General features: G+C 41.4%; 4 protein-coding genes across 7 annotated transcripts; 1 reads left to right on the forward strand and 3 right to left on the reverse strand.

The window, feature by feature from the left end:
- The first annotated feature begins 8,396 nt into the window (after positions 1–8,396).
- Positions 8,397–10,874, forward strand: irak1bp1 (interleukin-1 receptor-associated kinase 1 binding protein 1). Its single transcript, XM_063495525.1, has 4 exons — positions 8,397–8,702; positions 10,223–10,304; positions 10,388–10,518; positions 10,607–10,874. Exons 1-4 carry the CDS (start codon positions 8,431–8,433, stop codon positions 10,863–10,865), a joined length of 744 nt encoding a protein of 247 aa, XP_063351595.1. The 5' UTR covers positions 8,397–8,430; the 3' UTR covers positions 10,866–10,874.
- A 435-nt stretch (positions 10,875–11,309) lies between these two features.
- On the reverse strand, positions 11,310–15,368 carry si:dkey-261l7.2 (uncharacterized protein LOC569751 homolog). Its single transcript, XM_063495526.2, has 7 exons — positions 15,120–15,368; positions 14,737–14,878; positions 14,441–14,530; positions 14,145–14,239; positions 11,710–11,870; positions 11,509–11,625; positions 11,310–11,432 (listed from the first exon to the last, which is right to left on the reverse strand). The coding sequence occupies exons 2-7, from the start codon at positions 14,859–14,861 to the stop codon at positions 11,310–11,312; spliced, it is 711 nt and encodes a 236-aa protein (XP_063351596.1). The 5' UTR covers positions 14,862–14,878; positions 15,120–15,368.
- Positions 15,369–15,577: 209 nt separating this feature from the next.
- Positions 15,578–53,024, reverse strand: phip (pleckstrin homology domain interacting protein). Its single transcript, XM_063494789.1, has 40 exons — positions 52,862–53,024; positions 52,690–52,748; positions 52,575–52,604; positions 52,364–52,423; positions 49,176–49,326; positions 48,851–48,949; positions 47,108–47,268; positions 44,398–44,619; positions 43,359–43,459; positions 42,382–42,452; positions 41,953–42,053; positions 41,088–41,128; positions 40,513–40,611; positions 39,188–39,344; positions 36,340–36,474; positions 34,005–34,133; positions 33,678–33,903; positions 33,148–33,291; positions 31,438–31,621; positions 31,236–31,338; positions 30,951–31,088; positions 30,697–30,794; positions 30,345–30,552; positions 30,087–30,197; positions 29,705–29,812; positions 27,787–27,911; positions 26,546–26,628; positions 26,326–26,437; positions 25,144–25,205; positions 24,884–25,039; positions 23,315–23,435; positions 23,114–23,239; positions 22,804–22,879; positions 22,548–22,607; positions 22,306–22,458; positions 21,647–21,799; positions 21,330–21,541; positions 20,979–21,223; positions 20,498–20,641; positions 15,578–20,405 (listed from the first exon to the last, which is right to left on the reverse strand). Exons 1-40 carry the CDS (start codon positions 52,899–52,901, stop codon positions 19,702–19,704), a joined length of 5,508 nt encoding a protein of 1,835 aa, XP_063350859.1. The 5' UTR covers positions 52,902–53,024; the 3' UTR covers positions 15,578–19,701.
- Positions 53,025–57,289: 4,265 nt separating this feature from the next.
- On the reverse strand, positions 57,290–67,622 carry hmgn3 (high mobility group nucleosomal binding domain 3). Of its 4 annotated transcripts, none has more exons than XM_063496178.1 (7): positions 67,447–67,614; positions 65,855–65,902; positions 65,574–65,603; positions 63,611–63,661; positions 62,791–62,889; positions 62,481–62,580; positions 57,290–58,144 (listed from the first exon to the last, which is right to left on the reverse strand). In XM_063496178.1, exons 1-7 carry the CDS (start codon positions 67,459–67,461, stop codon positions 58,137–58,139), a joined length of 351 nt encoding a protein of 116 aa, XP_063352248.1. In that variant the 5' UTR covers positions 67,462–67,614; the 3' UTR covers positions 57,290–58,136. The 4 variants fall into 4 exon arrangements, with proteins under 4 accessions (XP_063352248.1, XP_063352250.1, XP_063352249.1 ...); XM_063496177.1 differs by lacking the exon at positions 57,290–58,144 and adding an exon at positions 61,760–62,264 and having other exon boundaries at positions 67,447–67,616; XM_063496180.1 differs by lacking the exon at positions 62,481–62,580 and having other exon boundaries at positions 67,447–67,606.
- Between the last annotated feature and the right edge of the window lie 3,570 nt (positions 67,623–71,192).

Consider the following 71,192-nt stretch of genomic DNA (forward strand, 5'->3'; position numbering starts at 1 on the left):
ACTTAAAGAGTTGTGTTTTTTTAATGTAAACGCTGATTTAATACACAGCCCAAAATTATTTTTGAGGAGCTGGTTTCAATAGCGACTAACAAGAAGCTTTCGCCAGAGCCTTTTCGAATCTGTGTAACATAAGATCATGCCCTTTTAATAAAGCTCTTGAGAGTAGTATGAAAAAAAAAGCATGGTAACTCTTGAGAGATTACCTTACATTGCTTATTATTAAATCAGTCTTTGGTCTGCAGTAAAGAGCACCTGTAAGAAAAAGCGGTTGCTTAATAATCAGTGGGATGAGCTGCTGAGGCAGCTAAGGCGAAGCAGCCGTCACAAACACATCATCAATCGCATTTAAAATGAAAAGAAAATGACTCAAGACATTCAGAGAAAGAAAGAATGAAAGAAAGGGTAGAAGGAGAAAACATGGAAGAAAGAAACCGAGTGGGCTTGAGAGGAGGCCACGTCTGTCTGGACAGGAAAGGGGGTTTTTTAACCCCTGACCCAGGTCCACTTTTCGGCTGTGTGTGTCTGTGTGTGTGCGCGTGCGTGTTTCTCCCCTTAGAACAGGTTCTTTCTGACACTGGTTACAGGGACAGATGGTGCTTGTTGTCATGGCAGTCCACGCAGGTGCGTATGTGTGGGGTTTCCTGTCCCAAGGTTCAGGAAGGCAGTGTGGAGGGGTGTTTATTATTCGCAGTGCCAACGGGTAGCAGATTCCTGCCATTCCCAAGAGTCAGGAGGAACGATAGAGGATAGAGGGAAAGGAAAAAAGTGTGTGTGTGTTGGGGGGGGTTGATGGATAAATGAAGAAAGTCAAGGAGAGAGTGGTAAGCTGTAAAACTCTGGAAGAGCGTCCACTTTTATCGCTCTGGATCTGTTCTTGGATGAGAAAAGCTGTGAAGTATGTTTTTCACTCGTCTCTCATTCTCTGCCATAATAAAAGAATAAAAGAATATTGCCTAAGAAACCTCCACTGTTCCCGGAATGGCGGCCTCAGCGCCGATGACCTCAGATATTGTTCCGCTGTATTCTTTTATTCTCTTTCAACGTTTTGGGCCGCAAATGCGAGACGGGAGAACGAAGGGGGGGAGGCGTGGCGGGAGCAGAGAAGCTGGGGCCAAGGGTCACTGCTGCAGAGTCTTCCCTGAAGGCAAGTCCGCTACAAACGGGGTAATAATAAACGTTTGTCGTTTTGAGTTTCCAAACCCCACCGCCCCATTACTCTGTCATGTTAGTCTGCAGGCTTCGACTCCTTTACCAAACACACTCGCCCAACCCATCGAATTCAAAAACTTACTGTGAACGCAATCTTAAACGCATGTTCTACAAACGGTAAATCAATAGTTAGGGTTTTGGTTAAGCCACTGGACAAATATGTTGTAGCCGTTGTCCTCTGAACTCTCACAGAAAAAATCTAACATTTAGCAAACCCCAAGCTCAATAAAAATTAAAAATGAAGCATAAAATTGAATAACCCTAAATGATTTGTCCCAACACACGTAGAAACACGTCGGCATTTAAGAAATATGTCAGTGCTGTCCGTCTGATCCCAGGCTTTGCTGTTTGAGTTGTTTGTTTTAGTGTTTACTCAGGAATGTCAGACATCCGAGGACACAGCAGAGAGGAAGGTCAAAACCGCAAACCTCCAAAGGCTCAACAAACATTATTAAATTCTAATTTGTTATAAAACGTTTGCGGAAAGTGGCGCAGTAAAACTATTAACGATTTCACTGGTTTATGCACTGTGGGAGCGTGTTCCCTTTAAATGCAAACTACACAAGCCTGATGATTAAATCGGGCAGGTTTGTATATCGTGCCGGATCTCGAGCATACAGTGTATCATGTAAAGAAACATCACCGCAAGAACTTAGTGCCATCAAAACATAAAACAAAGTCGTAACTGAGGAAGCAAAAATTTAAAGGTATAAAAGAACCTAGCAAGAAAAGCCACAGGGTGCAAAGTTTGAGCGGACAAAGACTAAAAACCATCTCTTCAGAGCACATGACCTAAGATGATTTCATTGATCATAACTTTTTTCTTTGGATTCATTTTTCTCAGTAGAAGCGTATGAGTCAATACCCTGTTTGAACGCAAATATTAATGACACATTCACTGAGCTTTAGAAACAAAAAGTTGATAATTAGAAAAAAGCTCCCGAGGAGCAGAGCTCTGGTTATTTGAGTGCATCATTTAGCAAGAATTCTGAGATCAGGCTTTCCACTTTTATCTGTAAAAAAAAAAAAAACAAGCCTGATCTATTGTTTGGAAGAGAGGAGAGGAACAGGGGGATCATAGTGCTGAAAGGGCTGTTAAGTCAGATAGATCTTTTGGCACTCTAACAGACATAATTACTCTAATAATGACGGACTATACAATAGCCAATATCGCTGCAGCCTGCATGAGGGGAACATGTGTTGCTGCTATGTGTCCATTTGTGTGTACGCTGTGTACTCATTAGCGAAAAGCCTCAGTGCAGACTAGCTCCAGTTACAGTAGTAAACGCTGCCTTTGAACTTTTAATGGAGCCCTGAAACCCAACTAGGCCTTAAAAACACACAGATCTGCAGCAGAAGACAAAATGCAGAGAAAAAGGGAGAAATGGTAACAATAAATAAATTCACATAAAATGCAAGCAATGTATGAACTAAGACAGCGAGCTAAAAACCTGCCGTAAGATTTAGATAATAGATCCACAACACTGTAATAACATCCAGGCACAAATGCTATGGTTTGGTCCATGTTAACAAAGCAGCTGTTAATTAGCTAACTAATGAAGCACAACATGTTAAATAAACGCACACCTGTTCACCTGCTGATGGACACATATTGTAGCTTCATACTGGTATATCAGGTATCTTAAAATTCTCATTTACGCACATCATTATCATCATTAGGGCTCCTGCTCTGTGCGGCACCTGTACCTGTGCCTGCATGCAGTAATTAAATCACCAACCGGTGTGTGTGTGTGTGTGTGTGTGTGTGTGTGTGTGTGTGTGTGTGTGTGTGTGTGTGTGTGTGTGTGTGTGTGTGTGTGTGTGTGTGTGTGTGTAAGTCAGTATTTATCAGGGTGGGTGTTTGTGCGGCACAATCTCCTGGTATGCATTGCAATAAACAGATGTTGAGTCTTTATGAGGTCTTTACAACAGGTTCAGTGTGTGTGTGTGTGTGTGTGTGTGTGTGTGTGTGTGTGTGTGTGTGTGTGTGTGTGTGTGTGTGTGTGTGTGTATGGGAGAGAGAAAGCTTACATGGGCCTAACATGGAAACCTCTCATCAGTGAGCCAAAAAAAGACTGACCACAAATGGAAATAAGCAGGAAATGTAAATGTTAAGAGAAATACTGCTCATTAAAACATGAGCAGTTTAAACCATTGTGAGAAAACCGTCTACGTTAGCAAACAATAATGACAGAAATGCCACCTCTGCTAATTGTTTTATATGTTGATTTGTCAGAGAAAAACAGGATGTCACTACAAAATATGAATTTTAACTGCCTCAGTAGGTCTTCCCAGTGGGTAAGCATGCAGATTGCATTATCAGCATTAAACATTAAATTACACGTGTGCTTTCCCTGCTATCACGTCTCCAAATCTCTACTGAAGGCTCAGTCAGCGATGAGAGTGGGGAAGGCTTGTGAACAGAACTGTTTATTTGACTATGAGCTGTTTACAGAGATGGACGCTGTGGGGCTGAGTGACAGCATGAGAAAATACCTCTGATAATATACTGACATGCAGAGAACTCGGCAGTGAACCTGACTCCTTGCTCAGCTCTCAGGACCTATGGGCATCACTCCATAGCTAATCGGAATAAAACATTTTTAATCACGTTCCTAATTCTATTAACTCTTAAAATACCATGATCTTGACTTATCCCAGCAGGAAAAAGCCAGGTGTTTAAATAATATTAGCCGTGGCTTTGCAAGTGCAATGGCTATCAATTTGTTTTCTAACACCTCTGTCAGGTCAAAAATATCTGATGAGAATAGGCCTATCTAACATTATCTAATATTTGCTTTTATTATTAGAGTTAGTATTGCAGTATTTAAAGCCTTAGTCACACAGGCCTAGAGATCGGTCAGTGAACATCTGGCAACCACTGGGGGAAAATGTATATTCCACAACTGGTTGGCAAGTGGTTGCAGGGGTTGCTGGATGTCTGTGAAATCAGCTGCTAAAGTCCAATTCACACAAGCCTAGAGACAAGTCAGTGACCCCCTGGCAACCACTGGTCGCTAGGGAAAAGTGCGTACTCCACAACCGCTTGGCGAGCGGCTGCTGGAGATTCCTGGCAGTCAGTAGCATAAAACCAGTCACAAAGAGCTGAACGGTGCTGCACTAAAAACCTCTTAGGTGATTGCTACAGTCGCCAGTAGTTTCTTCCTTGATCTCTAGGCCTGTGTGACTGAGGCCTTATGCAGATGTTTGGATAGGTAAAGAACCACCTACTGCTTTTCAGGTCTGACTGAAGGATTTATAGAATATTGTCAGTACCGAATAGTTCCATAAAAGCAACTTGTTTGCATTTTATAACTTGAAAAGAATGACACATTGAGAAGCTAATTCCATGTTTGTTAGATGAGTACTAGAGAAACAAATTCATCTTCTACATCTTCGTGGTTGTATATAAGTCTTATAGCGTCATACTAAAAATATCATATTACATGAGACCACTTTGTTTCTGAGAATGAAAATGTTCCACATGGAAATGTTTACTTACTCACACTCTTGGACAAGCACATGTAGCTAAGACTTCACCATGCCGCCTGTTTTGCTCTCTGCCCTTCCTGTCGCACAACAACGTAGAGATGATGATTTAGAAATGTTTCAACCCTTTTTCAGATCAAATTATTGAACTTTCCCAGTTATATTGACAGTGAAACATTGAAACAGTCCATCTCATTTTAACAGTTGGGCCTGCAGGTACAGAGTACCTCCTGCTGACAAAACAATGATCACCACCTGAACCTATTGTTAAACAGAGCTGAATACTGCTGCTTTTATAACCAATAAAAGTGTTCATCGGAAGAGTCTGGAAACGTAAACATTGAAAAATCTCCATTTATTGTGTTTTCTCATTCTATCAGCATCTGTTTTTAACAGGGAGAGAGATTTGTGCAGGGAAATAAAAAGTGAAACTTTACTTTTTTTTCTCCCCACTTTCACAATAAAGTTCTAGACAGATGACAGCTGTGGACACACAGAGTGCAAGCTGCATGTTTTATCGCCTTCACCCATAAATAAAAAACGCAGAGTGGAAGAAATACAGTCAAAATATACGATTTATGGCAACGGGCACAGAAGGGAGTCTGGAGATTTCTTGGACAATATGAAAATAAAACTGCAATAAAACTGCACGGGCCTTGATTGTGGTCTATGGAGAGACATGGAGGGACTCCAGCACAGCTAACTTTATTACTTCATCTAAGAGAGAGCAAGAGAAAAGGAGGCACACATCAACAGATTCAGACACTATTACAGTCAAATCCTTTACCCAAAGTGGCCACAGTCTCCAGTCTCCATCCAAGGACCCCAGCCCCTTTTTCACCCAGCAAAAAGGGGCACAGTAGAGGACAAAACCTTCCCAATTGAGTTTACCCAGCTCTGTATTTACATAAACCTTTTACAACTTAACTTCATGGCAGGCATCATCAAGTCTTAAACTGATGGTAGATGTATAAACACTGTGGGGAAAGAAGAATTAATGTTTTAAATAGTAAAACGGACTGCTGTTTATGTAAGTGGTTGGTAACCTTATGGTGATTGCCAACTTAACAAATAATTTACCACCATTTTCATTTCCCACAACATCACAGCACCCAACTCTGCTGCTCTAAGCATTTAAATTTGCTTTGAAGGAGCCATCTTTCTCATCTGGGAGGTGGAGAGGTGAAAGGGAGACGGGAAAGCGTGCATTTTTTAAGCGATTAGAGCAACAGATAACTGGGCGCTAGGCGAAAACAGCCTGATAGTCTGCAGGCCACTGAAAGAAAATGCTCCAGACTTCCATGGAGATTTAGCAGTAAGAATCTTCTCCTTTTCCCTCTTCTCTGAAAATAGGCTATTATATGGTGTTGCATCTTTCTTGGCTGGAGCTTCGCAAAAGATGTAGGGTTTCAGAGAGCATACCGGGGGACCGGTGAAACTGGAGACAATATCAACAAATACGGCCTTGTATTTTTAGGTTGTGATTATAAAGCTCATTTCACAGTTTAATACTCCGGGGAAGCCAAACAAACATGGCTGTATAAAGAAACCAGCATCCAGTATTGGATCAAATCTGTACTGCTCCCAAATGTCCTGGACATACAAAAAAATATGCACATGCAGTATATATACTTAGCACTGAGCCTATGAAGTTCAGTGACAGATTTAAATACCATACACTGACGTACAACAGGTTCTCTTTTAGCAAAGGAGTGATTCCTGTTATTTACTTAATGCATGCTATTCTGAGGAAAACAAAGACACATAATTAATTACAGATACACTAGATCAACACTTTGAGTAAGTTTTTAATGGATAATTTTCTTTTCATATTTATACTTTTATTTGGTTTATTAAAAAGTCCTTTCGCATATCATGAAATACTCCTTTGAAAAAATATAAATAAATACGAGAAAAATAAGTGTTGTACATATCCATATATTCCTTATTTAGGAGTCATTTAATACTGCCAGAAAACAATTATTAATACTTTTTTTTTATTAGCCTCCTAATTCATCTAATAGAAGCAATTCAGTTTGTAATTATAGTTTTTCATCAGCAAAAAAAACAAACTAGGGTGCTATTTCTTTAAAAAAAAATTGAAATTTTTTAGATCGAAAACTGTGTACGGTGCGTTAAAAGGGCATGACCATTTGATGCATTTTTTTCTGTCTGATTATTGGTACTTTGCTGGCCCCTGCTGACCAAACAGAACAGAACATTTCCACTACTGACACCTTCAGTTAAAAAAAACAAAAATGTGGAAGCAGCATAGCAGATATCATGTGAAATAGGCTGTCAAGTAATAAACTGTACTTTATTAGGCTATGATACACCTAAAGGAAAACTCCGCATGCCCTCTATTTTGTTTAAATTCATCTTGTTGCATATACTCCTCTTGTCTGGCACATCTGGTGTGGAGCATGCACAGTTTTGTTATACATGTACAAGATCAATAAAAGGCTATTTTATTTTATCCCAATCTATTTAACATTTGCACATTTACCTTAGTTGGTTAATATTTTATTGGCTAATTATTTAATTTTGCTTTTCAAAACTGTGCCAAGTACCTAAAACACACACAAGGACCTGAATTTTATGAGGAAAATGACTGTCAGCCTACCCGCTGCAGTTTTTGTAAAGTTTTTTTGTGCTTTGACCAATGGCAGCTAGTAGCTTAGAATTAAAGTAAAAAATTAAGTATTAAGACATTTAAATTGATTAAATTAATATTTTTAAAAAGTCTTAAATTACTTGAGATGTTGTATCCAGAATTGGAGAGCATGTGTTTCACTAATAGCAGTGCTCTTTTCAAACAAGCTAACTTGGCTAACTTTTTGTCCTATCAGGTAGCAGTGCTAAACCAAGGTGTAAACACAATAAGAAAAGAGCAGTGCAATTCAAATGGTTTTATTTAAAAATAAAAATAAGACTGTGCCACAAAGCAAAATTGAGCTATTTATTGTTTGCAGTTTTTTTTTCTGCAGATATATCAAGAGGTCTGATTTATCCGCTAGCTTAATTAGAAGATCAAACAAAAGTGTGTTAACAAGAATTGAAAGCATATCATTGCAGGTTTAAAGAAATTAGAACTTTATTGTTATTAAAGGAGATAGTGTTTCTTACCATGGCCTGGCCATCTACATATGGAGTGTAAATGTAGGTGTAATTGTTGATTTTTATCCATTGTTGACATCAATGCATTCTCAAGCCTTTTATTCATAGGTTTAACAATCTCACCCAGATGCCAAACACCTGAAGCTAATACTAAGTTTAAAACAAAATCCAACTCTTCAGCCTCAAACAGCTCTTGGAAGGGCTAACAACAACATCAACAATAATAATAATAATAATAATAATAATAATTATTATTATTATTATTATTATTATTATTATTATTATTATTATAAAAGTGCAAATGATCGAATGCAATGCAGGTAACTATACTTACCTTTAACCTGTGTAGTTTAAGCCACCTAATAACTAAATTAGGTGGCTTAATAACTACATCTGCTCCTGGTAGGGAAGCCTTTTATTTCCCTGACATGTGCATTTCACAACATCTTAAATTCTTTTTAATCCGTTGACAACTTCCTTCTCTCCATGTAAAAATGGGCTGGATTAAGCTCTCGCCGCACTAGAACAGGTAGCCTACAAATCCCAAAGACCATTGCGGCTATTGCTATAGCAGCGGGAAGCACAAGGGCTGTCGTTTGTGCTTAACCCTCCATCATGGAAAGTCAGAGTCGCGTCTTCGCGGCGATAGTACCGGCCGGGCGGGAGCTCTCCGGTAACGAAAAAGAGCAGGGGCTGGAAGTAAGAGCGGTTAGTCGGCAGAGTCCCGGTAAGTGTCTACGGGAGGTCCAGGTGACAGGGACAGCGGAGGTTCGCTGCCAGGCTGACCGAGCATCGGTGCGGGTCAGCGTGGGCAACAGCAAGGAGTCCGTCAGCGAAGCAACCCACAGCGTTTCACGGCGACTTGGATACATTTTACAGGCTCTCAGGTGAGAAAAGAAGTTGGAGCGAAGCAGGAGCAAACTGTAAAGTTAGCTAGCTACTGTTAGCATTATGCTATTACCGGTTAAAGAGGCAGCAGTGAGAGAAGTACGTCCGCAGATACAGCCAACTCGTTTAGGATTACCAGCAATGGAAGAAGCGATGAAAAGTTTATTAATGATATATTTAAAAACGAGAATACAACTAGAAGAGTTTCATTTCGAATTTTAAAATAACCCCTTAAGAGGATGAGAAATAACCGTACTTATTTGTGTATTTATTGGTTCTACTGCTGTTACAGCTGCATGCAGGGGCGGAACCTTAGGGTGGCCATCACAGACTAAAGTTCTGCTACCCTGTAATAACCTGACACATCCAGTGGTGAAGTCTGTTGAGAAAAATATAGAAGAACATTTGCTGAAGCATTAATTTAGGTTAAGGTTGTTGTTCCCACATCGATACCTGTTAACAATAATGATCTTACATGGTGCCTATATTGATTCATCCACATAAACATCATATTGAGTCAAAATTGCCTTTTTTAAGTATGACCTAGCCAAGAGAGCAGCACAGAAACTAATGTATAGACACAATATTCCAGATCATATGCAAGAAAATGTCAAGATCAAATTAGGGCCCTAATCCATCAGCAATCTCTGATTTTATAAATAAACGTCATTTCAAAACTTAATTAACTTCTGAGAAAGTTCTGAGTTTCCTGTTATAGAAAAGCTGATCAGAGTAAGTTCTATCATCACTGAGTGTGCAAATTGGGGGGGCTCCAATGCTGGGACTCACCAACAGGTCAATAAAGAGCAGAGCTTCCAATTTAATTCAGCTGACTAAAATATTAATCTTGAGAAATAGGAGGGAAGAAGAGTCATTTAAATCGGCTTGAGCCACTCTTTCCTAATCCTAATTTCACATTTGATAGGGACAAAATAAAGGTCCCAGAAAGTGATGATTAAAAATATGGGGAAACTGATCAGACACAGTTTCCTGATGGACCTGTGATATTAGAACAGAATCCGGGCAGATCCACTCTCAAGTCAGCTCGCTGAATTAAAAACAGTTTTTACAGGATGAACATTAATCGTTATACATGTGGTCTTTATTTAAACAGTGATTGCTACAGTATCTTACAGTAAATGTTTGCAGTGCAGCTGGCTGACAGCTGCATCACTGTTCACAGAGTTACAAAGGTGGAAACTATAGATTTTGTTCTGAGCTGACTATAAATCTGTAATGAAATCGCTGTCTCCATCCTTGTATATTTGAAGTCAATGATTTTGGCAAACTAACTAACTTGGATTTCAGCGCTTGTAAAAACGTAAACTGCACAATTACTTCAAATTTGCAGAAGTAGCACATTAAATATGCTTGCAAAGCAATGGGTGTCCAGTAAAGCAGTGTTTTAAGTTGATACAGTTTTGTTTTGTTTATATTTTTTTAAGGGACAGTAGCTAATTTTTCAAAGTACACGGTAATTTTCGTGACCATGTGTTTATTTTTAATCCATTCTGCTTAGACAACATGACATCAGAGAAGAAGACACTTCAGTGAGGAGGTTTCTCCACCGAGACGCAGACATGTATCGGATGGATGCAGAGGTCGAGTATATGGACAAACACCGATGAACGTGCAGCACAGACGTGTTGAGCAGCATGTGACCGTGCTGTAATATATCTTATAGGTCATAGTGACTTTCTCAGACTTTGAGAAGATGGAGCGAATATGTAGCATCCTGCTGGAAAAGCTAGACAAGAGCGTTTCTGTGGGGACACCAGAGTTCTACCACAGTGCTGAATGCCTGAGTCAAATGAGGTATGAAAAACAAAACAACACAATCGTACCTCTTTATTATTTTCATTAAATGGTGTGATCGTAACTAGCAAGTCTGTGTGTGCTGCAGGCTGCGTGCGTGTGTGTCTGCAGTCGAGAATGCTCAGCTGAAGGCCAGCAAAGTCAGTCAGCTCCTGGGACAAAGTCTGGGACCCCCTCTGCTGGTTAGAGAGGACGAAACCAAAGAGTGGAGGAACAACGAGGACAACGGTGGTGGGGGGCAGGGGTCTGCAGCCCCTTCTCACTTTCCCAGCTTACCTACAGTCACTGCTTCCTCGCAGGTGTCCGTCTCCTTCAGCCTCAGAGACACGAGCAGGAAAATGAGATGACAGATGTAATGCTTAAAAAAAGTATGGATTTTCCGAAGTAATTTTAATTCAGCCAACACTTTCTTGAAATAAAAAAATAATTTTATTTTGACTTTAAAAGCAATTTAAAGAATCTCAGTCTGTCAACGTGGTTGTTTTACATATTTGGTAGACACTTTAAATTATTTTGTATTTGTAAACTTCAGAGAAATAAATGTAGTAATTCAGAAGCGTAATCACATTTCTTCATCTTTGATCATTTATCTTCAACTCTGTTAAAAGCAGAGTTCAATGATCACTTTTAACTCCTATTTTTACTTGAGCGGGTCGATGACTCTTAAAGACGGCATTTTGTGTCCACTCGTCCGACTCCAGTAGACAAACAAAAAGAAGAACCAGGCTGAAGAAAACCACAGAAGCCAAAGGATGAAACTGTCTCTTGGCTAAGGCTTTCATACTCCAGAGTCAAAAGTCCTCGCCCTCATCATCCTCCTCGTCTTCTGGGAAGAGCTCTCTGAGCCAGGGCTGCATAACAAAGCGTTTCCCATTAAAGTGCGTGAAGTAGTTCTCCAGGGTGGGAATGTCCGGCTGGAAACATCCAACAGTAAGCCCAAGACCTATTTTAATATATATGATTGTATGCGCTGTGATTTTTAGGACTTACCCTCATCCCTGTGATGCGCTCCAGCTGTGTCTGGGGCAAGTATGCAACTATGACAGAGGAGGGTCCAGGTCCTCCAAAGATCACCTTGTAATGAGGTGTCTTTTCTGCTCTTGTGTCCTATATGAACACACCCTTCCGTTACTAACACTTAAATGATATATTACCAATAAATGATTAGAGGAAGTGAAGGAGGCTACTGACATCAGAGCCGGAGTACATTCTGTCAACCCATTCTGGAGGAGCTCGCAGTTCAGGGTCCCAGCTCACCACTACTCCGACCATGTGGCCTTTTGTCTCCAACACCACCTCTCCGACCCGCAGAAACACATACGGGGGACGAGGGCTGCGCGCCGTTTTGGATGCTGATGTGATAAAGACAGAGAAAAGATTACTACAGAACTGACATGACATGCATGAATAAGATCTGTTTTTAATGAAAAACCACGATCGGATTTCCTTTTGTGTCTTTCTAGAAAGCTCTCTGCTGTTGCCAGGCAATAAAACTAAAATCCCATGATCTTTCTCAGGAAAGAGTCCTGCTGCTAAATTATTGTGGAAAGACGGGTGTAGTTAGTAGTGGGCCTTCACACCCTGAAATTCTGGATTTCGTCTGAGTGAGTGAATCATACCACTCTTGGGTCCACACACTTTCATACAGAAGTAGTGCACACTGCTCTGCAAAAAGCCATACTTATAAAGTTGTATCCATCTATTTTTGTCATCCATATTTGCTTCTGCTGACCTTCAGTGTGAAACCGTAATGGATGAAGCCATGCTATAATAATGTAATGATAAAAGATTAGTTCATGAGAATACAAATACTATTCACATCTAAATTCTAATCTTTTATGTAGGACACCTGCAGTGAAAGAGAATTGAAAAAAATAACTTTTCTGATGCCTGCATGGTGGAGGGTGAGTTTGCCTCCACACCTAAACAGTAAAATGAGAACAGTCAGGGTTTACAGTGGGATTCAGCAGGCGGGGGAACCCTAAGATCCTTATAGCGGCTCAGCGTGGGAAAGAAGAATCACAACTCACAATAATTTCTAATAGGACCTCGGTAGGTTTTCTGAGTGCACAGGCTGTGATCAGCTGACCTGCTGCTCTTTGTGGATTTACACAACTGAATTCACCAAGACGTCAGCAGATGTTTCACAGCTATCCTGGCCGATATGCATTCCCTACACTGTTTATAGTATCTTTGCATTAGACAGTTGGTTTAAAGTTGGAATTCGGTGAATGAATCTAAGCATCATATTCTTAAATGCAAATTCTCTGCTACACTTCATTCTTTTTTCTCTTCTTGCAAATACAGAAGCTGGACCCATAGACAGCAACACATCGTGAGACAAACTGCACACAAACAGTTTGTGTGTTTGCTGATGTTTGTCGAGCTGATAGAAATGTTGAATTTGAAATTGCCTGCCACTTAAAAAAAGCATCACTCCCATTCATGCTTCCTCCCATCTGTAGAGCTATCTAGATGCTGAAGTACCGCAAACACAACATACAGAAACGAGCACTCCTTCCGGCCGACTTTAAATCCTGAGCATAAATGCTATAAACGATACTGTTGAACCAAATGTAAGGAATAAAAAGTACAGATTTGTGGAAGTAAAAGTTAAAAGTTGTCAGAAAAATAAATACTAATAAGGTGATTGCCAAAGTGCTTAGCTAAAAACCTGTTATATCCCAACATGGTGTGGAGTGATTCTTAGGGCAAAAGAAACGACAGGCCTTAAAAAAATACCTACAGCAATCCAAAGTCAAGAAACAGAAGAAAATGCTACAAAGACCTGACACTGGGCCTGAGAGCTGCATCTTCAGCTGATCCATCTAATGCCATGGTTTGGGGCTGGATTTCATACAGTGATGTTGGGGATCTTGTCAAAACCAATGGAATTACAAACAGAGCAATGTACCATCATCATCATATTTTGATCCACCATAGAGTAGCATCTGGAAAATGTGTGACTGGCAACAGCTTTAATTCATCAGAATGACCCCAAACACACAGCCAATGCAGTAAAAGCATACCTGGATAGAAAAACACACAGTGGAACACCATCAGTCATGGATTGGCCTCCCCAGAGCCTGAACCTCAACATTACTGTGGGATCATCTTGACAGAGAATAGAACTAAAGGGCAGCCAACATCCAAAGAAGAGCTTAATTTCCTTCAAGAAGCCTGGAGAACTATTCCTGAAGACTACTTAAAGAAATAACAAGAAAGCTTGGCTAAAAGAGTTCAGGCTGTGTGTTGAAGAATAAAAGTGTACACACCAAATATTGATTTTCAAGCTTTTTAGGATCATACAAACTCTGTTTTGTCCTCATATGCTGTATTTCCATGTATGTTTCACTGGATCTATTTCCTATTTTCCTTGCAAAATATAAAGATATCAGGGATGGTTCAAGATTTTTGCACATTACTATAAATTTAGTGCTTTTCAAAGTGCAATAATTCAGGAGGACACATGTAAAAAATTAGAATTAAACATCCATTAGTTTTTGGTAATCAATCCATGGGGAGGTGAAATTTCACATTAACCTATGGGAATGAGGATATGGACAGACTGTATCACATGTGGCTGGTTAAAAATGCTTCAGTATAGCAGAGCTATAGACACAAACCTCCAAAGAATCCCAGGTCATTGTCAAAAAGCATGGTCTCCACGGGAGGTGACCCTTGCCCCGCTTGATCTTCCTGTCCCAATCCAACCAGAGACCTTCAGGAAACAAACACATCACCAGTCTCTAAATACAACGCACGTGTTTCCACAAAAACACCAGAAATCACTTTTTAGGTGTGTGGGATTTGAATATGAAACAAGATTATGCAAATAACTGTAGCCTCAGAGATCCCGAGTGAGCGATGATTCGAGTTAATCTCAGCCCTCATTTGAATGCCATTCATCTCACACACTCACATGGCTTTGGACATCTGCTGGCTTGTCCAGTCTGACCATGCAGTTACATTCATGTATGATTTTCTCCATTCTCTCCATATTCGAAGCAATCTGAAACCAAAAATGTTTTTTTATTAGTAAAACGGAAAGAAAACGGCCACAACAGTCCTTATTCTGATAACTCCCACTTTATCTAATAGTTCACATAAAAGGTTGCTGTGGGTCATTCACATCCAGCCAACTAAAGGCTGTTTTTTCCCCTTTTTGCAAACTTCGATGCGGTAAATAAAAGCCGGTTTTTGGCGCACTGATCTCACCGCGTGGTCGCATGGTAGCGCTGAGCCGCCGAGGAGCCGCTCCACCGGGAGATGAAGTACTGCGCGGGCACGGCGGAGAGCAGCAGCGCGATCTGCAGCACCGCAGAGGCCCTGAGCACAGGCATGACCGCACAGCTGGCACCTGCCGGGAAACCAAAGGTACATGCACGAAAGTGAGCGCCAAAATTAACTTAGTCGATATATATATATAAAAAATAAATAAATAAATACAGGGTTTGTTGAGCGTAGGCAACTACTTTCAGCTTTTAAATTTATATAAAGTTGTGGCAGGTAAAACTTTAAAGGACACGTGACCCCGCAGGTAGGTAGGTCAAACCAGGTAACCGCGAAAGCTCTTTACTAACTCTAATTGTGACACTTACCTCTTGTTAAGCTCTAAAGTCTTCCCTCCGACTGTGTGTCGAACATTGCGTTTGAGTGAGTCTGCTGCGCGTGGAAACCAGAACACAGCGGCGCGGTTTCACTTCTGTTTTATTTACATAAACCACACTCCAGCCCATGTCGCCTCCAGCCACCTGTGTATTTACATTTTTGGAAAAATTGCCAAACAGGTATTCTAACCAATAGCCGCAGCCCACGGAGGTACCCAAGGACCTTTAGCGGCTCGCCACGTCAGGAAGAACCGGAGGTGTGGGCTTCGAGGACCGGGAAGTGATTTCTGTGCACTTACCGTTTTCCATCGCTAGGTGGGAGTGTTGTTCATTTTTCTGCACTTCATTTTCCACCTACAGCTCGAGCGTCAGTGGAATAGTGTTTGTTTATTTATTTATTTATTTATTTATCTTTATACAACAAAGAAGCAACAAGCATTAAAAGTGAATATGGAAACACAACTTTTTATTCACTTAAAATATTGGTATGAACTAACAGGACAGCAGTACTCCCCTACACATACATTCTAGCCTTATGCTTCTTTTTTTTTGCATTAATTCCTTTATATATATATTTATATTAAAAAAAAAAAGTATCCAAACTAACAAAGACGACCTCATCAATTCACATGAAAAAGACCCCTTCCCCTCCTCTTCTTAAAACATCCCCAAAATTCTTCCTGGTGGCTAACATGAAGCCACTTCACACACACATACACACACATACAGGCGCGTACACACACACACACACACACACACACACACACACAGTGACCTTTAACCAAACACTGTGATGCCAAAACAGCACAGCTCTGCCACACATTAGCACAGGCCAGTGTGAATGTTTACAGCTCTGAAATGTAGCGTCAAGTTAGAGGTGCTGCTCTAAACCAGTAACACCACCATCTTACATTAGAATCTGAAAACCTAACGGCATATATACCTCCACTGTATAAAGAGCTGGATACAGATGTGTGTGATGTCTGTTTGAAATGGGAATGGCTTAACACCCAAAGTCTTGCTTATACACCAGTGAGTTCTTTTTAAGGCCCCTTTAAAATGATTAGGTTGCACATTGATCTGCCACGGTTAAGGTAATATGACCAGCTACGCTATATCAACGCATCTACTTTGACATGCGATGGATACAGGTAGTGTGATGATCTGATGAACAGGGTGTCACAGCAGAAATAACCACATCTGATACCCACTGCATTCCCACTTTGACTGTATTTCAGTGAAGAAAAAAACAGATGGAAAAAACATACAGTATCCTTGCCCATCACCTTATTGCATGGGGATTAAATGGCTATGTAGCACACCAAAGTAGCACACCAGTAGTTCCTAATTTAATATGGCCGTGTAACCGATATCTCACAGTCCCATGTAGTTCTGGAGTACTGTTTATTTTTCAGCTGGCTCATGTAAACACATTAAAGGGGATCTATTAAACTTCTTATTTTCTGATATATTTATAAACTGTTATAATGGTGCCGATTCAATTAATGACATCGGGATATGTTATGGTGGCCCATCTGAGCCAGAAGCTCAGGCTTCATCTAAACACTTTGTTTCCAAAAGGTTTTTTCATTTCTTGGCTCTGTATGATGTCAGTGAAAGCCGAAACCTCCTTATACAGTCATTTGAGCACAGAAGCTCCGCCCACAGATTGTTTGTTTGCGGGAGCCACACAATAAAAGGAAAGCTGGCATAACAGCAGAGGGAGAGCTTGTTTAAGTCACTGGATCAACTAGAACTACACCAAGGTCCAGTAGAAGGTAAAAAGGATAATTCTGAACTGTGAATTAGGCAAAACTATTGTAATGGAGTCCATTACAACAGAATACATGGACATGGACGTCAGAGTAAGAGGTCCCCTTTAAAAATAAACTCATACCTCAAATTTGAAAATCCTGGGTCAAAGCAAGCCCATCTCTGCTTTCATCACATGATAAAAATCTTTAAATCTTTGTGTTTCTGAAGAGTTTTTAGAGTGATTTTTTTTATTAAAGCCATGAATTATTACAATAAAGTTTCTCCACAACATAAATATTATCATAGGCAAATATGATAAGAATAAAATTCATTTTCATGTCATTTGTGGAGGATAGTGTCAGTGTTTTTAGGCAATTTTTGAATGAAACTCTTCACAAACACAGCATAAACAAAGCAATTATGAACCACCAGAACATCTGAAATAGGTGTGGCAGAGCATAAAAAACCCATCTTCACATATGCGGCCACTGGTATATCGTCCTTTATGGCAGGGACACAAACAGAAAACAGCCAACGCGTCATATGCAAAACAGCTCAACACACTCACGATGGAGACAATAAAATCTCTTTAGAAAATAAAACACATTCAAAAGCCATGTTCTACAACTTCAGTGCCCAAAGACAGAATTTGGCATTGACAAATCCATAACAAAAAAAAAAAGACATTGACAATAAAGATGAACAGATGAGATATATGTTTAGTAATATGTGACGAGAAAAGACCTATGAAAAGAACCAGGTGTATATTGATGCTACCATCCAGTTCCGTCCAGTCAGTCCTGCAACACGAGTGGAAACTCATGGATTCTGGCATTCACTCACTCCGTGCTGTGGGGAAAAAACCCCAAACAAAACAGAAAAAAACCCACAAAAAAAACAAAACCCATCTTTATAAACTCTCACCTGTGTGTACAAAGAGTGACATAATATGTTTGTCCCCTGTCAAAATGTTAATGTTTCGGTCTTTTTATTATTTTCCTCACGAGCCTGTCAGGTCTAGTCCGCTCCCCGAAGTCCAGTTTCTATGATCCCAGCGACGAGCGGGACCGGGAGATCCGAAACGATAACAAACACTAAAAAAATAAAGGCCCCAAAGAGGAGAAAGCAAGGATTCAATATGCCAGACTAGCAAAGGCACACAATCAGAAAGATGAAGGTAAGACTTGTCTCTTTCTCCGGTTTGCTTTCAGTTCCAATTCAGTCCGATCCCAGTTTGATCCGTCTCCTTCCTGTTTGCTGCAGGCGTGAGAAAGTGCTAGAACATGCGAGACAGATTTGCGTGTGTCTATGTGTGTGCGTACAAGTTTGGAGTCACCGTGGAAACATATCGACACTTTAAAACTTTATATGTTTAAAGATTTTAAAATACACATGGTTACTCCCTAAGACTGCATTGATAACCGGTCTCTGGTAAGTGCATCTCAAAGCTAGTCACCCGAAGCTCCACCCCTCTGTACCTTAGGTATAAACTGACAATAGGTTGGTTATAGGATAATATATCGACATGAGTAATGGTATGCTTACAACAACAGTAAATTTCTTTTCAGCTGCTATAAATACATTTCTTTGAGAGGTTTTCACAACGATCAAACTGTATGCCACTGTTTGCACGCTGAAATGACACGCTCAGTTGTGTTATTAAAAAAACAAACAAACGAAAAAACATACACACATTCCTTCAATTACCCGCATAGTCACAACTAAGTTCGTACACAAACAGGCACATGTACTTCGCAGGGCAGAAGCCAAGCACGCATACACCTACATGCACGCACACACCCATACAAAAGACATAAAGGCACAAGGTATTGCTAATGTTGAGGACGCTTTGAAACATGAACTAGAGAGACATAGAGACCCTTTTCACCCATGCATCCTTTTTCTCCTCCTCACCACAGTAAAAACAGCATCAGGAAAAGGAAAAAAAGTTGCTTCCTCTTTCTAATAACATGCAAAGAGAAAAGAAAGGAAAAGAAAAAACAACCACACACATCAATAGTAAACAAAACCTACAGATCTACAGTACCTCCAAAAAGGTACACCATTTGGTATTTTAGCGCAGACAGATAGGTCAGCCAACGTGTAAGACTTCCAAAACAGAGAGCAGTGATCACGTACAAATCTTAGAAAAAGCAGAGAGCAGGTTGTATAAAAAAAGACTGGGAACAATGAGGAAGGGAGGGAGAGAGGGGGAAGCGGGCAAAGGACGTGTTAGGCCAGCAGTCCCGTCGTCCATTACCGCGTTCAGCTCCGTGGGCATCTTCCATCTGTCCGGCGGAGACGCTTGAAAAGTCCTCAAAAATAGTAAAAGTTAGATAAGATACATCTGGCCTCCTCGTGATTTTTTTTTCAAGTACTAAAAGTCTCCAACTACCAACAACTTTACCCAATCTGACACCAAACCGTGTACAAGGTCAGAAGGAGACAGAGTGGTTCACAAGAGAGGAGTCACAACACCGTCGACATGAGATTCTGTGATTCGCGCTCCTGCGGGATCCAACATGGATCAATAATGTAGGAGGAGCTGGAACACGCGAACATGCCATCGGATGTCGTACAGATGTGCTTACTGGGCAAGAGAGGAAGGGGGGGGGGGGGGGGGGGTGGACAAGGAGTGGGCTGGTAACTCTTTGCTCTCCTCAGCTTCAAATAGCAGCAGCTGAACCAGCGACTCCATGGATGTACGCACACATACGCACACACAAATGCATACACCGCTAAGCGTGACTTCCTCCACTCCGCCCTCCTAGTCCTCCAGCGCACGAGCGAACATGTCCCAGCCTGCGTGTCTCCTCTGTTACCAGCCTATCAGGTTGGCTTTGGCTTTCTCTGTCAGTTTGCGGACACGCCCTTTTGAGGAGGTGCCAAAGGTTATTGATGAGTCCTCAAACAGCAGCTGCCTCTGCTCCTCCTCAGAGTCCTCCTCCATATACCAGGCTGACCGTCGACCTTGGTTACGTGTGCGCATGGACCCTCCTGCCTCGTCGCCTGCCTCCTCCTCCTCCTTAGGAGGTTCTTTCCGGCTGGATCGTTGGGTCTGGAGCGGAGGCGTGCCCTCTTCGTTGGCCCTTCTGCTGCTCCTCCTCAGCGGCGAGGGCTCCGGTGACTCAGGAGGAGGAGCAGGTTCCTCGATTCTCACCACTCGGGGCCGGCCACGCCGTCTCGGCGTCGACGCCATGCCAGAGTCCGACAACACTTCCTGTGCAGAAGACATGCCGCCTTCGTCGCCTGTAGACGGGTCGACCTCGTCGTCAGGGGTAAAGCTCCTGCGGCTGCCGCTCTGTCTTGTGTCCTCCGCCTCCTGCTTGCTCTTCCTGCCTCTCTTCTTGCCAGGTGGGCGACCTCGCGGTCTTGAAGGGCTGGCCGGGGTTGAGACCTCTGGTGGACTCACTGGCGGCTCTATTCTCGACTTCCTCCCCCTTCTTCCCACACCTAGGGTCACATGACCACTGTGGCCATTCAGGTGGACTGTGCTATGAGATGAAGTGCTGCCAGGAGAGCCTGAGATGGAAAAGAACAGAAACGTAAATGTTTACGTCCTGATGGCAAACCTTTGCTTTACACGGTCACTTCATTGTGACGTGATCTCTTACCTGGTGTGTGTCGAACAGGTGTCCTGAGTTTCCGTCGAGTGCTTCCGCTGCTACTCTCTGTGGGTTGGGAAGGTGTCACCTTCTCAGGAGCTGGTGATGACAAAGCTGGCACAGAGTTATGAGCCCGCAACGAGCGAGTCGACTCTGTTAATGAGAAGGAGATAGAACAAGGAAATAAACAGTCAGGCTAGGTAACAGGCGAGGAGATGTAGTGTGCTTTCTTGTCCAGCATCAGATAAGAAATTCAACATCACTTTGGTTAGCATAGCTTAGCATAAAGGCTGAAAAACAGGCAGCGTATAGTTAGCCTAGCTTTGTCCAAAGGTAACAAAAGGTGACTGTCAGCGACTCTGACTCACAAACTTGTGTGTGTATAAAAACCAAAATGTAACAGCAACATGCTGTGGCCAACTACTCCTTTGCCTGCTGCAGTGACTTCCTGGAGTGTTATCGTATTTATTGAACACATCTGTGATGATACCTGTTGTGCTCGGCGTGCTGTTCATGACGTTATGTGATGAGGATGAGGAGGGTAGTGAGTGTGTAGTATGGCGCGCAGCGCTACGCGTGCGTCCTGGAGCTGGCGTTTCTGCTTTGCCGTTGACCATCTGAGGCGGCTGCTGCTTGACGGGGATGCTCTGCCTCAGAGAGGAGGGTCGTGAAGGGACAGGCGAAGGCTCCTTCTTTGCGTTCACTCTGGACGATACGCGTCTCTTTCTCTCTGGGCTAGAAATGAAATCAAAAAGTAACCGAGTGTGACATCAGGTTAAAAAATATATATATTTAAAGCTGCAGAGAAAGTTAGTCCCAGTGAGGGGGGAATATCATCTACCTGGACGCGGTGCTGCTTGCAGGAGATTCGCTTCTCCTCCTCCTCCTCTTCATTACGTGCCGTGTCTGTCTGTCTGTAGTGTGTCGTGTCTGTCTATCGGTGCCTTGTTTGGTCAGTTTATCAGTCAGGCCGTGGATGGCTTTGTAGTCAGCCAGGATGGGGCTGATATGCTCCTCAAACAGGGCAGAAAGCCTTAGGCTCATACTATAAATCTGAAGAAGTTAAAAAAAATTAATTTGAGGATTTAATTTTATGGACCCATAAAATCTATATTATAGGCATAATGAGCTGTAAATGTGTGTGTTTGTGACCCTCACCCGAGACTTCTTACTGGGCGTGTAAGCTTTGGAATTGCTAAAAATGAGCCTGACATCCTTGCAGAGCTCGATGGGAGACTGGTACTTTCCTTCCGTCAGCGTGTTGAGAACAGTGCCAAAGTCCATCGGTGATTCAACTATTTGCAGGTAGTCCTTGAAGAAGCAGAGGGACAGTTGGGATATTTCATCCTTCATTGAATTGTTTTCAAAAGATGACAGAAAGGAGAGAGAGAGAGAGAGAGAGAGAGACAGAAATGGGAAAGAAGTGAGAGAATAGAGAGGTTTGAAGTTTTTACTGTCAATGAGCTGAAAAGGAAAAAATCTAAACCAGAAGTGAAAGAACTGCACCCTTCTTCTTTTGAAGAGAACTCAAGGCCACTGAAGCTGTGAGTCTGTTCACATCATCTCCTTCACAACCTGAATGAAGAGGCCTTTGCCTCAAACAGCACTCCTCATAATTGAACTGGAGCCACTTGTGCCCCAGACTGTGCGATTCAAGGACCAAATAGGGTAACTGAAAACACAAATCAATGTGATTGTGATGGAAATTTACAAGGAGCTAAAAATTTAGATCAGCTCCAGAGAGTTGAGTTTGATTCTGAGCTCGCAGGTATGCACCACACATAACACAAAAAGCGAGAGGTTTGTTGCATAGTTACCGGGTACTCTTGTAGGTCTACAGGTTCTCTGAAGGGCTCAGAGTCTTCACATTGAAAGATGAGATCCAGCAGCTCTTTGCAGCGTCCCTTCCACGCGTGAGGGTCGTACGAATGAGGTCGAGCTCGCAGCTGGCGCTGCATGGGTCGACGGGCCTGTGGGAATTAGTAAAAAAACAGTAAACGGCCATTTCTGATACTGAACCTGCATCGACCTGCTCGTGTGAATCTGTTACATATGTTACCTTGTGGTTTCGTGTGGATGTTCCAGGAGTATTAGTATCTTCGTCCTCTTCCTCATCATCCTAAATAGGATAAAAGAAAAATAATCTAACATGTTTCTCTGTCAGCTTAATTAATTATATTTTTTAGCTCAATAATTTAAAAAAAGAAGGAAAAAAAGCGAGATTAGTGTCTGTTTTCAAAGCTTTACGCTTAACGTGCCCGGATCATCGTGTGAATGACTGCAGTGTAAGCATGCATACGGACAGTCACACACACCTCATCTTCAGAGTCAGAGAAGGTTGCCTTCTTCATAGTTTTATAGAGGGGCATGATGTCTGTCAGACTTTGGTCCCTGTGGAAGAAATGAGGAGGAATCAGGAGTTATTCCTCTGTGATAGGACAGGATCAATGATCTAAAAAATATTCATATCAAATTATTAAACCCAAAAAGTCGACTGTTGCAGCTGTTGGGAAAGCTACATGTGGGGAATGAAACATTCATTGATGAGTAAGAAGGACATTTCAGATGATTATTTTAACATCACGTAACTGTGATTTAGTAACGCTCGACATTAAACGTACTCACTTAATGAACTGCAGCATGAGGTCAGAGACAAACTTGGCGGTGGTGACGATGAATGACCCCGGCTCGTTGAACGTCTGGGCGTTGTGTTCTATGTAGCGAACCTCCCACATCAGAGAGGAGAGCCGCCTGAAAGGAAAACGCAGCTGTTACGGTCGGTCTCTTTCACACATGCTCTGTATCTGATAACCCGAGAGGACGCACCTGTAGAAGCGGTTCACCAGCCTTTGGCGTATAGTGCTGAGGTCAGTGACGTAGGCCACTACTGTGCAGTACGTGGGGTACGCTTGCAGGTCCACTGGGAAGGCAAATGGTGCTGCCACATCTGTGTTTGTTGAAGCAAGTACGTGATAAGAGAAATACACATGAGTTATATTAGTGGTGCACATGAGCCAATGGGATCCACATTTGGTATTATGAGGAATTAAATCAGTTTAAACATAACATAGAAAAACCCGAAATGATTTATTTTTTATTTTCTATGGCAGGATGGTGTGCATGTGTTTCTTTAATCCATTTGCTGAAATTGATTTTGATTCCTTTCCAACAAAAGAAGCCCTGCAACAGCAATGCAAACACTTTTATCCTGTTTTGTCTTTCTGCAGCTATTCTGAACATCCCTGTCTTAATTTAGATGTTTCCAATGGAGAAAAATATTTGATAAAAATCCTGTTCTGCAAAAAACAGTCTGCTCTTCATTATGATTAGAGCAACGTGACCATTTATAGATGTGGTGCAGCTGCAGCAAGTTCATTAACAGGATTGTAACCTGATCCCTGCTGATCCCAATGTTAATGATTTGACTGCACAGGTTTATATGGTGGAATCATTCTTTATAAAGCAGCCCTGCTCTGGATGAATCCTGAACACAACCCAAGCTCTTTGATTTACTCTGAGAACGACTCCCTCGACTTCCAAGACCCCTCGGAGCCTGCTCGTTTCTAACACAGTCCATTGCCCTCATATCAAAACCCATTTAACATGCAAATTTGCGCTGCTTTTGGTAGATTGCATTGGTCATTATTTAAAAGTAGCAAGTCTTTATTTCATATTTAGCAGAGTCGTACGTTGTACATACGTATATTGAATGTGACACGTGAAACAAACACAAATGTAACATCGCATATAAATGAAAATCAAAAGAATTGGGACAGATTTTGATTTTTTTTAAACATATAGATGTTAATAATCGTTGTGTGTGAAACAATGTTCGTGCAAAGTTTCGTTTAAATTTGCACACCGATTAAGGAAGACATGAATACAGACTTTAATATAGATATGTTATAATCAATATAGCAGGATGAGCTGGCTGACTGTGTGTTCATAAATTAGCCATATAACCTGCCACTCCCACATACTTGCAGCTTCAGCATCACACCAATTTGCCCTGCTAAGTAAATCTGAGGCCAAGCGTGCTGTGCAGTGAGAGCTTGTGTGTGAATCTGTGTCTAATCCCCAAACTGTCACTAGAGGGAGCCATCACACCATCTTTCTTCCACTAGCAGGCCTTCAGTCTGTTCCTAATGTGTCATTACATCACTTAACGGGAATTCATGAAAGCACCTTAACATTTAGTTCACTGTGTTAGCAGCTTACTCCTTTCAGCATATGATCCTGGCCCCTGGCTGGTTCATCTGACTCATGGGCTAAGAGTGGTGACTCACACTGGGAAGAGTCATCCAGCTGCTACCTTACAAGAAATGCGCCCTCATGGCGGAACTTCATATCACCGCTTACGTGGCTAATGTTAACGGGCGCTTCGTGACATCATACCGAGTGTGCAGAGCTGGTCGATGGCTTTGATGATGCGTTCGCACTCCTCGGCGCGTGTGCGGCAGCCCCATTCACCGTCCAGGGGAACGTACAGCAGCTCCTTCTGCTCCTCTTCGATGAGCGGAACACTCTGGCCCAGCTCATCTGGAAACGTGGCTGCAAAGACATAAGGACAAAATTGTCACAACTGTAAGCTGTTAAAACTGAAGGAATGAGTTCTTTGTTGTTTTTCAGATGAGCACCGCATTTCAGATTCCTACCATCATCGGGGATGGGTTCCATATCCCAAGGACTCATCTTCTCTGTGTCTCCATTATCCCAGCTGGATGGGAAACAGGGTTGGATTATCATCATCATCACATTGTAATCTTAGTATTTTGTTAGTTCGTTTGTATTTTACAAAGTCGGCATGTAGTATTGAGCATACCGCTTCATTCTTTAACAAGGTTTCAAATAATGTTTGATGGCGAAGCGCTCAGTAAACATACAATATATGTAGCAGTGGTTTAAACTGTAAAGTCACAGCAATGCAAAAGGTATTTTTAAAGTTTTTCCAAGCCACGAGGTGTTTCGAGCAATAGCGAGGGTCCGTGAGATGTAGCATAATCACAAGCAGCTATCTGTCTGAGTTTGTCCAAGCAAGTAAATTCCTGTTAAGTGTTAATGGGAATATTTTAATGACAAATATTCTGTTGGTGTTTCAGGATGTAAGAACTTGAAATCGTTAAATAATGGTATTCACTATTATCTTTTTGTACCAGGAGACCAACTGGACAGTAGACAAAGTGGGAACTGATTCGAGGGTTTCACACTTTTGCAACAGCCAACATCAAAGAAAACAAAGAAGACCAAAAAAAAAATCCTGGTTGAAATTTCTCTGACTCATAGCGTGCAATTTTTGGGGGAAGTTTCATGGTGTCACTAAGAGGTGGCACTATCTCTATCAAGTATGCCTCGTCTACATTATTGTATGCCATTGTTGTACATGACTGTAGTGGAGTCTAGTAGAGACGCAGAAACTGTCTGGTGGTGATTACATCATCTATACTTTGGCTTTCTAACCTATTGTTTCAGAGTCTCAGAGATATTTCTGGCATTCAGAGGAAAAACACTGCAAGTATGTAGTGACTGTCATCATCACCTTTGAATCTGATAACAGTCAATGTAACACTTTGCTCCTCTTTACTTCCTTTTCCTCACCATCACCAGCGAGTTCTTTTGAATGTGATTCATGTTGGTCTTGTTTGCGTCATTCCTTTGATCTAATTTCTTTGTTTCTGTATGCATCTCTGCCTGTGCACATTTTTGTTCTTATATAGACTGTCTTGCAGTCTTGCCGATGCAAGACAGTCCTACCTAATGCAAATGCAACGGATTTACTGTTATGCCAAAAAGAAGTGCAACCCTGCTGAGAATAGAGCAAATCCAAGCTGTGGTCATACCAGACATTGTAGCACTGGAACAAGCTGTCAGGATACTGGGACTGGTAGGGCTCCTGGCTCTCAATGGTCCCAAACCACCAGGCATCATCGATCACTGACCGAAACCTGTCACCTATGGAGACATCACATTACTACAGAGAACTCTGCAAAAAAGAAAATGAATGTCATATACGATATCATTTATATTCGAGTGAAGTCGCACTGCAAAGGTAAAACTGACCTATGCGCCACTGCCTTTTTCTGGCGTTGTCAAACTGCTGCCGCAACACCAAGAAGTCGATTACATCAGGCATGTCGTGGTACCTGCAAGTAGTCAAGAGATTTGTAGTAGCAGTTCACTTCTGTATGCATAAAGTATATGCTATCTGCTGTCAAGAAATATTACTGGAGTCAGTGTTTTTATGAATAACCTCTTGTCTGTCTTGTGTAAAGATATGAAACCTTGCTGAAATGTGAGTTTTATAAATGACTTCAAAGAAACATTCAGCTGCCATGTTGCAAAGTTGAAGAGAGACCATATAACATCATATAAGACAAGAGTCCCGTAGTGTACGGTTTTAGAAAGATTAATGACATCCGCTCATCTTAAAAGCTGATAAATGTTTGGCATATATTGCAGTCTTTTTACACCTATGCACAAACTCTTTTGAAACAACAGTTATTCCATAGATGATTTTAGCCAGAGCCAAAGAAAAACTTTCAGTATTTAAAAAGCAGCACACACATTTTTGTTTCTCAACTCAGAAATGAATTTTTCTACTTCTTAAAATATCAAACAAATTGGTACTGCCAAGTACTGATTTGCATGCAATCAGTTGGTGCCAAATTCAGGTATTAGAACACATCTGGACGAAAGGAAGACGAAGAGTGAGTGAGACCATGTGCCGTTAATTCAGTTATGTGTCAAAGAGCAACAATCACACAGGCCAATGGCAGCAGCGGTGTGCAAAAAGCAGCCTTGGGTGGGGCTACGCTTTTCAAAACTCAAAGCAGACAACACAAAGCTGGCCATGACAACACATCTAATCTGGGGAAGCACCTTGTCAGACTCAAGAATACATCTAAAAGCTGTGGAGTGTTTGACATCTTGACAGCCAAATTCACCAGAGGACCTGAAACTAAGTTTATCAGGTCTGTCGCCAACATATGAGCCACTGAACCCACGGATGATGGTCGGGACCCCTACATCTTCTTCAGGTAATTAGGTAGCTGGATAAAAATGTTTAATGTATTATTTCACAACAAGCAATCTACTGGAAAAAGGTATAATTGGGAAACAGTCCCAAATTCCCCAAATACCGGCTCTGGTACCAGCACTGTTTCAAACGTGAAAGGTACCAAACCCTACTGTTAGGGTAACTAAGTAAGGTAACAGAGTTGCATTCTGACTTGCAGTCAGAGGCCAGATATGAGTCAGGAAAAACCCTGTACTCTTATGTGGAGGCAGAGAGAGACACTTACTTCATAGAGAAAGATCCCCCGGTTAATTTTCCAGTGTCTGGGTCCAGAAACGCCAACTTCAGGCAGCACAGCGTGGGCAAACCCACCTCATACTTGATGCCAACTATCTTCATCAACTCCTGCTCCTAAATGCCACAAAAAAGACATAACGAGCATATTTGAGTTCTCAAGACAAAAAAAATAAAGAAAATCATCCTGAAAGTCTAATTCAATACTCTGGTTTCGATTAATGATTCCTCTTTTAGTTATTTCTTGTTCTTTCCTACAGGAAAGCCCCAAGTCAAGTGTTTGGTTTTTTTGTTTGTGTGTAGGGTGTAGGTTTGTTTCCAGCTGAGAAAAAGTGAAACTTAAAGATAGAAGTCTGGCTGTTCAAAATACTAAGAGAAAATAAAAAGATGTCGTAGAAGAAAATGCTGCATTTCATACACTACAAGCAGCACATTCACAAGGAAGCACACTGTGCCCGCAATGCATTATGTTCTGCTGTCTGCACAGGAATTGCTATTTCAGCTGCCTCACGCAGAAGGACAGAAAAAAAAATGAAATGTATACCAAATATAAAATGCAATCCTATAAACTGTTGCTCTCAAGTGTTAAAGTGTCTGACGGGGGTGGCTTTCTTTTCATTCTTCCGTAGACAGTTCCATATGCAGTTTCATAACTTTTTTTTTATGCTCAGTAGACATTTGTCTTTCGGTAGAGACACGTTTTTAGGAAAGAAAAAATAAGATTAAACTAGGAGTGTGAAACCAGACAAGTGGTGGAGATAAAGAAGCCACACCGGTGAAAGGTTTGCAGCAAAAATCCTGTTGAATTTTGCATTGCAACAAAACAGCAGTTAGTGATTACACTAACATACCCAGTAGCTGTGCGTGAATCCCTGGGTCCTGCTATGTATTCCTAGGAGGACAGTGACGTTTTTTTATTAATTTATTTGCCTTATTTTGTTTTAATCGTGTCCCGTCTGGCAGCTTTTGCAATCACAATTAGGAGCTGAGCGCACTGTTGTGCCAAACACATTTTGCTTCTCCAAGATCAGCTCTATAAAGTCTCTATAGGATCATCTTGTTCAGGGTTTATCTGTTTATTTCTTCATTTCTATTCATGTTATTCCAGTTATTACATTCAATGGGGTATACACTATGACACGGGTAACAAATCAACACTCTTCTAGTGGTGTGTGTGAGAGAGTGTGAGAGAGAAAGAATGTCAAGTGTGAGTGTGTTTGTGTGTCTTTGTCACCAAATGTACTTGAAAATGAGGATGGGAAGCTGCAATGACGGCCCTCAAGAGCCCAGGCAGACAGAAATGGATCCGGGAAAACCGGGTAATCCCCATCCCTGCAGGACAAGGAGGGAGGGCCTAGATGGGGCGCCCACAGCCAAGGGGCGCGAGTCCCAGATGACCAGAGGCAACGGGCAGCCGACTCCACTAGAGGCCAGTCATACTGATGTGAGCCGAGATCAGGGTCTCAGGGCTCCAGGCGCCAAAGAACCACCCCGTACCCGGCAGATCGTGGACCACCAGGGAAGTGGGTCAGTGATCACGCCAGAACACCCAGCCACGCACCCCGGAACCAACACATATCCACATCCCAGTGGGAGGGGGTAGCAGCGGGGAGATGTGAGGAGGGTGAATCCCTCCCTACACGACCATGTCCCACACGAACCAAAGCTCAGCAAGCCCACAGCGTCTTTTTTTAAATTTCTCATGGGCTCGCCTTTTTACCTTTGGATGTCTACATTCTTAAAAGAGAATTGTCACTGAAAATATGACACCTTCAAAATGTCAGTGAAGCCAGGATATAACTGCTGTTCACTGCATATTTAAGAGAGAGGCAGCGCTTTACAGAGAAACGCTGCTTTGGTTTGGATTTCGGGGTTTTTAAAATTAATTTTACTGTCAAACTGTTTCTTACCCGGAGCTCCATCTTGTGCCACGGCTGCTTCTTAGGATTGATGCTGTAAATTTTTTTCTGTTTGGCCATCTCCACGTAAGCTTCATGGCCCTGTCTGAAGTAGTACACCTGCACACACACACACACACACACACACACATGCAAAAGAATTAACAGCTTTAACTGCACTTGTAAATTCCTTTGGTGCGTGTTTGCAATGTAATTAAAACTACATGGCATAACTGCTCGAGATGTGCCCTTTTGTTTTCATGGGTGTAATGACCGTTAATGCCACATGAGGTCTCCGACTTGTGATGCAGACATTAGTCCTTGTTGCCATGTAAAACATGACCCTGTGTTTTGGTGTGAGCAGACATGTGGTGAAGATGCGGTCGGCGTGTACCTCGTCGCCCATCTGGGGTATGTAAGGACATCTCCGGGGGACCGTGTCTGTGATCCAGGCAGAGGGAAGCCATTCCTCCAGAGTTAGCCCTTGCTCCTGAAACTGCGTCCTCTGCAAGACGCACAGCAGAATAAATATGACACGTACAGTACTTATAATCAGGCGTGAAGCAAAAGACCTGACTGAATTAAGTTAGTTCATTCGTCAGCTTCAAATAACTTAGGAGAAGGAAAATGCAGTTCATTACTGATAACAAACCTTCCTCTTCTCCTTTGGCTTCTTCTTCTTTGGTAATGCGCCATCTTTGTCTGCTTTGTCTTTCTTCCTTTCCTTCTTCCCCTCTCTCTTCTTCTCCCCATCCTCCTCTGAGCCGCTGCTTTTCTTCTTCACTTTAACGCTCTTCTTGGGTGGTTCAAGGTTGATCCCGGCATCGGCTGTCCAGTCCGAATAATCGCTGGAGTAATCGCTGCAAATACATCACAGGGCCGAGATTAAACACACAGATGTGCGGCGTCTGCTCGTGCCGCGTTCTGATTTGCATTTAGTGTGCAAACACATCGTCGGGAGATGAGTGATGTGATAAATTGGAGACACACTCGGTGTTTCTTACCTCGAACTACTATGCTCATCTGGCCAGGGCTCCTTCTCCTCATCATCCTTCTCCTCCTCTGAGGAGTGCCCGTTGATTTGCCGTACCTCCACCTCTCCCTGAAAACACATAAAAAATTATATTAGGACACAAAAGCAAATGGACAGAAAAAGACAAAGAATGACAAAAATCATTATAATAAAATGTAAAATCCTCAGAACATCAAAACTTAAAACTATTCACTAAATTCGTAACAATGCAGTATGAATATGTACCTCTGAGGTGCTATCATCCTCATCTGCAGCCTCAGCACTCTGCCGACTTGTCTCTTCCATGGCAGCGCGGGTTTGATAGCCATGGTTACCTTGGCTCCTCCTCGCTTCATCTACCACACACTCTGATGTCGGATGAACCTGGAAAAGCAAAGAACAGGGAGCTGAGTGTAACCAAAGTCCTGCGTTTGAGACATGCACATTTCTGGTTAAGAAATTCAAAATTAAAAGAAAAAATCATAATAAAACAGCGATAATCTAGTCGAACAGCTATGCTCATGAACTCACCCTGCTCTCCTTGGGGAGAGAGTGGAGAGTACGTCTTCTCCTTTCTGACTGATAAATATTGATCTCTTCCTCTCCTTTAGCTTCACGCCAGTTCACTTGTCTCCTGCACACACACAGATCACGAGGTTCATCATATTTAGGAGATCCTGTGCCCCAGAGAATGTGAGAACGTGTTTGTGTACATATCTGTTTCAGGACTTACCTGACAGAGGCTTCTTCGAGCTCAGGGACCAGCACCCTGCGGCTCCAGGCTACCAGATCTCCTTCTGTGGCCATTTGGCTGCGAGGGGCGTTGCTGTGCATCTGGCGGACTCCCTCGATCTGCCCGCTGCGCCGTAGACCCACGTTGGGCGGGGAGTGCACCTCAGTGGGAGATCCCACAGATCCTGAGGGGGTGGGGGAGGAGAGATAGGGTTTCACTTAAACTGGTGGGGAACTGTTGCACAGCACTAAATAAATGATGAGACCGCTAGCAAAATCTCAGAATTATTTCCAGTAGACCTTCTGTTAAGGTGTGACATATGGTACACTGCAGTGCATCACAGTAGAAAACTTTGATATAAAATGAAAAAGTAATGAGACATAAATTGGAAAAATCTGTAACTAGAAATTATTTGAATTATCAGTAATAATAATTAAATCTGAGCTTCTGAATTTTAAAAAATAAATGAAACTCACAGTGATTACATAAAACCCACAGAATTATCTGCAGTTTTCTTCCAAAACCGAAAGTTTAAAACTCAAGTTAATGTTTTTCTTATTTAAATTATTTTCAAAAAAAGAACAATTTTCCATTTATTTTATCTCCCGTGATTAATCGACTAATCACCAAGGACTCTAACACAATTGGTTTGCATAGGTAAGAAATAGGAGTTTAAAAAATACTTTTATAAAACGTGACTTCAAATAGTAGAGAGTCGGTTATTAAGTATTTTAGGAACCCATCAGCTAATCTGCTGACTCTGGGGACATAACACAGGGGCTCAGGTGCAGCAGTAGATATACAGGCTGAGACTTCCTGTTTCATCGACCAGTCACTGCTTAAGAATGCAAATAAATTTAATGCAGCTAGTAAAAAGCTTAATTGTCTTCAGCTGATGGTTTTGAGACTGAACATTTTTTTGTCTCCACACTGGCCGTTTACCAGCATGTACCCATGTCTGATGTCACTGGTCAATAAAACCAACACCACAAATGGAAGCTGGGAAGCTTCCGGTCCAAAAAATGTTTATCTTTGTCTACAGATGTCTTCATATTTACATGCAGATATCAGTTATTAAGCCACCGACTGATGGAATCAATAAAGGGAAAAAAGTGTTCTTTCATAATGCAGTTGGCTCACACTCTATTTTCATGTGCTACCACGGAGCACCAGAGCTGAGGACACAAATAGTTCTGATCTTCTGTACTCATCACTCTGAGAATTAATTGACCAAAAAAAAAAAAAATCATATCCCACAAACACACATTACCTACTCTCAGTGTGCTCTGTGAAAACAGGTTCCCTGCATTCACTAACTCTTTGAATCAGGGGAGTTTTATTACATTTCCTGTTTAAAATCCCACTGAGACACTTATTTACATAATTGCAGTTGTTGCAAATTATGCATGCTGCAGGTTTCATTGAATAATAAAAGAAAAACTCTTCACGATCCACGAATCATGTTGTCAACCTAAAGGTCTGAGAAAACATAAATAGTGACTGTAATACATGTGCTGTTAATCTACGAATTAATCAATCACAGCAAACACGTCTGCTTCAAGTGTAAGATGATGCTCCAACATATTAGTGCTGCTATGGATAGATGTGAATAATGACTGAAATCCAGGAAAATGAGAACAAAATAAATTTGGGTGGGGAATGAATCAGATTAAACAGTTAGCATCGCTTTAATGTCATGACCGCTCCTACCTCTGCTGGACCTGGTGTTTGAGGCAGCAGCAGAGATGTCATTGGTTCCCAGTCTTTGGTCCTGTTCCTGCTGCAGCCTCTGAATCATGGTGTCCAGAGGACTGGGACCATCCACCGCCTGTTCACTCACCACTTGATTCAGGCCTGCCAGGAATAGCGCAAAAGTGAGACAGAGAATTAAAACATGAGCTTAAATCCAACCATTGTTACAGCCATGACGAATACAACTGCTGCCTAATAACTTAACTATCTCTGCTGTGCCTTACTAACACATTTCATTAACTGCTGATTGCTTCTGTTTATATCCCAGCCAACAGCCTTCTGAACTCTAATCTTAATTGGCATTGCTACTGTAGTTTCAATAAAAGCCTCACATTGAGCTCATTTAAAGACAGATAAGATTATTGTCAGGCTATGACGGCACAGACAGATGGCCTCTGATAAGACAGAAGACAGCATCACCTCCAGGCAAATATCTAAAGCGCACAAGCAGAACTTCAAAGAAAGAGGTCTTATTTCAGCCTGAATACCTGAGGAAGTGACCCCCATCTGAGGAATCAGCTGCTCATCCCTGCAGCCCTCCCTTCCGGGCACCAGCCGCTGGTATCTTGGTGGATGTGGATTCCCATCCACATCCACCAGGAAGGGAGGGGGCATTAGGTGTGGAGCTTGCTGAGTTTGTTCGTCCAGCACGTAGTTATTGGCATCCCGGATCAGTGGCCGGTAGTCAGTATGGAAGAACATCTGATCTGCTATCTGAAACAGGTTTGAGGTTGAGAGGGTACGGCGCTGTTGTTATTACTAATAACATGCGATGAGTTGTCGTGTATGTGCATAAATATTGCAGGTCGGTTTACCTTGTCGTACTTGCTGCTGGAGCCGAAACCAAAGATGAGCAGGTGACCGTGGGAATCGGTGGCCGCAAAGTGCTGCCCATCTGGACTGCATTTGCAGTCAAACAGCGCTCCGTGCCCTTGGCCCTCAATCTATCAAGGATGAGACAGAGTGCAGGGGAAATCTTAAAACTGCACTGTAGCTATTTGCACTGCACGGGCACAACCCACTATTAATGTCTTGTCAACATGCCAACAGAATTGTCCAGAAAGAAATATGCACACAAAGAACAAACATCAAACAGTTTGTAGCACAACAGTAGCCTGTTTATGCAAACCGACATGAACTATTCCCCAAAAGGAGGACACCTGCAGAAAGCAAAACTTCTTGAACAGGAAATCAGCAAGAAACCCCTGACTGCTCTGACCGTCAGCCAGCTGCTGCTTTTGGTTTGATCTGCGGGTTTTCCTTCATTCTCACAAAGGCTCCATTCAACTACAAGATGGAAAGATGCCTTTACAGCTTCTCACACTTCTCATTCATGCAAAAGTGCCAAACTCAAACAGCACATAGACTACTCAGTTTTATACACCTTGCATGTGTTTTTACCCAACTGGATGACAGAGTTGTTGGAAATTAGCACCATAATTTTGCTATAGTAGAAATACCGATTCAAAAGAATTCAAGCTTAAAAGTGAAACCAGGGCATCCTGTAAACAGCCTCTGCCGTCCTGCACTAGTGACATCATTCAGAGGGTCTGTGCAGCAGGTATGGGCCTCAACAGCAACCTTTGAAGCCGTGTGGTTTAGAGGGGACCTTGTTTCTGTGGTCTATGAGTGGGCTGTGTCCTCTGTTGGTGCTGGTAGTGGTCAGTGAAATTTGTTTTATCGAGTCCAAAGTCACCACAGGTGTGTACCAGGAGATTTTAGACCACTTCATGCTTCCACCCACTCACAAGCTTTATGTAGAGGGAGCTCTCACTACCCCACAGCGCCCAAACGACTACCAAATGATTCGCTGACCATGTTATTACAATGTTATTACTGTGTGAAGGCCCCTAAAACAGCAACACCTCAGCAGATTCAACAACACCTCAGCAGTGCCCAATCTGATCACCTCCATCCCACCCCACAGTGATGCAGTGATATGCAGGCAGTGAGTTTAAAAATGAACATACTCTCCAGAGGCTGGACCGATCTTCAGGGTTCAGACAGCTTTAAAAGCTACGTTATTTACATCACTGTGTAAAGTCAATGAGAGCTGATCTCTCTAATAGGGTCATCTCAGGCACTCGGCTCTGACAGTAAGCCACACCCACCTGCTGTTCACATTTTCTGCTTAAGAGGGGCAGCCAATTAATAGCAAGACGTCTTAAAAGCAGAGGGAGGAGGGAGTTAACAGGGCTTGTTGCAGGCAGAGGATGAAGTGAGGGGGTGCACTAAGGCCCAGTGTAAGATAATTAAGGATTATGCAGTTCCCTGCTTGTGTGTCCTTTCTGCTTGTGCTAATCTTACTCTACATTCACCTTTACTCTGCAACCCTCTTTTGTGTTTTTTTCTGACCACGGGGAGGTTTTCAAAGTTTCATCAGACCCAATGAAAAAACTGCTTCCTCCTTACACTGCTGTAGTAAAATTATTTTTCAAGGCATTGTTTTTTATGCTACTGCTGGGCATTTTTGACTTACTACTTTACTTTCCATGTATCTATCATCCCTATTGTTGTTCCTCCAACCAAAAGACCCATTCAAAGCTAGGAAAAACCCTGACAAGAGGACGCTTTTCAGGAGAAGTCTCACAGTAAGTTTCAGCCTGAAACTTGGGCCTTTTCACATGCACAAAGACTTTGTGTTGTTAAGCAACACTATTCACTGTCTATGACCAACACCAAGATTTGGCCAAATGACCAGCTCACTATGTGAGTCACATGTTCTGGGAATGTGATTAATGCCGTCCTTGGTTACCATAGAAGCAGGAAGCAGGAAATACTACAATAATTAAAGCACTGGATGAATTTGTAGAGTGGCATATGTGATTCATTTTGATGAGAGAGCCACGAAGGCACGAAGGAAGGTGAGAACAGTAAAGAAAGCAGAGAGAGAGAGAAAGTGAAAGTATAGAGTTGGGAGAACGTCAACAGCGGGTGAAAGTGAAATAAAGCGTGAGACGAGGAGGGGAATGGGAAAAGAATGTGTGTAAGAGAAGCAGAAATATACCCGATAAAACCACATATCTATGCAGGTCGGAGAAAATACAGTGCAGGGAGAGGTTCGAGATCTGGACACTTGTGAATGAAACAGAAGCGAGTGAAAGGCAATGACACGCACACGAGGAGACGTTCTGTGGACGAGACGCTCACCATGTTGAAATAGGAGCGGATCTTCACTCCTCTGGCTAGATCCCACACAATACAATTCCCATCATGCCCCGCTGAGAAAAGGATTCTCGGATCAAAGGGATGTGGCTCCAGAACAAACACTTCATCCTCGTGACCCTGTCGACCAACAACACGAACATCTATGATTAGATTAAGAAATAAGAAAAGAGAAGCAACAGCCAAACCTGACTTTTTATGCTTAAGCCCACACACAGCTGAGCATATTTTGCATTCCTCTCACTGTTAGTGTGCAAACCCACATGCTTTTTTAGTTAACAAGTAACAAATTCATATTCATCTGTTTTTTGTTTGCTTTTTATATACACTGTTTTCAGGCAGCTATCAAATGTTCCAGTTTTATCACTGCGTCACCAAGGAGACTCTGACAGTGTGTTAGCAACTAGATTTCTGATCAAAAGATAAAGTAAAAATGATGAAAACAAGGCCAAGAGCTAAGTAGTGAAACAGCAGCAACCTAGGATGACCCTAACAGCAACACCGTAATACAGAAGAGTTACTTGAGTATAATGTTTAGTGGGTTAACGGGAGCTGACAGGAAGACAATAACTTAAAGCAGAAGGATGGCATCTCCATAAAACCGGTCTTGACACATCTAGGTGACATTAAAACTTGGTTGGCTTTAAACATTTTAAATTTTAATGAAAAGAAAACAGAGGTGTTGGTGTTTGGTGCTAGTGGTCCCTGTGAGTCCTCCTATGTTGATTTGGGATGCCTGGAAGTTTATTTTACATCTGTTATTACTGACCTTTTTCCAGTTTTTATCATTTAAGGCGACTGGCAAGAGTGAATTCTTTTCTTTCTAGGCAGCATTTGGAAACAGTGATCCATGCTTTTATTTCTTCCCGTCTGGACTACTGTAACTCACTTTACGTGGGGGTCAGTCCCTACATCTCTGAGCTTCAGCTGCTCCTGAAGGTACCGAGATCCAAGAGGAAGCTCAGAGGGGGCGGGGCTTTTTCGATCATTGCTCCTAATTTATGGAATAACTTGCCCTTGCACGTTAGAGAGGCCCCTTCACTGTCCACTTTTAAAACACGTCTTAAAACCCATTTTTATTCTTTGGCTTTTGACCGTAGTGAGACTTAGTTTCTCTTGGAATTAAATTAGTTATTAACTAACTAATTAATTCTTTTACTTTTTTCTTTTTTTTGGCTTTTATTTATATCTTATGTAATTTTATTATTTAGTTCCAACATACAGCACTTTGCGTCAGCTGTGGTTTATTCTAAAGTGCTTTATGAATAATGATGATGATGAAGATGATTAAATAACCACCTGTTACAACCAAAAGTTTTTTCTAATGCACTTTGCCAATTCAGTTTTTATTTAGATTATTTTCACATTTTTCTCTGATATAGTGATGAATAATCTGAAGGACTAAAAAACATATTAGCAAATAAATAAAAATGACATTTTGGCCACATCTGTACATATCAGCGAACCAGAACAAAACTAACTGATTAGCCTCACCGCCAGTTCTATTCAGAGTAAAAGAACATTAATATTCTAATCACACGGTGCAAATATCAACACTCAATGGACACAACAAATCAAAAATTCACAACACGACATGGACGACTTATTCCAGAAACAGCCTACACTGCAGCTGCTGAGCCATATCACTCATGTGTAGGGATGGGTACCGGTATCTAGGGATGGGTACCGGTATCCGGTGCCATGATGGCACCGGTTCTGACATAAACAGTAGTAACCAGACCGAAAAGCAGCGCACATTTCGGTGCTTTTTTTTCCTGAGATGTCATACACTTTGGATTCCAGCCAATCATTTTACCTTTCCGAGGATAGTAGGCGGGCCCAGGTGTACGTTCTTTTAGAGCAGAGCTACAGATTAAAAATGCCCAGGGCGAAGCGGTCAAAAGTCTGGCTGTACTTCACAGCAAAAGGTGCAAACTCAGCAGCCTGCAACAAGTGCTTTAAGGTGATACTGTGCAAAGGAGGTAACACCTCGAATCTGATGAAACACCTGGCGATGCATAGCGTTTTTTTTAAAGCCGAGAAATGCGCCGTATTTGATAGCTTGCTGCAAGACCTCACACCGAGCACATCTACTGCGGGTGTGGTGCCTGTTATCGGACCTGGAGTTAGCAACATCCCCCAAGAACCCGAAGAGGAGAGTCCTGGCCCCGAGCCCTGCCAGTGTAGCAGAAATGATAAGGATGATGATGGCAGCAGCAGCCGTTCTTCTCTGCGTGAGTAGCTTAATGTTGTTCGTGTGTAATTTACGTTGAGTAGGCTAACCACGTTATTATATTAATGCATGTAAGTTGAACTAGCAAACACCGTCGTAGTTACATGCGGCTGTCTTCTTGTTTGATGGCAGATACTCCCTTCACCCTGGCCAAAAAGGCTAAAATGACCAAAGAAAAAGTGGAAAACAGCTAAACATGAGAGGTTTTTAGACAAAGTTTGTGTTCTCCATTCTTTAAGCACCGGTTCGAGCACCGTTTAAGCACCGGGACCATTTCAAAAGTACCGGTTTGGCACCGGTATCGGGTAAAACCTAAACGATACCCATCCCTACTTATGTGCATAATAGGCTGTAAGTCTGCAGTTTTTTTTTAAGTCACAGCATCCGAAAAAGTGGAAATCTGTAATAACATCAACATGTGGATAAGTGAATAAGAGGGTTTAACCTCTGACAGCCATGAATGTGTATACAGTGTGAATTGGCAGTGTGTTGTGGTCCAGTCAACAGTGATCTGAGCTGTTACAGAATAACACACAACACTGTATTACGATATTATAATACGCATCTTTGTTTGTGTCCGAGTGTCAAGTCACCACATACCATCAGGACATGGACCAGATTTCCAGTGATGGAGTTCCACACTTTCAACGTCAGATTGTTGGCCGCCGTTATCACTGTGCTGTCATGGCGATCCCATGCCACCATGGTAACCTTCAGCTTGGTCACCTTGTCTTCCAGCGGCGGAGGGTTGTACTTCCTGAGGGGGAAAGCAATGATGCCGTTCAGGACTAAAATTTAAGCCCAACTAAGGTCTTTTTAGTTTAGTTTACACATAAAAATCAGACACAGAGTCGTTGCCAAAGGTATTAGCAGTAGCATCACTCCAAAATTCAATTTTTATTTATTTCCAATAAAAGTTCATCTTCACTATATCACAGAAACATGGAAGAAATTATGTAAATAAAAACTGAGCAGCATACTGCATGAAAAACAAACTCTGTGCTACTGCCAAATGTTTTGGCCATGACTGTGTATCAAATATGAAAATACTGTAAAAACAAAACAAAAAAAGTAGACGCAACAAAAAATTAAACGCATCTTTTTCTAACTACATTATTTATAAGTTTAAAAAACTCAACTGTCCTTTCCTTTTGAGGAATGTATTCTATTTTCCTCAGTCCCTTTTTACACCATTAATGAGGAGCCAGACCAATCTGACAGTTAGACCTTATCTTTCTGCAGCTTCAGATAATTATTCACAACCCCAGCTGTTCCTGTTTACATAAGAAAGATGTGAAAATCAACACATCCAAAACATCCCAATACTTTTTGCTGCAGTTCCCTGACCCAGACTTTCTTTATTTTACAGACCAATTGTAGGAGCAATGGTTATAGATTTAACTCTATTAAATACTTTAAGTAGCTTCTTGTATTATCCAAGTCGAGGGCATTTAGGACTTTTTTTAGGTTTTGTTTTAGTTGACCTCATTGCTGCATTAGGTTTGTTGCGTTTGTTCAGGCAACAAAGACATAAACAGTCTGTCAGTGTACTCTACTCATGCACCGTCTGGGAATAAATCTATACTCTGTCTAGGAGCAGTCAGGTAATCAATCACCATGTCACACTTTATCCCACAGGTGTGAAAGAGATTTTTCTTTAACTTAACGATGCAGCTTCTCTATATTATGCAGTAGGTCATTGTACTTTAAATACATAAAAGCACGTGTAAAACACTTCAAAACTCTGCATTTTTCATGAGAAGAATTCATCACACACTATAGCGTTCAATGCAGGTGATTGATTATTTTAAAATGTAAACTGACGTCATCACCTCCAGGATGATCCCAGCTCACAAGGTCTTTATTCCAAGCACAAAAGCACTAATGGGAAGGCCAGGCCTTGACAGCAGTGCAGAGACACATACCCGGGTAATTTGGTCTGCATGTCCAGCAGAATGCTCTTCCAGCCCTGAGGGTGAAGCTGCCAGATCCGAGCTGTACCGTCCCTGCTGCCGCTCACAAACCTGCAACACAAGCGCGCGCGCACACATTTATGTGAATGAAAATATAACACTTACTTTGAGATCAGCTTCCTGCAGTAAAATGGTTCCCTCCGTCTCCACACATCAACAGTAATTACATGTACCCCCGGATCTCCACCTCTACCACCCTCGCTCTTTGCATACACCGTCTACACCTTCCTCCCTGCTTAGATTACAGCAACCCAGGGGAATTACAGCTGAGCTTGTTTTTCTGCACTCCGTCTAGGCACACACAGTTTAATATGACGCGCGCAAGCACAAGTGTGTGTCTGAATGTGTGTTTGTGAGAGAGAGACACACACAAAGAGTGTGTGTTAGACATTAAGTAAAGCTGCTGACATCATCAAGTTTTATCACAGCACCGCAACAGTGGTGCAGAAAAAAGAATTAACTGCATTAACTATGCACCTCACACACACACGCACACACGTATAGAAATGCAATCTGTGTAAACTCACCTGTCACTGCAATGTGAAAATTGGATGCTGTCAACTTTGTCCTAAGTGGGAAAATATGAGAGAGAAACGTCAGCGCAAGCCTATTTCTTATTTAGTTACCGTTAAACTGTATTTTCAGCAAATTAAAAAATGTCAAATAACTAGTTCATCTCAGACATTTTCAATTACAATTCCACGTTTCATTGACAAGAACAATATTTGTGACAAATCATTTCAAATCCACCTTTAAAGTTGACTACTATAAGAGCAGCTTTGTATTTTTCACATTTCCAAATAGATATTCCTATTTTTTATTTATCCTCTCAATTCCTCTTTGGCTCTTTTCACAAACTGAAGGTCTGAACAGCAGCTGGGTGCTCATGGTCAGAGCAGTATGTCTGGAATAACTATATCCACTCTTGCTGAGATCATACACAGGCAAGAGTGGAAAAAACTGTCTGAAAATGAGCACTGTTTGTGCACATGTTGTATTTGTTATTTGACGCATCTGTGGTTAGAAGGGTATATACAGGACAGAAAATAAGGAAGACTATTATAGGTCTGCTTCAGATGCTCCTGAGGAGGTTAATATATGGTTGAAAACTTCAGAAGCCAGCATGTTTTTTTGCTTTTATTGTTAAAATAAATCAAATGAAAAACCAAGAGGAGCTTTCACTGAAAAAAAATGAAACTATATCACAAACAGTAAGAAAACTATAGCTATAGATCTACAGCTATAGATTTGATCATTTTAGTAATATTCCCAGAAAGCTAGGTCAAATCTTAAACTTGTTCAATAAGCCAACACAGTGCGCTTGGATTAAAGCTGTTTTTGCAGTAACTAAATAATAAATAAATAAATAAAAAGGGCTCTACGCTGACTCACCGTATGGGACTCAAGCTCAGAGATCTTTTCTGGTTGGCCTGAGCCAAAGTAGTATACCCTGATGATGTGGTCTGTGCTTCCTGTGGCGAGGAACATACCACCTGGATATTTTTAAAAGAAAGAAAGAAAAAAGATTAGGGTAATATTTGTTTCACATTCATTGATTTACCTCGGGGACATTAGTATACATTAACTATTTGCAAATGTGCGTGCTTTTGCAAACCAGTAATTTTTCTAACCCTTAAAATAGAAATACCCACAAAAAACAGACCACAGTCATTCCACATTTACTGATAAGGAGCAGCAGCCACACAAGTGGTGACGCACAATGTGTGCTGTTCTCCAGTTAGTCTGAGTGAGCACCTTTTTCTGTTTCTCTGTCAGTGCTCTGGAAGCATGCATAAAAAAACCACAGTGAGCTGTGTTCACCTGCGCTGAAGGAGGAGCAGATCATCTGGACGCCGGGTCTAGAGCGCTCTGTGAATTTACTGGGCCTCTGACTGGACACACACACACAAACACGAGAACAAAATCGTTTATAACACAATTTAACACAAAGAACTACCACCCTGTGTTTTTAATAGAAAATGTTTTACATTTTGGCGTCTTGGCTGAGTTTGGCGTGCTTTACATACTGCACCTAAACATTTCTAAAACTGTATTTTAAATACAGTGACAATTATAAATTCATGTGTACTTAAGATCAATACAATCTTATAGAAATCTTCAGCATAGGATCAAACTTTTACACAAATAAGCCCCTTTCAGACATGAACTCCTTTACATTCATCAAAATGTATCAACTTTATGTCTCTATTTAAAAAACAAAAAGACCGCGTGCGACTGAGTAATTATTTCAGTGCAACACCTGCCTAAACTGCAAGTAGCCGAATTTACGTAATAAGATTACACCGCACTGACTTCCAAGGGCGTGCACAGGTTTCTAGCCAGTATATAGAGACCCATTAATGAAGCACAGGCTCTCTGCATCGAGTAGCAGAGACAATATGGGGACAAGGTTCACAGAGAGGTAATATGAGAGTCAGGAACAAGCCAGTGCATGTAACAATAAGGAGGAAGATGCAGGAGGCTCAGATCAACTTCTAAAAATAAAAATAAGTATTTTACTCCACTGAAAACTGCGTGTCATCTCATGCCAAATATCGTGTCCAAACCATGGCTTTCTACATCACAGCTGCGCAATTCACTGAATGAGGCCGTGAGGAGCATGAGCTCAAAAAGTGACCTTTATCTGAATGACAGAACGCTGTCACTTACAGATTGATGAGGACAACTGTGTTATGTATGCCGTGTCTGAAAAGGGGCTGCAATGACGTGCTGACAAAATGCTTGATGCACAAAGTGTGAGAAATGTTTGTGCAGGTGAGACCGTGTGTTTTTCTCACCCAAACTTGAGTGTCCGTGCATCCCACTGCCAGAAGCAGATGGTGCCATCAGCTCCGGTGGAGGACAGGTAGCGCTTGGAGCCGCTACAGAGAGGAGAAAACTGCAAACACAACCAATCAGAGGTTAGCGGAATGAACAGAGGACAAAGACACACACAAACACAGTCGCTCTCACTGGGCGCTTCATTAAGTATACCTGTTTGTCTGCTTCTTAAAGCAAATATGGAATCAGCCAATCGCATTGAGTCAGACGGGCTACAGCAGCAGAAAGACTACATGAGTGCCACTCCTGTCAGCTACAAACAGCAAACTGAAGCTACAATTCTCATGGGTTCACCAAAACTGGAAGAATATTGCCTGGTCTGATGAGCATCAATTTCTGCTGTAACAACCAGATGCTGGGTCAGAATTTGGAGTCAACTCATATTCTGATAGCTGCTTTCAGCAGGACGATGACACAAAGCTCCAATCATCTCAAAGTGGTTTCTTTAACATCTCAGTGAGTTCACTGCCCTCAAGTCAGCCTCCACAGTTACCAGATCTCAATCCAGTAGAGCACCTTTAGGATGTGATTTTTAATACAATGGACGTGCAACAAATCTGCAGCAGCTGTGTGATGGTATCACATCAATATGGACCAAAATCTGTGAGGGATGCTTCCAGCATATTGTTGAATCTCTCCCATGAAGATTAAAAGCAATTCTGAAGGCAAAAGAGCGTCCAACCAGGAGCTGATAAGGGTGACTAACAAAGCGTCCAGTAAACTAAAAGCAGTTGCACAGATAAAACTTGACACAAGTTAAGCTGTGTACTGTAAACACAAAAACATTTATACATATATATATATATATATATATATATATATATATATATATATATATATATATATATATATATATATATATATATATATATATGTATTGTCTGTTAAGTTAAAACTTAGCTTTCTACAGTAAAATACAATCGCAGTTTGTGGTGGCCTCTCCCGGTCTGTAAAGAATATGAAATAAAAACAGCTTTAAAACAATCAAAACAATACCTGCAGTGAGGTGATGGAGGCTGCGTGTCCCTCCAGGACAGCCAAAGGAGCGCAGGTTTGCAAGCACCACACTCTAATGGTCTTGTCACAGGAGCCGGCGGCAATCATGGTGTTCTCATAGCTGACGGCCATGTCGGAAATCTCGGCAGCGTGGCCGCGCAGGGTTGCCAGCAGACGCCCGTCATCTGTTCCCCAGATCTTCACGAGACAGTCATCTGAGCCCTGGGACAGAAAGAAAACACCACCGCACATAAGTGAAGATTCACATTTGAGATCAGCGCATCTGCTTCTGGGCAACGGTTCCAGGAAGACAAATTAAAAATGTGAAGTTGAAGAAGATTTTTAAAATCTATCTGGGCACGCTGCAGAGCAGGACTCTCAGCAGATTGGCAAATTTGGAATACAAACAGAGGCGGGAAGGAGACTCTTGAAATGTAAAAATAGATTAATGGTTAATTTGCTTTTTGACAAAAAAGCTACAATGAACATTTCAAGGCACTGACGGTGCATTTGCATGCACTGTAACCAGCTTATTATTAACCGGTAAAGAGAAAAAGACCGCAGCTGGCATGTAAACACATTCCCTGGCTAATGTTATCAATGCAAAACAACAGTGAGCACTGCCAAATGAACACGCAGACTGTTACTGTGGTCTGAGAATATCTTAGGCTGATTACATTTGACTCAGTAGACTGAGACTGGATGTGATGACACAGAGTTGGTTTTATGTACATGAGAACTCGACTGTTAGAATGGAGGGACAGAAAATAGATAGATCAAGCAGGCACCAACTCATATCCTCTTACTTTGTAACAGTTTTGTAGCAAAGTAGAAGCAAATAATAATTCTATAAATATTTATAAATAATTACAAAAAAAAGCTTTGTTAGTGAAGCATATACAAGAATTGTTAGCTCAGATTCTCCTTAAACACTCATTAGTCTGCAATCAAAGTGCACGATCGAGTCTTCAATCGTGAACCCGCCTTTGGGGAGCGTGCCTGGCTGCGATCCAACTCGCTGACGGTTAAACTGCTCATGATCCAACATGTTGCCAGATCCATCTGTTTTTTAGTTAAGAGCTCAAAATTATTTAAGTAACAGGTAACCGTGATGAAGACGCGAAAGACACACAAACACAAATCCACTTGTTTTAAAAAGCCAGCGATTTCAGGATGTAACGCTTCATAAAATTAAACTTCTTCGCTTTAAAATAAGAATTTTTGTCACGCTGAGGGTCAGACACTGTTAATGACAGTGTTTCATTTTATGTGCTCCAACATGCACCTGAAAACTTTTTTTTAAAAAATCATAATGCTTTATAAAATAACTAACACAGTGCTGTATGTTAAGCATATATAAAAAGACGGATTGGTTGCCCCGAAAGCCTTTACCTTTTATAACTACAAAGCATTTTGGGAGACCTGCCACGCCGTCTGCACCACCATAGATTTAAGAGCAAAGTGCAATCCTCCCTGTTTCCTCACAACTACAGATAAGATTTTAACGAAAGTCACAAGGACAACCAGCACATACCAACTGTTCTCGATTTGTCTTTTCAAGCGACCACAAGAATTGGCCGTTTTTAAAACTATGTTATGCAAATCGATATAACTGACTGCAAAGCTGTTGTTCGACCAAACTTGCGTGGACTTGTTCACCAAACACAACGATCCCCGCGAATCTTTAGGGCACACAAAATAATCAATTAATATGCCTGAAACAGCATAAGAGCCTGAGCAAAAGGACTGAAGAGATCTAAAAATAAGAAAATATATAAATAAAAATGATCTCATGATAAAAGGAGGGGGAAAAAGTAGCGGCGAGAGAGGGAAAAAAAAGGAGAGAAAGAGAAAGTGAGGGAGAGCAAGAATGAATTTTAATTCTGGCACTTAGCCAGCGCCTCAGAGGAAACATTTTCTCCAGTTATGATGAGAAATAGCAAGATGAAGAGTGGGGGGGGGGAGGAAGAGAAAGGAACAAAGGAGGGGCGGCATAGCATGAGGACGGGGGGGAGAGAGAAAGAGAGAGAAAGAGAGATAACAGGAAAAAAGACACAGAGAGACTCAATCTAACCCCCTCCTCCTCCTCCTCCTCTCCCTCTCAGCAGCCAGCCATTTTTAGAGATTTAAGAAGTGAAAGCTGAAAATGGTGTAGAACAGCAGGCAGTGTTTGACTCAAGATTCCAAACAGAAGGACGGCGACATTAAATCAACATTGTCTCATTGTTCCTTCACCATTTAACACGCTACCAGAAGCTGTACCTCTCTCAAACTAGGTGGAAAAGGCATGCGGCAAATGTATACAACGGGCACCCAGGGGGCAAAGGTCAGCTTACTTCTTTTGAGATAAATGCTTTCACTTCATTACCCGTGATTATTATCATCGCACAGCTGTCTGAGTTTTTCCAACGTATAACCCAACAGGTTATAGCTGTGAGTCACTGAGTAAAAGCGTCCTACCACAGTTAGGTAAACAGTAATTACCGCCTAGCAGAACCGTTACAGCATGAAACGCAGATGCTTGTGCATCTTGGTGAGCGAGCGGCACCTTGTAACAATCTAACACAGAATGCGAGAGGTGACTCTAAACAAACACAGAGCCGCCACAATCGCGCAGCAGCCACAAGAAATTAGACTCGAACAGGCACCCGTTCACAAGCTAATGTCAACGCAACGTCGAACAAAAACGCAAGCGTGTGGGAAAACTTACGGTGAAGATGCGTCGTCCCGTCCTGTCGAAGGTCACGCAGTACACGGACGACAAGTGTCCCAGGATCCTCTTGTGCATCTTCATGTGTGTGTACACGGCCGTGGGCAACAACTGACGGAGACGGTAGGCGCCATTCAGTCGACGGCAGAAGCTCGTCTCCACTGGATGTCAAGAAAAACATGCACATTAGTACGGAAAGACACGACTGTACAGAATGTACAGATGTAAACATCACTAAATATACACTAAATTGACAAAAGTCTCCACTCGTCTGCTTTCCCATGCACACTCCATTCTTAATGCAAAGAGTTTAATATCCTGTCAGTTTGGTACCATAACAGCTTCAGCTCTTCTGGGAACGTTTTCCACAAGGTTTAGGAGTTTGTTTATGGGAACTTTTGAGCGTTCTTCCAGAAGCACATTTGTGAGGTTAGGCGAGAAGGCCGGGCTCGCATTCTCTGCTCTGATTCATCCCAAAGGTGTTTTATTAGGTTGAGGTCAGGGCTCTGTGCAGGCCAGTCAAGTTCTCTTCCATACCAAACTCGATCATCCATGTCTTTATGGACCTTGCTTTGTGCAATGGAGCGCAATCATGTTGGAACAAAAAGGGGCCATCCCAAAAGTGTTCCCCCAAAGTTGGGAGCATAAAATTGTCCAAAATGTTTTGATATCCTGAAGCATTAAGAGTTCCTTTCACTGGAACTAAGGGGCTCCCTCAAACCCCTCAAAAACAATAATCCTCCCTCCACCAAACTTTATACTTGGCACAAAGTAAACCCAAACGCCAAACCCAGACTCGTCCACAGAACACGACTCCGTTCCTCTAGAGTGCAGTGGCGCCGTGCTTTACACAACTGCATCCGACACTTTGGATGCGGCTACTTTCATGATGCATAACCATTTCCATCAAGCTCTCTACACACTGTTCTTCTGCTAATCTGAAGGACACAAGTTTTGACAATAGAGCATAAGAATGCTGAAATATTTTAAAGTGAATTATTAAAAAAAAAAGACCTCCGTCTTTTCAGTCTTGGACTTATTAAGATTGGCTTTGTATGATTCACCATTCAAAATAATCCTCATTTATCTTATTTGTCCTCCGCAGCACAACCCTATTCTGATTGAGTGTCCCTGACACACAGTAGGTTTGAATGCGCCTGAGTAAGGCTCCTTTGCACTGTGTCTGATGCCGGTGTTATAGTTGCTGCATCCGCTAGTTTATAAAGGGTCCTTGGGTCCTTCACGTTTCATGAGATGCTCTGTAGAGAAGTGTCCATGTGACCTGCAGTTTTTTGCAACCAGTGTGCCAAAATTCGCATGAATGCTTCAGATGGATTCCAAGAGCACTTGGGGAAAAAAATAGAACAGGAAGGACTACTCATCCATGGTGTCCACAGCTGTCCATGTGCATCTCCACAAGCAAGTATAATCCTGTACTGAGATGGTCATACTGAGGATATCCGCTCTCACTGACACTGACATCAGATCCAGGAGTTAAAAAAAACTGTCCAAACAGCGCTCTTATAGACGTCTGGAGCCGGAGCTTTTGGATTATTTGTAGATGCATCCCCCTGATTTTTGGAAACTTTTGCCATGTTTATTAAGCGCGAGGTGAAGCACAACAAGTCCACTTTTTAAAAAAAGATCCACAAGTCTGCGTGCAAACATACAGACTTCTTTAGGCAAATCAATACTTGGCCCAGTCATTTTGGCCCAGTTTACCAAAATGAATGTTTTCCTTACCAATATTTGGCGGGCTCCCGTAGATAACAGGTGGCTCCGGTGGACGTCCACAGTGCAGCGCAGCCAGCGCTGAGCCTTTCCACACAACATGTTTGCAACCTGGAATTTACACACACAGCACAGATGCATAAGCACATGCACAGCTATAGTTAAGTGGGTGGAGTGCATGTTGATCTGGATGTATGCAGTCATATTCGCATAACCACGCAAATGTATACATTCACTCTATGTCTTGGTAAGTCAGCACTTACACAGGCATTGAGCGAGTGGGTGTTTTTGCGCGTGTGTATATTTAGGTATGCAAATGCACTGCACGTGAACTCACTCTTGGTGGTGCGGAGAAGATTCTGTCTGCCAGCTCCTAGAAGGCTGGTGAGTCCAGGCACACTGGCAGGGACCTCCCTCTCCAGCAGCGGACAAACTCTGGTGCAGACCTGCAGCAGGTGGTCTGGCGTGATGTGCCTGTAGAGCTTTACCTGAACGCAAGCATACACTCAGATTAAATCTGTCTTCAGGCTGGTAAATGACCACAAAAAACAACTACTGCCAGTGGGGGGAGGGTGCTAGAGTTTAAAAAAAATAAAAAAGGAAGCTGAGAGAAATGTGCTCAAAGAGCTTTCCTGCCAAAAGCTGCTGTGTCAAGATATCAAACCCCCACCAGCTGGATGATTTCTGCTGCTCGAACCCGACGACAGTGGTGTGAAAAAGAAAACGTCTCAGTGGAGGTACAAATGGGTTCCACATTACTACGCCAATTTTCACACAAAAATCTACAAATCTATCGGACACATCAGAGGGTGAAAACATGTCAGAAGGCAAACAGTGGCTGCAAAGTAAAGGGAAATTGAAACTTTAATTTCAAATTCAAGTATTTTCAGCAAACAGAAACACTGAAAAATCCAGGCCACTTCCACAAATGTGGATGCAAGTAAAGGCCCCTCTGCTCTCTGAGTGTGTCAGAGGAAATCACACTAAACCGATAACAGATAAACTAACAGATAAGATCCTTCTTTTTTTTTAATAAACTGCAAAAATAAAAATACAACCTGAGACGTATTTATACACTAAAATGAAAAAGATGAAGACTTTTAAATGGTGCGGCTCCCAGCAGCATACGCACTACAACAGCAGAGAATTGAGGGAGGGTTGTGGTAGTGGGGTGGAGGGGGTGTGGCATGCAACATAAGGATGAAGCACACAGAAACCTACGCTGTTATAAACACACAGCTTCTCTGATTCCACTGACACATGGGGACCCTCCTGCATGGCCTACTTCTAAAGAAACATGCACGCCTGAATGAGTGGAATGGCACGCACGATACAGCACGGGCCGGGATGAAAGCGAGACACGGAGGGAAATAATGCAGCATGCAGCAGTGTGTTTACTTGGAGCAAGCCAGATCGGTTTAAATGTATTCACTCAAATCAGACGTGCAGTCATCGGCTTTGTTTCAGACACGTAAGCCTGAAATTAAACAATTATTCCACTCAGTCACACACACACACACACTTTCTCCATTCCTTTATCTGTCTCTGTCACACACACACACACACAATTAATGACCCCTTAATTGCTTTCAACATCCTTGCTGGTTCACAGACGTGATCAGTGTTTCTAAGCACATATCAGCCCCTCTTAGGTACACACAGACCCACGACTGACACACACACACACTAAACTAAGTGATGTGCAATAACAATTTGCTCCATTTTCCTTCCTTCTGAAGGGTAATGGATAACACTCCCCCAGCCACGGCTGCACCATCACAAAGCACATGGCCCCACACCACTACAAGTAACCCTCTATATAATCATTATTAGTATTGTTATTATTCTTATTAATATTTTTATTATTATTACCAGCCTGCTTTCCATTCATAGCCCTAGAAACATCTTTCACCTCAAGCATCACTGCCTCTGACATAGATTTGCATTCATTAAAATGTATTATTGCTGACAACTAATCCATTAATAAATGAGTCTAAACACATTTGTGCTGATAACGATGCAGGCTTCCACTTCCACTCAAAAACACGGCCGTATTTCATTGCACTTCGTCTTCCTGATCAGTTTGAAATGCGACACGAAAGCAATCGAACATCTAATGAATCCGCCTTCGTTAATTAGCCGCAATTAATATCGTTAATTATTACAATATCATTGTTGAGTCCTCATTAATGCCCAACCCCCTTCTTTAACAGCGTCCCCCCCCCCCCCCACCCAGACATCTAACTACAAACGCCCACAAAAAAATAATAAATAATCATAAATAAATAAATAAATCCAGCCGATATCCTGCCCTCCTGCCTCTAACCTCCCTGCTTCCGCTTGGTCTAATAATTAAAACCCCTCCGCAGTATTTTTTTTAATACGGGAAATTATGCACAATAGACAGGAGGCAGGCTGAAAGACTGGGGACGGGAGGAGGAGGAACGGAGAGCCCAGCGAGCCAAGCAGGAAGAGAGAAGAAAAAAACACACACACTCATACGAGCGGGCAGAAAGACGCTGTCAATAATTTCTTAAACATATACATTTACATGGCGATCAAGCTGCGCTTTACGCCATCTAGTTCCGTGTGTGCTTTGGGATGTGAAGACGGAAATCGTCCCCCACAAACATTACCTCGTACATTAACCAGGTCGCTGTTTTTTTAAATCAGTATTAAAATAAAAACTTTTAAAATAACACAAAAAGGAAAAAAGATAACGGAGAGTGCGCGCTTTTAGCAGGTCTGACTCGGAAACAAATATGTAAGAGGATGGTGAATTCACTCCACGCCCCCATGCGTAAAAACGCCGCTTTCAGGCGAAAGCCCGGTTTGTTTACATGACAATTAAGCGCTCCAATTAATAGCGCGATTATAAGACATCAAGCTGAACGTTACCTCGCATCTTCACACCGACTGATCCTTCCTCTGCTTTTCCGTCCGAGCTCGCACCAAAACAACCCTCTCCCCAAAAAATAAAAAATAACCACTCCACAACAACCTCAAAGAACAGGGGGCGAGCCGTGACTCCGGCTATACTGACTATACTCTTTATATTCCCCACGAATAAAAAAAAGTCCTGTTTTCTAACTCTTGTGCCCCCCCTGTGTGTTTTCAACCCATGCACACAAATTATGGTTCTTGCAGGACAAGAGCGCCTCCATCTCTCTCTCTCTCTCTGTGGCTCGTGGCGCAGGGAGTCCCTCCTCCGGATCCTGGCGCTCCTACACCACAACACTCATGACGTATCAACATTTCACACACATTTTTCACCAACAACTCTCGCAACCTTTTGGACATGCATGGCCACCAAACTCGCACACCGTGGCGCACACAAGGTTGGGACCCGAGCCCCTTGTAAGTGCTCCAAAAAGAGCAGCTTCCCTCCCCCTAAAGCCTGCAGCCGACTCGCCCTGCAAAGTCCTTCTTCAGTTTGTGCTCCACCACCTGATTTAAAAATTGCGGGAAATTCAATTTTTATTTTGCTCTCTAAAAACTTTTTCCTCAGTTATACAGCACCCTTACCAAATTTTCGTACGTCCCGGGGTGTTCCTGCCCCGTCCAGTCCAGCCTTTTGGGCAGCAGCTGAGGTGGAAAAACAGTGTGGACCGTGATCATCCAGTTTATAGACGTATCAGGTGATGTTTTAAAACAGTAAATGGTAAATCAGAGTCAAAGCAACATCACAAAGTACAGTGCAGAGAGAAGCATCTCTCTCGTGCTGCTGACTGCTTACCTCCTTCTCCTCCACCTCCCTTATCAGGGTCTGAAAATAGCATAAAAATACAGAATTACACCTCGTGACAATTGCCGACATATTATAAATTCTCCTAAAATGCGAAAACACCAACCTCGGCTGCTTTTTGACACGGTCCAGCTTCTAGAAATCGGGCTATTAGGAAGTACAGTTCTGGTATGGTTGGAGGGGGAGAAGAGGACGGGAGCTGCGTTAGAAGAGGGCACCGAGGAAATTGGGGGGATATTACAACGACCGTGACATAGTTTCCGATCTCCTTTACTCACCAGAAGTCAACTGCGCGATGTGTATACTGTCTGAAGCCATTTTGGTGTTGTTTGCCAGGGCAGCGCCAGAGCCTGTGTGGTGGGTCTAGGTGGCTGCCCTGTAGCTGTCACTGTTTATCCACCAGGAAGAGGCTGCCTCCATTCAGCTTCGCTCGCACGAAGTCCCGGCTGCGGGAGTATACCTCCGCGGAGCGATAATTAGTGCGCGCTGAAAGCTTCACCCCGCCAAACACCGCCTTCCTTTAACAAAGACCGAATGGCTAAATTGTGGCTGTACTGAGCGCCGGCTGGGGCGAATTTCACTTACGACCGGTTTACCGTGGAGGCATGTTTGTTTTAATCCCCCTCCCCCTCAAAGGAAAAAGCGCAAGCCCTCTGCGGAGGAATACAGGCGCTGTGTCTCACGTACGCCGCCGTCGAGGGGAGGTAGAAATGGCAGCCTGCTAAAGGAGAGGACACATTGCTGCAGAATGGCTGTTATTTTGTAACTAGACGGCATTTATCACATTTTTATTCATTAGAGTCCATTCCTCCGTCATTTAGTGTCTATTGCGGATTATCACAGCCTAATTCTTGCCATATTTTTTTCTGTATATTCGTAGCTGGCGGGTTCAGAACATGGCTCCCGTGTTTGAGAGGGATTTACAGGCGAGCAAACGTTTCAGCTTAGTTTATCATTATTATTTTTATTATCAAACACCACAGCTAGCCTGCTCTTTTATCAGCTCTCCGTGTTCTTGCTGCTGGTCTCGCTTGTCGTAACTCTGTCGCTATTGTGTAATAAGATGTCCTAGCTAACACACCCACTCTCTCAGGGAGCCGTTTGGTGGGGAAGTCGTCCATTTCTCTTCCAAATACTACCAGGCAATAAAATGGGGGAAGGGTTGGAGAAGGGGAATGCAGCTTAATGAATGAAACCCCGTGAGTTACAGCAATTTAATGGCAACCGAGACACTGAGACAAGGCACACACATCAAGGGGGATTATCAAGGAAATGCATGACAGGATGCCACCTCAGTGACAGCTGTGAATGAAAAAAAGGAACAGCAACTCTTTGGTGTTAATTTTTACTTTTTAAAGTAAACTCACAATAATATTTGTGCAAGGGAGGTACATTATAGTTTTATTAAAAGCCAGTTCACCAGTGACAAACAAACCCTCCTGGTCTAATCTTACTTCCCACATTTAATGTTTACTGCTTTAAGTAAGACACAAATGAAAGTGAAGGTAAATACACACCCCACGTGTTTCAGATCATTTTACAACAGTTTGGAGTTTTCTTTTTAGAAATATTTTTGCCACATATCTTCTGTTTTGTTTTGTTTCTCTTTTCACTCATATCTATAGCCTACATGTGTGAAGTTGCCTATGTGCCTAAATGTGGTACAATTGAGCTAAATTGAAATATTCACACCCACTCACAGTTGCATATAATTCAGTCTAACTGCACAAATGATTAACACTAGTACAGAAACATTTCACCTCTACATTTTAATTTCTTCTTTATAAACTATTTCAAATCTAACACATCAACAGTGCATCTGGGAAGATGCTATAAGGCTTTGTGCTTCTAAGAGTCAACTTAATTTTTTTGTCTAATTTAAACAGAGTAATGCCATTCTATTTGTAAAACTAACAAGGTGTAACTCAAATAAAATCAAGTGTAACGCACACAAATTCGGTCTGTATCGACACTTTCCACAACTTTGTCATTTACGTTGCATCGTTTGGCAATTATGGGTTCATTATGTCAATGTTAAACACAAATAATACAACATTTATAGGCTGCCAGATGGACAGGAACTCAACAGAGAGTGTTCTCATCACCAGTGGCTACACCACCTACCATTATTCCATGTCAAAAGCGTTCTGGCAGATAGGTGGGTGGACGATTACTCTGAGAGGAACAAGCAATATTTGAGCTTTTCAAAAATCCACTTTAGTATTCTGACCCTCCACTGACAGAGTTTTCGATCTTCTCTTCCAAATGTGCGCATCAGGCCAGATTAAACTCGTCCATCCGTGGACTTCACTGATTGGGTGTAATTTGACCAACAAATTCTGTATATATTTTTTAAAGCACAGAAAAAAAGTTAAAATAATACTTAAAATATTTAGATGATCAGTTATGGGTTTTTCAGCCTAATCATTAACTTGTATTTTACCGGTTGACCTGAACCCTTATGACTAAGTTTATTGTGTGGGCTGACACCACCACAAGGAGGCAACCTCACCCCGTGTCACTAAGTTGCGGGCCAAAGAGGAGTCAAAGGTTATGAAAAGATGCAATCAGTTACAGATTTTCTTTTACTATAAATAGCTCACTGATAAATACTAATCACATTAAAAAAAGAGATCTGAAATGGTTTGAGGTTATCTTGACAACAGTCCACACAGAGATACTTGTTTATCCACACCCTTGCAAATCCACACCCTTTACTAAATTTTGCCAGATAGCTTAAAAATCCTGTGAGGTGTGGAGAATTACTTGGCTTCAACACTCTTTCCCTGCTAGAGACAATCGTCAGACAATCAGGACTCTGATGTCTTCACTAGTTAGAAAACAGAAGTTTCAGCTCATACTAAGTACTTTTGCAGCCACGTAACCTTTCTCATATCTTTAGTCTGGATTCAATGGTCTGCTCTGTGGGTTAATACAATGGCTCTTTTTTAAGTGTCATGATCAAGGTTAAGTAAAACTAGGTGTGATAAAACATTTTAGTTAACCCCAATGAAAATACTAAAAAATAATCGAAAAAACGTGACAATAAATATTATAGTGGTCAAATCTTTCACTACTTTTGTTGAGACTTGTCATGTTTACAAGACTGTGACTCTGCTGCGTTCACAGAGGGTTGTGTTTGCATTGCTATACTTTTTCTGAATTTCTGAAATTGTCTCACTTTCAAATTCCCTGCATATTTGAGTAAGTAAAGATGCTACAGCTGACAATGAAACGAATAAAAACACCTGAAACATGAGTCAAAAACAAAGGTAAATAAAAAATTAAACAGTAATTACAAAATATAAAACTATATCACTAAGGGTGGCACGGTGGTTCAGTGGTTTGTACCATAACCTTGCATCTAGAAGCTCCTGGGCTGATGTACCCTGCTTTTGGCCCCATGACAGCTGGGATACATTGAAAATAAAATTCTGGTCAAAATGCTTTAACTAATTTAATCACATGTAAATTATCCACATAATTTTATATAATGTAATGTAAAATGATAAATTTAATCAAATCTGCTCAAAAGAGATTTACTTGATTGGTATACATTCAGCTTCTACAGCTCTTTAGTGTTTCGGGATCTCTGTCCTGTGTTTGTCTTTTATGTTTGCGATTATTGAAGAGCACTTTGGTCAGCCCTGCTGTTTTTTTAAAGCGCTTTTTAAATAAAGTGGTATGGTTAGGTAAGCATTTGAATAAATCAAACCTTTTATTGTATATATTTCAGTTTCATTTTACTCAAAATGATTGTTTCATGTTTACTGAAGGTGAAAAATCATTTTTGGGGAGTTGGCAGCGCAACCCTAAACTGGTTAAGTGGTTAAGAAAATAGATACATTGTTGTTTAACAATGTATTAAATGAACTTGTAAATTAAATGTGACCAAAAAAGGACACTAGAAGGACATATTTGCACAGAGTTGGAACTTTATGATACGTTGCACTCGTTGATTCTTTGTGGGCAAGTGCACTGATCAAACTCCTTTCTGTGTACAATCTTAAGTCTTAAGTATCTTAAGCAATTTTATGTATATTTTTTAAATGAACCTTTTGAAAAACCTGGAGGTCCCGCTGCAGCACACCAAAGTACCTATAGGGGTGACACTGGGTTAAAAGGTGTTTCCCACTTAAACACATTATAGCAATATTTGTGTTTTACAGCATCCAACAGCTGAATGGTGATAAAAAAGCATCATGTTGTTGACCGAGGCTCATCTCAGTATAGTTTTGTCTCCTCAGTATGTGGCAGTACCTGCACAGACATCATTTCACCTCTACATGCTAAAGGGAAAAGGAACTGGCTATAGGCCCACAAGTGTGAGTGACAGGTTGTCCTGCAATGGAGAGACCCAACACTTTCACTGGTCCCACCACTCTGGCAAATGCTGACCTTTCACTTCCTGACGCAGCAGTTGTATTTAACACAGCCACGTGCCCCTGGCGACCTCACACACATGCACACAAAAGTGTACACAGACACAGAGTGGCAGCTTTGTGTTGGTTAAAAAAGTACTTGTAAAACCTGAACACAGAGAGAAAAGGCAGCCTGTGTGCAGGCATACAGTTAAAATACAGCCTACTAGTGTCTGGGGAAAAACAAAACAAAACATGGCATTGCTGTCCAAATGCAGAACCTATTTCACACTGTTTTTATTTACCAATGAGTGAAGAGACACCAAAAAAAAAAAGAGTCCCACGAGACATCAACTTTTTCTTTTATTTCAAAATATTCTCCCAACAGGATGAAACTCAGAGAAGCCCAGAGGGTCCAAAGCCAATAGAGCCGTCTAGAACAGAAGCACCACTCATTATTGCTATGTCACTCTGCTGCAGGACAAGGCGTTCAGGGGAGAGAGAAAAAAAAGAAGAAAGGAAAGGAAAGGGGGAGGAAACAAAGTCAAGCACAGAGACTCACAAACACATTCACTCCAGTATACACATACAAAAGGAGCTATGTGAAACACAGTGGTGGTGACTAAAAAGTAAGATTTTTAAAAAGCTGCAGATGTTCTCCATGGTGACTGTGGAACTGGTTTCTTGTGGCTCTGCAACCAAACTGTTGATATGCTCACCTTAGCCGTAAGGGGGTTACATAATGGTGTGACCATCATCCGATTACAGGCAAAGTGCCAGTAAGTGATGTATTATAGAGAAGCGTAACTACGAATGAAGGTAGAGCCGGTTTATAGATTTAAAAAAGTCTTGTTTACAGCTCCTCTCAGGCAAAACAAAGAACATCTGCAGCTGTCTGATAAAACCACGTCATTCTGCCTTTCTGCTTCTAAGAGGCATACAGTATAGCAATACAGAATGCTGGGGGGAGGAGGAGAATGGAGCAAAAACAGGAGGTGGGGGAAGGAGTGTGAAGATACAGGAGGTGGGGCTGCTGGTTGTCCATCTCTACTATCACAAGTCTAAAAAAAATTCAGCATGGTACAAAATCGTCAGTAAAAAAAGATGCTTTGCTGCCATGGAGTCAGAGGGGGCGAGTCGATGGAGGCGCCCGTGCCTTTACGCCTTCTCCTCGGTCGCCTCTTCTGCTGCTTCAGTTACCTGGAGGTGAAAAACACACATGCAGGTGTAGCCATTATTTACCCCAGGAGACTTAAGAGGGCCAATGAGGTACAAGGAGGGGAAAACCCAACCAGTAAGTTGTGGTAACCAACAACAAGAGATTTATTACTTGACCAACACTGTGGCCTTCACCAGGCTCATCCACAAAGCCACAGGCTGAAACATGTTGGTCGAGTAATAAAGCTTCAGCCTCTTCAGAACCTTGTTTGTCTGCATGCAACTTGGAAGAAGTCAAAGTTGAGGTCTGCCACTGCTTTGCAGGCAACCCCTCAAACAGTGTAGATCCAAACTTATTTTGCATAAAGATCACTTAATGTTTTGGTTTATAAATATTTTAAAAGTTGAGCTAATGTGTTTTTTCACACCTTTATTAGATAGTTTTCACTGAAGAGAAGACAGACAGCAGGTAGGACATGCACCATAGCGGCTCGGGTCAAAAGCAAACCCATTTCGATGCCGCTTTTGGCCTAGCAGCATTTGGCTGCCACCCCAACCACTGAGCTAAACCACCTGATTTATTTCACTTTTCTCGTATCGTTTCCTCGTTTTCTGCTAGGGATGCAAATAACTAGTTGCTATTTTAGTCTTCTTGCATTTTGTCATACTGTCTTTAAACATTGAGTGTAACAAAGGATAAACATCAGGTCACATCTTGGGTGTGAGACTGCGCTAAGTCTGTAAAATAAAAGCTATATAAATGTCATATTTTTAAACTGTAACCAGAACTCTTGTTTGATTCTTTACATTCAGTCTAATGCATGTCTTTTTTTATCAGCAGGCTGATTTTAGGTCTTTATCAGTCTATCAGCGTAGACATTTATGACCAATAAATGAAAATTTAAAAAGTAAAAAACAGACGGCAGGAACACAGTTTTCCCAGCTCTTAGCACTCTGCAACTGCCAAGTTGGCAACAAATGTTTGGAACCCCACAAACACAACAAACGGCAGAGTTGGGCAGAGTGTAAATGAGTAAATAAATAACTACAGATAAGGGGTGGGTGATATTTCCTCAAAATTTCAAGAAAATTTATAATGATGATATTTCTGACGATAGAGAAAAAACAATACTGAACTACATTTTATTGATGCTAGCAGACAGCTGCGTTTCTAAATTTTCTATCCTTTTCATCCAATGAGCCGTGGGCACTGATGGCACACTTCCTAATTTGAAGTGTGACTCTATTTAAACAAGGTGCCGAAGTAGTTTCCTCACTGGACATTTTAAGTATAAAATAATTGTGTAACACTTTAACAATAACTAAAAATAAATTACATAATAAAAATGTAAAATATTTTCTCCATTGTATCATGAACGAAGCTTGTTATTAGCTCCTTACAGTCCTAGTTTTACACCGTGTAACCACGTCAGTACTTTCTACCCATCGTTTGCTTTTCCTCTCATATGGAGTGCAGCTAGTATTACTTGGTGGAGTAATTTATGACAAGATAAGCAAGATATTGTGATATGACATTTTTCTATTACGTAAAAATGTATACCGGGATTATTGTGGATGTTGCGATATGCTGCAGCCCTACTACTCATGACAAATTATATATTTCATGTATCTTAAAGAAAAAAATATTTTGACTTATATATCATGATTTTTATCTCAGATTTTTAAATGGCCAAATATTGGTATCAGTATCGGTCTTAAAAATACTTTATTGGTCAAGCTGTAATGCTGTACCACACATTTTTCTTAGACTGCACTTCTTAAATGTAGCCTATTAGTGCTTATACTGACAAAAAGTTACAGATGGGAAGAACCAGGGATCAATCTACCAACCTCCCGATCAGTAAACAGTCTATTCCAGCACTTGAATCAAGGCCATCTATGAGCTCGATACCACTTTTATGACTATATGCTGAATATTAAGCCAGAAGTAGCAGGTGGTTGCCTAGAAATGAACTACAGTAAGGAGATAGCTTAGCTTAGCATAAAAGCCACATACAGAAATAAAATTAGCCTTGCTCCATCCAAAGTTGTCAAGATTCACCTGAACACACCAACAAGATATTTCTATGGGCATTCAGACTTTAAAGGGGTTTTAACACATCCACTTTGCAGCTTTGAACTTTTCATGACATCTCTCATCAGAGGTGCGTACAGAGTACATAAACTCACAAACTGCTCTATCCAGGCAGAGCATCACCTTAAACCACATGGAGTATTTCTGGTAGGGTAGATGCATCTGAAGCTGACTGTTTCCTGCTGTGGTTTACATGTCAGAAAGAAGAATTGTCGGAAATATCCCAGCCTGATTCTTCCCATTGTTCATGTGTAAAAATGGTTTATGCTAAGCTAAGCCTGGCTTCGTTTGTACTGTACAGACACACAGAGAAAGTGCTATAATTTTTTTTTCACAAGGTAAAAGCAACCTATTTATCCAAATGTCAGGCTCTTTCTTTAATGGCTCAATTCACTTCCCTAACAAAACACCACATTTACTCACTTACTGCCAGCAGTGGCTGATTTCTATTTATGGACCTCTCAAACCTCTGGTAAATAAAAGCAGAACTATCAGTACTGCGATTCGACTGAAGTCACCCTTCAATAAGAAATTTACAAAGTCAGGCAGGTCAGTGTTCATGAGTTTCAAGGTAGCATATGACCTCATTTGCCAATGAGTAGCTTCAAGCTGTTAGTTCAACTCATCACAAGCTAAAATTTTGCAGCGGCACAATTATTTTATCTTACTTACTTTTTACATTCTGACTTAGCAATAATTTTGTTGTGATCTCCTCTGAGAGCTAAGTTCAGCACAGCCAGGTTTTCTTTGTGTTAGTTGGTTTGACCAAACCTAACACCCTCAGAGGCAACAGGTACCACAATAGTGGTTAACAACTTTTCTTGTTAACCCAGGCACATCAGACAAGTCAATTGACTGAGCACCGATTATAAAACAGTGCAATGCAACACTGTACCAAACAACACGACAGTAGTGCTGAGAAAAAGGATAATTTTGGGAATCTGTGATCGTCACAAGCGCACAGAGCAGAAACATAATCGTACCTGGCACTCTCGCTGTGCTGTTGTTGGTTAGAAACGTAACAACTGCACATCACAGCTCTGATGTTTTTAAATGAATACTTTTAAACAAAGGTCAGGGTACGCTCTGTTCAGGTCTGACTCTGTGCCATAACCTAATGAAGAAGACATGAAAATCACTTTATATTAAAATCAAATTTACTGTATTCATCTAAAACTGTCAATGAACAACCTACAAATGTACAGATTTGTTATAGTTTTATAATTACTTTTTATTTTTATTTCATTTTGATGTTTAATTTAGCTGAAGTTTCCAGAGTGCATTCTTTTTTAATTAAGTTGGAGTCTCTTAAATTATTATTATAATTATTTTATGTTTTGACTCACAGTCTTGTGGACATCCAGTGAACATGTTCATCAAAGCCTCGTCAGGTGAGTTGTAATAATATTTTTGCTAAAGAAACAAATACTACAAATAAGAATATTTTCTCTATATTTTTATGTTATTTTTGTTAGTTTTCCAACTTTACAAAATTTAGTTTTCATTAGTTTTAATTTTTTTGGTCAACTAAAATGTTTTTTAACGTCTACATTAGTTTTAATTAGTTATAATCATTTTGGAAATTCAGTTGATCGGTTTTCTCATCTGGGTTCTAGTTGCAGCACAAAGAAGAATTAGCAGCAGGTTAGAGCCAAGAATAAAAACATTCATACATTTTATGCATCACCAGCTGAATGCATGCAAACTCCAGTGACACCGTGACGCCCAGTTTGGGCTGCTGAAGCTGAGCTTCATGGTGGTGTTAGTAAGATATTGCTCAACAGGTTGCATACAAAACATATTCCTCAAACATATATTTGTACTGAGAAGTGTACTGAAAATCTGAACGTAAAGGTTATGAGTTTAGAAAAAGCAAACACGGTAATGTTGCCGAGTAAAAAGAAAGTCACTAGTGACACAGAAAACTCTGCCTAAAAGCTAAACATAGCTCGGTAACCCGTTAATCTCACCTCCCACTACACCCCTCTGGTCAATAGTGGAGTCAGCTGTTCGTGAACCAGAGCACATTTCACATTGCAGCTCTGTGAGCAGCAGCTAACCTTCCTGCTAATGGAAAAAGTTGTGTCAGACCCACTTCACTGCACACAGAGAGCAAGCGGGACATCCTTACTTCTTCATTGTGTTTCCCAAACACTCTAATAAACACAGCACTGCAAAGCACAGCGAGTAAATGTTTTCCCTGTTAACGCAGACGCGACTATTAGCAGCACGTTAGTGTCCAAGCACACATACCAAAGACCAGTTAGAGACACTCAACCATACCCTTAACTCTGACTGTCTCACTCTGTCCTCTCACTGACATCATGGAGGGAGCCGTGCTTCTGATGGAAGACACACTGACAGACGGACGAGACACATAGATCTGGGTGTGTGTGTGTGTGTGTTTATGTGTGAGGGTATATGCACGTGAGCAAAAACAGACGTGTGGAGTATTTGTTGTAATTAAGACATGTTCGTTTGTACACAAATTGACAGGATAAGGAAATAAAGATTATTATTTTTAGAACTGAATATCATTTTTCTACATTTTATTTAAAAATTACATCATGTTTTTATTTTCCCCTCCTCATACCTCATTGGCCTTGGTGTCTCCATTCTGGGCGGGACCGTCTTCCTTCTTCCCCTTGGCGCCACCTTTCTTTGCCTTTGCCCCCTTATCATCTACAACCTTCTGCACAGAACAAGTGAGAATAACATAATGTGCATATAATGATAATTATATTAACATTTTCTAAATCAGCATTGCAAAACCTTCATAAGGGCAACAAAGAGTCAATACACAGTGGTTACAGTTAAAAAATCAAACTTGACTAAAACCAGGAAACGACTTCTCTATTTTATATTGTATCTTAAAGGAAATAAGTGGTTCAGAAAATGACCTTTCCAGAGCTTTGGGGTCCTGACTGTTAATGCTCTATCCCCTTCAGGTTACAGCCAGGCCCCTGGAGCACACAAAGGATCTGCCCAAGGATCTCAAGGCAAGTACTAAGATGTCAGCTCAGAGCAAGGCCATGAAGTAACCAATATAATCTTCCAAAATATACTGGGAGTTAATATAAATAAGGTTAAAGCAAGAGTGATGTGATTCTGTAAAAACTCAGTAACAGAACAGTAATGTACACAAGTCTTGAGCTACCCCGCATTTCTTTGTTTTCAAGTAAAAATAGCCTCAGTTATTGCATACATACTCATCACAGTTAAGCCTGCTTTCAGTTTGTGTTTTGTTTTTCCAATCCAGCAGCTTTGAACATTCATATAAACTAATACTAAAAGGCAGCCAATTTCCTCAGATTTTTGCAAATTATTACAAATAATTTAGTGTGTGTGTGTGTGTGTGTGTGCGTGTGTGTGTGTGTGTGTGTGTGTGTGTGTGTGTGTGTAATCTGTTTTACCTTGACGACAGTTTTCTTGGGCTTGGCCTCAGGCTTGGGTGGAGCAGGTCTCTGAAAATTACAATAATAAATAAATAAATCCTGTCAGAACTGATTCATGGTTCAGAGTTTATGAAGAATATTGCTCTTATCTATATTATCTAGAGTTCTCTCTTCTCTTTACACTTTGAAAGCAGTTTCAGCTACTTTGCTGTACAGAGTTATTCACTGAGATTAACCCAAAGCCTGCTGACTGAAATGTCTGCACTTGATCTTACTGTAGCCCAAATATTGATAATGATTAAGTACTTGCACCATATTTCATAACCCATGTGCTTTCATCATATTCCCATGCATTTTAAATATCAGATGTGGGCTGACCTAAGACCACTGTGCAATGATTATATCAGATGGGAGCAAAGATTCTAGTCATTTTTTTAGGCTGCTGCGTGTGGACCATGTTACCCTGAAGCCACAAGCTACAGTAACGCTGCTGTGATGAAATGAAATCATGTGATTTATTCTCACAATATCTCTGTTTTGCCCAAGAAATGTCTGACACAGCACATGAGATCTAAAATAAAAAGGCTTGAATTAAGACAAACTGTGCTGAAGAGGGTGAATCCTGCTAGTAACAAATTGCCGAAAGATACAATTTAAAAAGTAAAGCTACAGCTAAGAAATTGTTTGCTAAGGTGACTTAGAGCTGAAAATAAAAGGATAAGAGGCACTTTAACTGTAGCTAAACCTCAGTCTACTTGGCGTTAGCTTGAATGAGGCACGCACAGCTTGTAGTGTAGAGAAAAAACCTTGTGGCTACACAGACATGGCCTCACATACCCCCCCCCCCTTTTTTTTTTTTTTTTAAAGAACTTACACCATACATTTTTTGGTGCAAGTAGTTAATTTGTACCTTTGGACAAGCCTAGGTAGCATAAAGACTGGCTACCAGTCTTTATGCTAAGCTAAGCTAAGCCAAGCTAACTGTTAGCATATCTAGCATACAGAAATGAGAGATGAAAGTGATAAAGATTTCCCATGAAACCCTTAGCAAGAATTACATAGGCTCAAAATGTCAAACTAATGTTTAAATCAAGGGTGTCAAACTTACAGAGAAGAACCAGCCCCTCAAAGGCTATTAAATGACTCTGTAAAGTGTGAAAGAGGCAGAGAATGCATTAATAACTCAGGTTTTTTTCTCTTTTTTCTTGGTGCTGAGAAAATTTTTCAAAGCCAAAAAGTATGTCTAGATGTTGACAGGTTGCTTGAATCAGAAAGAATTAAATTGTGGCCTTTAACGAACCACTGCTGTCTATAAATTGTGTTGCACACGTAATTAGAGGAGACTGACTACATATGCCAAAAAGAGATTTTGTTCAAATGAAAGAATTAAAGAGAATTCAGGCTGTTCTTCGCCAGTTTGATACCCATGATTTCAATAGCACATGCAAATAGACGGGGTAAAAAGACCCAGCACCGGTGGATTTAACATGCAAAGTACGCACACACAAACACAATGACTCCACGGCAGGGCTGCTAGACCACATAAAAATGACACACTATATTTCAGATAACATTGTTTTAAAATGCTATTCACAATTAATAGCTTAATACAAATTAGGCATAACTTCATCAAGGAAAATACTAATTTTCATCCACATGATTACAGAATTTATAACGCAACTGGTGGCAGTCATGCAGCCCTGAACATCAACAAGTTGTGCAACATACAACACTGAGAATGGGCAAAGACAACAGAGAGTATACATGCATACCAAGCCAGGAGCCAGTCCTCTGGGAGCACATTTATGGAGCTCTTTTAAATGGCGATTGCCTTGATGAAATCCATAAAGGTCGAGAGGACTTTACTCTGAGCCTTGGTAATGTGACATGTTTTAGCCTGGCGGGATGAGGGGTTGACAGTGAGAGGAAAGAGTGGACAGTGACAGAGGTGAAGACAGAGAGAGGGGAGAGTGAAACTTACCGCTGACAATCTCTCTGACCTTCTGGTGGGCTACCGGAGCAACAAATGATCAACAAGAGAGAGAAAGCGAGGGAGAGACAGTGACAGAGAGAGAGAGAAAGAGATATCAGTTGTACCTTTGCCAACTGCTCTCGAGACGATCTACTTGGTGACTGTTACACGTGTCCTAATCATTAACTCCTCATGTGAGTATTCTTTCACTCATACACAGTCCACACAGCACACGGAAACACCGCCACACGCACACACACACACAGCACACACACTCACAAAGCGTCTACCTGTTTTGTGACTTTGGGGGCCTCCTTGCCCTCAGGAGCCTCTGGGGACTACAGGAAATAAAATTAACATATAAAAAAAGTTCAAATTTAATTTTTCTCATGCACAAGTGAATTATCTCTGTGAACCAAAACAGAGATTCCAGGATGTCTTAATGGAAATATCACTTACTACTCATGGTATAACACATCTGTAACAATAGCTGAAACAATTAGCATGTCTTTGATTACTTACAAAAAAATAATCCTCAGATATTATTTACATCATAATATTTGAGGATTTTATGATGGAGGAGGGGTTTTCTCATTCTGGCCGAATGACAAGAAGAATGTAATCACAATTAAATTTAATCCTTCTTAAGAAAAGGATTAAAATAATTTCCCCCAGAAATCAATGGCCTTAAAAAAAAATAAAACCACTGTTTACTAATGTTTCACATAATCAAAGCACAATTTCCATCACACGTGACCAAAATTCTCCACAGATGCAAATCACATAATGTGATGATGATATATGATGATGCTACAATCTCTCTGGTTAATTCCATTTTTTTAATGGAGGCATCTTGCTTACGTGCAAAAAAAAAAAAAAAAGAATAATGGACCATAAACATCGATTCACTCGGGGGAGGGCGCTTATTAACTAACAACACGGGCGTCATTTGTTGCTCCTAATGGACACTGTATTTCCCGGCTCCAGGTAGGCAGGGACGGCGCACGAGAGAAGCGCGCCCACTCCCACCATGAAAAAAAAAAAAAACGAAAAAAAAATATTGGTTTAGCTCGCAGGTTGACATTCACATCATTTGCATCATTTGCATGTGGTCGACCTCCGCCCCTAGAGGCCCCCCATTCTCTGTCCTCAAAGGCGAATCTGCGAGGACAATAGCCGTTTTTTTAGGTGACAGAAAAGCCACTTTCCATGTATGCGCTGATACAATGCACAGGAGCTTGTCGTGCAGTCCTGTTCAGATAAGAGCCACGGCCTCTTTTCACACAGCGGCGATTGTCCCTGATCCTTCCCCCCCTTTATTCCTTTCTCTTCACGGGGCTAAGTGTTTGTTCATTCTGCGTGGCGCCTGCCATATTCATCACCACCCGGAGAACCAAAATTAGACAGGGAGGTGGAGGGCTTTTATTTTATTTGTTTATTTAATATTACATATATCACGCATTATTAGGAATCTACAAGTCTTCTATATGAGTGAAATGCGCCCAGAAGAATGATCACAGCGCACGTCTCCAACAGGATTTACGCGTCCATCCATCCAGCGGCTCTAACATTCACCGGTGCGCACTGTGGACAGGGAAGTGGCAGGGGGGGAAAAACGACCACAAGAACGGCCATTGGGATGAACACGAGGGAATTTATAATGAAAAAAGCCCCAAAATGTCGCATATAAAATATCCGTTATTAATAAGTGGGTGTTTAACGCCTACGCGTGAAAGGCTGCAGTCGAAAAGACGTTTCCTCAAACTTTGGCATCACCTCACCTGCCTCGACGTCGCCACAAAATATTATTCCCATTTTTCCTCGATTGCATGAGCTCGAAAAAACTACAGTGAAGTGTGCTGCACGCAGGGACGACACTCACCTTTCTCTTCGGCATTTTATGCGTCAATAATTCTCCACCGAGCAAAATAAAGGTCAAAGCCAAAGGGCTAAGATAGGTGAATTTGAACTACCTCGAAATACGGGATCAATATCTAAGCACCTTCGATAATATGTTGATTATATGCACTCCCCCAAAACTTACACCTCCCGCAGCCATTGGGCAGAGAAGTCAAAATCCACTCATGTGCTGACTCCCGATTGGATCGTCTCGTCTCTATGTAAATAAGAGGGTCGCGGGCATTGGCCGAAATTTACCAGAGTCTCCCAACGATTGGCTACGCGCTCTTTGTGCGCAGATCCCTCCCGGTGAATCTGGGAAATGTAGGATGGGATAGAGAGAATGTTGTAAATAAAATACAAAGGACCAGAAAAAATGGGCACAATGGCACAATGTCAGCCACAGGCGAGATCCAGAAAAGCTGGAAGGTACTGTGTCTTGTAGGGGTTTCCCTGCTACAGAGAACTAGAGAAATCATACACAACGTTTCTGCAAAAAGGTTGTCACATTCCCTTCAGGAACGTGATGGTCTGTAAAACGATGCAATACGTGGGGGGAGGGGGGGGATGTACTGTGTAAGATTTCAGCGTGTCAGACAGGGTTACGAATATTGTGCACAAGTGCTTTTTTTTTGCATTTGTATTTGCATCCTAGAAATAAAGTCAGAATTAAATCAAGTTGTAGATTACGAAACAAAATCTGTCATTCATGTGTACAGTACAATTTTTAACAAAACATAATTCAGACTGTGTCTGAATTGGACATCATCGACCTTTGAATTTAATTACCTCTTGGGAAGTTTTAGGACCCCTGTAGTCAGGCAAAGGATTCACTTGCAATCCCAGCTTTCCTTCTGGTCAGCCTTGGTTACCCCAAGTGAACTCAGATGACCCAAAACTGCCCTCCTGATAAGCCAAATTGCACACTCATTATGACCTGAAGGACAAAATGAACCCAAGGTAGATATCTGTGCTTAGGTATAACAGTGTTACTGACAGTGGAGGCACCATCAAGAATACAACTGTGTTCAGAATTTCAATTTCATTTATATATTTATACACTTCTATAGCACCAAATCACAATGACAGTTTCCTTAAAATGCTTTATATTGTAAGATAAAGACTCTACAATAATACAGATAAATCCCAATAATAAGACGACCAAGTGCCTTGGTGACAGTGGGAAGGAAAAACCCCTTTTCAACAGGAAGAATTTCCTTTGCTTAATCAGGATGGATTGATGGATGAATGACCTTATAAAAACTACACATTTTGTGCAACTACATGCAGATGATTTGAACACAGAGAAAAACATTTTAACAATTCTGTAGAAATTATTTATTAATTGTCATTAGACTTTTTTACTAACGGTGGCTTATAATATATTTATTTATTCTACCATCATGAGATGCGATAGGAGCCATGACACTTTGTTCTTTTGCCTGCTTTCTTCTTATGGACAAAATAAACCAGAATAACAAACACCTATCGCCTGGAATGAACTTCTTTTTGATTGCATGCATCACATCCTCTTAGTACATCAGCAAGTACTGGAAAAAAATGCCATTCACATTTTCTAAGAGGCCAAGGTGCTACCTTCAAGCAGCTCAAATAAAGAAGAAAAAACATTTTGTTCAGCCATCCAGTCAAAGAAGTCAACCAAATACTCAGGATAGAAGGTGTCAATTCATTTCTTTTTGCTAACTTTCTGTTTCTACTCCATATCTGAGCTAAATCTCGTGATGTTCTAAATTACGCCGCTACAAGGAGTTTAATTTTCTATTAAAGCTTTAAAACAGGTGTTTAACTGTTTAGTGCTCCCATGAGTAGGTATAGTCAATTTTGAACTTCGAAACAATAAATATCCAGAACTTACAAAGCAACTGTTTTCAGCATATTCTACACTATACAAATGCACATATTGCACTGTTTTGACACACAATAGCCATAAAAAAAACTGCACAGAAATCAACAAAAGGCACATTCTTGTTCAGCATAACAACAGACAGAGAAACGCACAGAGAAACCAGTTTTACAATAGGCAGAGCTTTCCTGCCCTAAACAAGCCAACAAACAAAACCCCTGATTTCAACACAGGTATGAACGCACAACCGCTGTAGAAGCCAACCAACCCAGAACCAGCTTGATGGGAGCTGCAGTGTTCCCACATAGATTGACACAGTCAGCTCAATGGAAGAAAAGAAAATCACACTGGGGCGCATCTACAAGCTTATATATACAGACAGAGAGTTTTTAAAAAATCAAGGAAAAACCTGAACCCACAAGGCCACGGGGTGAAAGACGACACAAGTGTGAAAACTGTCTGAATCATCAATATGCTGCACAGGCTTATATGGGCACCATTTGAACTGTTTCCAATAATCTGCCACTGATGTGAACGCAAAAGAGGCAAAGCAAATACATTGTCTAAAAGGTTAAATTAATAGAATGGAACCATATTTATGTAAGTTAACGTAAAGAGAGAGAGTTATGTTCACAGCAGGCCAGAGAGATTTTGCAAATGTTGTGTTTGGTTGACTTCACCCAATACAAAATAGTTTAGGTTTTAAAGTTTACTGTGTTTAATGAGTTTCACTTCTGCTTAAATATCCAGTCAGTGGGGCAAACATGGTTACTTTGTTTCTCTTTTTTATTCATTGAATCACTGATTTCTTATCGCCTTACTTCCTGGTGAATTCTTTCACCTCTGCTGGACAAAATGAATCTATGTTCCACACCGAACTTTTGAAAACGCCCTATATACACTAAATCATGTGTATCATGGATGTTTTCTCCAGGTACTCCAGCTTCCTCGCAAAGACAGCCTGGAGACCTGTCCATGTTGTATCCTGCCTTTGACACTATGACAGCTGTGATAGGCTCCAGACCCCTGTGCCCCTGAACTGGATAAATGGAACAAAATGGATAGATAGGCTGTATTAAAAAGAAAGATTAGGCCTTTAGAGCATGCTAACATCTCTATAAGGCTGTTGAAAGAGATGAACAACTTATTAATGTATCAGGCTAAGTGCCTATAGTCTGATAAAATAATGCTCACATGCCGATGTTTAACAAATATAATGTTTATTCATAGTCTGTATCTAAAAGATGGAAATTGAAAACATGGCGTCACCCGTTGGTCTGAAAGTCTTGCTTTGGAAATCTGAAGCTGAGCGTTTTGACCATCGCCATCCCACCTTTTTTGAAACCAGACATTGTGAGTGAGGCGTTGATCTAACTGACAAACTGAGGACAGCTCACGTTTATAAGTTAGCGACATGCAATAAAAGCCTAACAGCTCCAGTTTGTCACCCCTTCTTGTAATGATGGAGAGATAATGTACAAAACCAACATGATTGTTTTATTTCATAAGACTTTAAGCTTGAAACTGGGAACATAAACTTATTGCAAAATGTTTAACTGAGGTCATGGTTTATGGCAGCACAGGGTCATTTGCCTCTAGATTTCCATAAGTGCAGCGCCTCTGGGTGACATAATGAACACTCAAAAGTTGGTATAGACATTAAACACAAGTGATATTACTATTGCTCTGATAAATTTAAATCAAGCAGAACCAAGCTCATTCCTTTTAAGCTATATTAAGTCATAATAGAGGACATGTTCAGCCTGATCTTTAGTTTGTTTGATGGGGGTGGAACAGTGGTTAACATTGTTTTCTCATAGCAAGAAGGCTTGAATGGCTTGAAAGGCTTAGTTGCCGGCTGGGGC

The sequence above is a fragment of the Pelmatolapia mariae genome, linkage group LG15 (assembly GCF_036321145.2).
Source record: "Pelmatolapia mariae isolate MD_Pm_ZW linkage group LG15, Pm_UMD_F_2, whole genome shotgun sequence".
Taxonomy (NCBI): Eukaryota; Metazoa; Chordata; class Actinopteri; order Cichliformes; family Cichlidae; genus Pelmatolapia; species Pelmatolapia mariae.

Excerpts from the sequence above, each read along its gene's own strand:
- irak1bp1 (XM_063495525.1), top strand. The coding sequence starts at position 8,431 with ATGGAAAGTCAGAGTCGCGTCTTCGCGGCGATAGTACCGGCCGGGCGG. Across the intron at positions 8,703-10,222 it reads TACATTTTACAGGCTCTCAG|ACAACATGACATCAGAGAAG; the intron begins GTGAGAAAAGAA and ends CATTCTGCTTAG. Across the intron at positions 10,305-10,387 it reads TGTATCGGATGGATGCAGAG|GTCATAGTGACTTTCTCAGA; the intron begins GTCGAGTATATG and ends TATATCTTATAG.
- si:dkey-261l7.2 (XM_063495526.2), bottom strand. The coding sequence starts at position 14,861 with ATGCCTGTGCTCAGGGCCTCTGCGGTGCTGCAGATCGCGCTGCTGCTC. Across the intron at positions 14,240-14,440 it reads CAGCAGATGTCCAAAGCCAT|GTCTCTGGTTGGATTGGGAC; the intron begins GTGAGTGTGTGA and ends TGTTTCCTGAAG. Across the intron at positions 11,626-11,709 it reads GAATGTACTCCGGCTCTGAT|GACACAAGAGCAGAAAAGAC; the intron begins GTCAGTAGCCTC and ends GTGTTCATATAG.
- phip (XM_063494789.1), bottom strand. The coding sequence starts at position 52,901 with ATGGCTTCAGACAGTATACACATCGCGCAGTTGACTTCTG. Across the intron at positions 43,460-44,397 it reads CCTCCATCACCTCACTGCAG|TTTTCTCCTCTCTGTAGCGG; the intron begins GTATTGTTTTGA and ends TTGTGTTTGCAG. Across the intron at positions 23,436-24,883 it reads CGACCAGCTCTGCACACTCG|ATGTGGCAGCACCATTTGCC; the intron begins GTATGATGTCAC and ends CAACAAACACAG.
- hmgn3 (XM_063496177.1), bottom strand. Across the intron at positions 62,890-63,610 it reads CCAAGAAAACTGTCGTCAAG|AAGGTTGTAGATGATAAGGG; the intron begins GTAAAACAGATT and ends TGTTCTGTGCAG. Across the intron at positions 62,265-62,480 it reads TGAGACAGTCAGAGTTAAGG|CAGGAAGGTTAGCTGCTGCT; the intron begins GTATGGTTGAGT and ends TTTTTCCATTAG.